This window comes from Sorex fumeus, unplaced genomic scaffold, assembly GCF_029834395.1.
Source record: "Sorex fumeus unplaced genomic scaffold, SorFum_2.1 ptg000070l, whole genome shotgun sequence".
NCBI classification, from domain to species: domain Eukaryota; kingdom Metazoa; phylum Chordata; class Mammalia; order Eulipotyphla; family Soricidae; genus Sorex; species Sorex fumeus.
The window spans coordinates 8,204,980-8,277,068 of record NW_026606127.1 but is presented as its reverse complement, the minus strand read 5'-3'; the positions used below and the strand labels follow the sequence as shown (position 1 = coordinate 8,277,068).

Sequence of the window (72,089 nt, the reverse complement as noted above, 5' to 3'; positions counted from 1 at the left end):
AGCTCGCTATGAGAAAATCCTAGATACCAACAACATGGTGTCTGTGTACCCATCACTTTCTGCCAGTCTTGTTGAGAGAACACCATCTCAGGTTCCACATCAGAGTAAAAGCCTGTCACTTCCATTCCAGGAAGGAAGCCAGGTGTATTACTATCATCAAGGCACTCTGGGAACTCTCCGTTCTGGCCTGCAGTCCTATGACTCCATGTCATACACAGGACAAAAGGGCTCTGCCCCCCAAACTTACAGCAACTCATCGCGAGAAATGGTTACGGTTCTGAAGGAGGTTCAGCCCCCAAATAACCAAACACCAGCCTCCTTTTCTGGAATCGACTTCTCTCTGTCTACTCAACCCAACACAGAATCGAGTTATCAAGGTAGGTAAAACTAAGAGAAGGGAAAAAAAATCAATAATTGAGGTCAAAAAAGAGGAAAACTGTCCATAGACAGGTGGTATTTAAGTTAAATACACTGAGATTATTAAGTTTATGAAATGAACTTGAAAGAAATCAGTTCATGTTTAATCCTCTCACTCTTTTTACAGCATGTTATTTTCACACTCAACGTAAGAGCTCCTAAAGGAGATTGGAAGATATGATAGTATAATGGACATCTAGGTTTCATGTAATGAAACTTCGGGAGCACACAAAAGAATACCACATTTTTCCCTAGTTTTTCCATTTGTTAAAAATTTTTATAAGTGATACATCATGAGGTACAGTCGTAGACTTACAAATTTTTGTGCTTATGTTTCAGTTATACAATGTTCAAGTACCCATCCCTCCACCAGTGCCCATTCTCCACCACGACGGATCCCAGTTTCCCTCCCATCTCCAATACCCACCATCCTACCCAGCCTCTGTGGTAGGGAATGCCACATTTTTCACTGTTCTAGTTCAGCAGTCCTCCAAAATAACCACACTAAAATAAAATACATGTCTTAAACTAATATTTTTGTATGTTCTCGAGACATTTCAAAACTCTTATTGTGATAGTATCACTTTAACTTTCCCTTCCATGAATGAGCAACAAGGTTCTGAATACACTTGGGTTTCGGTTCTCCTGTCTTAAGTCATCAAACCTAGAATCTGTACTTCAGCACAAATTTCATGATAAAGTGGTGCTTCATTCTAACTCCTATTCCATGATATCAACTTCCTATTATATTTTCAAGAAAGCAAATGAATTGAGACTAGACTACTTTACAATGCTAAGCTCTGGATCGATAGCACAGCGGTAGGGCGTTTGCCTTGCACGCAGCCAACATGGCTGACCCAAGTTCGATTTCTCCACCCCTCTCAGAGAGCCCAGCAAGCTACCGAAAGTATCTCGCCTGCACAGCAAAGCCTGGCAAACTCCCCGTAATGTATTTGATATACCAAATACAGTATGGAACTTAATAGTTTAAAAATATCTATTTTTTTTTAAAAAAAGCTTTTGTTTGGATCAGGTTGAATCTGGGTCATAGCCCGTACTGCTCAGGGAATATTCATGGGTCTGTGCTACGGATCACTGCTGAATGTGCTTAGGAGAACATACATGATACTAAAGATCAAACTGAGGTCAGCTGTGCACAGGGCCAGTGCCTTACGAAATGTACTATCACTCTGTCCTAGGTCTCTTATTTTCAAGTGCAATATATACAGAAACTCTTTCAAATACAAAGAAAACCAAAAATCAACAACACCACATGGCAAACAGTAAGAACTACAACATTTACCTCCACTTCTAGCACAGGGCCTTGTCCATTATCCTTAGAATAGCCAGTAACAATGCCTTGCCTATTTCTGGTAGATGCACTGTCGTGGAGAATTGATCCACAAAATTGAGTCAGGGGATTGGGAGGAGGGATTTTGGGGGTTTGGGAGAGAGGAAGAGGTTAATTTTTGAGAGAATGAGTAGTGTTATGTTGGAATTATGTTTATAAGAAACCATTATTAATCGAATTATAAATCATAGTATATATATGTTTTAGACGTTTGTCTGTCTCATTTTATTCCTTTAATTTGTTTTCTCTATATGTCCCATATGCATGAACTTGTAGGATGCCTATCTTTCTATGCCTGATTTATGTCACTAAACATAATACCCTCATGTTATCAATTTTTCTACAAATAATAACATTTCACATCATACAACTGAGTAGTATTTCATTGCTTTACCACCTTTCATTCTCAAAATTTGCGGTTTAAAAGAAACAAATATTGGTTTTAACAAAACTCTGGTTTTTTAAATTTTTAGTTCAATGAAGCAAAATAGATTTTTCAAACAACACTTAGAAACTTGTGACAGAGTTGTAGTGTGAAAAGTAATATATGTTCAAGAGAGAAAACTCATTTAACAAAGCAAGCAAAGAGAGACATAGAGAAAGGAAGCACGGTATTTCCTCAAGGGAGAACACAAGCTTGAGAATCAAGCCGACTCTAGTAGTTTAGGAATAAGAACTTGGAGTGGTATGAACTTAACTTGTGCACTTTAGGGGAGAACCTGAGTGAAACTATTAGAAGCAGTTTCAGGAGCATCATAGACTGGAGTCTGCAATTGGAGTGAGGAGGGTAGAGAGTTCTTTTGGAAGATCTGGACTTTGGAGAATAGTAATATTATACCATTAATGATAGTAGCTTTCCGTGGGATTCCAAAAAAATTTTAAACTGTGTTGTCAGAAATGATAACATTCTTAGGTATTTGGATTTCCTGTGGAAACTACTGGAAAATTGAGTTTATGCTCTGGTTGCCTCCGCCTGAAACAAGGTCAACAAGTCATGAATGAAAAATTGCAAGTTACAAGGATCAAGGATTCTGATCCCATTGGAAGACTAGCTTTTGGGTGTACAGTTTTTACTGATGGACTGATGTAGATTGTGATCCAGGAATATGTAACAGAAAGGAGGTTGTGAAAGGTATCCTCAGAAGTTGAAGCCTCTGAGAAAGAATTCATTTATGCCAACTTATGGGTTATCAATGCTTGCTCATGGCTGCTACCATTATAACATGCCTTTCAATGGTTCTGTGGTTTCAATTTACTGTGTCAATGTAAAGATGAAGTTTCTAAATGGAAGGTAGAAATCTGAGGCCCTCAAGATGATGAATTATGGGGAGGGGGGAGCTGGAGCAATAGTACAGCAGGTAGGGCATTTGCCTTGCACACGGCCTACCCAGGTTAGATTCCCAGCATCCTGTATGGTCCCCCCAAGCACCGTGAGGAGTAATTCCTGAGTACAGAGCCAGGAGTAACCCCTGTGCATCGCCAGGTGTGACCCATAAATGCAAAAAAAAAAAAGATGATTCCTTACCTTTAGATACTTTGAAGTCAAGTAGAAACAGTCAGAAAGCTCCCCAGAAAATGCTTCTCCAGGGTCGAAAATCTCATCACCTGTAGCGTGAGAGCATACAGAAAATAAGGTGTCCATTTTATGTCAAGTTAAAGCAAGTCAGACATGATCTTGGAAAGTTTGTCAAATGAGAGCATGGATATAGGAAGAATAAGGTGCCAGCTGAATCTTAGAGGTAAAATATACAAAGGTCAACAAGTAGGAGGTACAGTGGCGACCAGGTCTACTAAGAAAAGCATTTTTTAAAAAAGAAAATGCAATGAAACATCAAATAAGACCTTTTTAAATGTTTAAGAACAGGGATATAACTCAGTGATAGAACATTTGCCTTCCATTGTATAATGATCTGCGTTTGATCCTTAGCACTGCAACGAGCATTATTTTTAATTTTTAATTTCTTTCTTTCTTGCTTGCTTGTTTGCTGTTTTGTTTTTTGGGTCTCACCTGGCAAAGTATAGGGGTTATTTTTAGCTTTTAAGAAAAGTTATAATTTTACATTTTTACCTGTGGTTTAAAAGGAAATCTAAAATATTTTAGAGTAAATATATGTGAAGAAGAATAAAAGTCACAGGAATTATTTAGTATATTTAATGATACAGCAGTCAGAATTTTGAGGTTAATTTTATGGGTATTGCATAAATAATTTTTCTCCATTATGTGGGCTGTCTTTTTATCATGGTCACCATTTTTTCTGAGTTGCAGAAATTTCTTAGTTTAATGTAGTCTCATTTGTTTATCTTCACTTCCTCTTCCTTGGTCAATGGTGTTTCATTCTAGAAGTTTCCCTTAGCTTTAATGTCATGGAGGGATCTTCCCACATTTTTCTCCATATATCTTAAGAATTCAGGTATCATATTGAGGTCTTTAATTCATTTGATCTGACTTTGTTCCTGGCACTATAAATAGGTCTGACTTCATCTTTTTTGCATGTTACTGTCCAGTTTGCCCAGCACCAGTTGCTGAAGAGACTTCCTTGCTCAACTTCATAGTTCTTGAGCCTTTATGAATGATTAGGTAATAATAATCTGAGGGTCAGCGTCAGGATATTTGACGACATTCCATTGATCTGAGCCCTGTCTTTATCTGAATACCATGCTTTTTTGATTACTACGACTTTGTCCTAGGATTTGAAGTTGGGGAAGGTGATCCCATCTTCTTTTTCGAAAGATTGGTTTAGCTATTCATGGGAGTTTATTGTTGTTTATGAATTTCAAGAATTTTTAATCTGTTTCTTTGAAAAATGTTATTGGTATACTTATATGAAGCGCATTGAATCTTAATAGCGCTTTGGGGTGTATTGCTATTTTGACAGTGTTAATCCTCTCAATCCATGAGCATGGGATGTGATTCCAGTTCCTCATATCCTCTTTTATTTCTTGAAGTGGTGTTTGTAGGGTTTTTTTTTTTTTTTGGTATAGATCCTTAACCTTCTTAGCTGTTTCTAATGTACTTGATTTTCTGATGTATTATTGTGAATGGGATTGTTCTTCTCCTATCTCTTTTTTCTCTTTCATTATTAGTATACCGGAAAGCCATGGACTAATGGATATTGATTTAGCAAATAGTAAAAGCTTGAGTTTTTCCTTTTTTATCTGGATGCCCTTGATATCTTTTTCTTACCAAATCATATGGCAAGTACTTCAAGTACTATGCTGAATAGGAGTGGTGAGAGTCGGTAACTTGGTTTGTGCCTGATTGTATTTTGGGATTCTAGCTCATTGATTTCTGACCCAAGCCTTTAGTTTTTCCCCGTTGAGAATAATGCTTGCTGTGGGTTTGTGATAGTTTGCTTTGACTATATTGAGGAAAGTACTTTCAACTCCCATTTTGTTGAGAGTTTTTCATCATGAATGGGTGCTGGATCTCATCAAATGCTTTATCTACATCTATTGATATGATCATATGACTTTTATCTTTATTTTATTGAGATGGTGTATTCTGTTGATTGACTTGAGAATGTTAAGTCATCCTTGCATCCCAAGATAAACCTACTTGGTCTTAGTGTGTGATCATTTGTTGAGTTTCTGGATTTTTTTTGCTGTTATTTTCTTAAGGATCTTTGCATCTGTATTTATCAAGGAAATATCTGTAATTATCTTTTTTTTTGTGGTTTCTCTGTCTGATCTGAGTATCAGGATGAACTTTGCCTCATAGAAACTGTTTGGTAGTATTTTTGTTTCTTTAACTTCCTGGAAAATCTTAAAAAATGTTGGCATCAGGTCCTCTTTAAAGGTTTGAAATATTTCATTAGTGAATCCATTTGGGCCTGGGCTCCTGTTTTAGGGGATACTTTTTATTATCATTTCAATTTGCTTGGTAGTGATAAAGGTAAAAGGTAAAGGCCCTCCCTTTGTTCATCGATTTGCTCGAGCGGGCCCAGTAACGTCTCCATTGGAGACTTTTTTGTTACTGTGTTTGGCATATCAAATACGTCACGGGGAGCTTGCCAGGCTCTGCCCTGCGGGAGAGATACTCTCTCGTAGCTTGCCGGGCTCTCGAGAGGGGCGGAGGAATTGAATTCGGGTCGGTCATGTTGGCTACGTGCAAGGCAAACACCCTACCGCTGTGCTATCATATTCGAAATCTTCTTGGTTCAGCCTTGGGAGGTAATTGGAATCCAGTAATTTATCCATTTATTCAAGATTCTCTCATTTCCTGCTGTAAAGATTCTCAAAATAATCACTGATGATCCTCTGGATTTCTGTAGTTTCTATTATGATGTCCCCCTTTGCATTTCTGATTCGTTTATTAGGATTCGTTCTCTTTGTTTATTTGTGAGTCTTGCTTATGGTTTATTGATCTTATTTATTTTCTCAAAGAACCATGTCTTGCTTTTTGTTGGTCTTCTGGATTGTATTTTGGGATTCTAGCTCATTGATTTTTGCTCCAGGGTTTATTATTTCCTTCCTCCTGCCTAGCTTGGACTCCTTTAATTGGTCATTTTCCAAAATCTTGAACTGTAAGTTATTTTTGTAGGCCCTTTCTTTCTTCCTGATGAATTTCGCAGAGCTAAAAACGTTTCTCTTAACACTGCTTTTGCTGTGCCCCACAAGTTCTGGTAGCTCCTCATTCTCATTTGTTTCTGGAATCTTTTTATTTCCTCTTTGATTTCTATTCTAAGCCAATGGTTGTTCACTACTTCCCTCAAATAAAATATTTTCTTGCTGAGTTTTTGTCTGTTTAATATATTGAGAAGTGAGAAAGTACTTTCAAATCTCCATCTAGTATTGTGTTGCTATCAATGTTTTTCTTTAAGTCTGTTAGAACTTGTTTTTACATATTTTGCTGGTCTGTCATTAGGAGCATATACATTGAGGAGGGTGAGTTTTTTCTGATGTACAGATACCATGATCATTAAGAAATGACCTACACTGTCTCTTATAACCTTTAGCCTGAAGTCCATGTGGTCTGATACTAGTATGGCCACTCCAGATATTTGGAGGTGTTCTTTACTCGAAGAATTGGTTTCCCAGCCTTTGAATTTGAGCCCATGTGTTCTTTGATTATTCAGATGTGTTTCTTGCAGGCAGCAGAATGTTGGGTTCAGTTTTCTAATTCATCCTGCCATCCTCTGCCTTTGAATTGCTGCATTTAGTCCATTGACATTGAGAGAGATCATTGTGATGGGGATTTGTGCTAACTTTATGTCGAAATTTGGAGTACTTGTGGGGCTTGTCTTAGATTAATGTAGCCCTGTTAATTCTTCTTGCAACAAAAATGTGGAACACTTTACAAGTTTGCATGTCATCTCTGTTCAAGGACCATGCTAATCTCTCTATCATTTCAATTTTAGTACATGTGTTGCCAAACTGAGTATAAGAGTTGTTTTTTTTCCCTATTTTTCTCTTCTGATTTTTTTGAGTGTTGTCCTTACTCACTCCTATGGCAGACGGTGATTCCTAATCAAGGTAGGTATTTCAAAGCAGCTTGAAGCTATAGATTTAGAACCTTAATGTCCCAGAAGAAAAAGTATGGTTTTTACCATATTCTCTTTTACCATACCCAGGGCGTCAGCTGTGCACATTATTTCTTTTGGAAGATGGTGAATCAGTCTTGTTTAATGCCCTTCCCTGAAACCTTCATTAAGACCATTAAAATAGAGCCTTTTGCTGTTCTCACCTCGGTCCCGTGTACATCTCCAGAAAAAGGTGGATGGCATTGTCTGCACTTTGACCACCTTGAATGTAAGTAGGATTTTTCTCCTGAAGGAAGAGGTGAGAAGCATATTGATGATTTAATTCCACCTTATTACAAGTTCAACTTGAACGGAAGGTGAGATTCATGAGGCTCCTGCAAAGGACAGAAAAAAGGGTCTCAGTGAAGTTTAATGGCCAACAAACATTAACAAAACAGATGTCTCAAAGTAACCTGTGTGCATCTTTGTGTGTATAGTGAGTTTTTTATCTACTCATAGTGATTCTCAGTCGTTCCACATGGGCAAAGCACACCTGTAATTAAAAATCGAGTTCTCTGAGCAGAGGGGGTTTTCTTAGGTCATTGAAGAAGTGTATAATAATTTATTGCTAAGCATATACAGCAGTTTGAATGATGTGTACTTTTCGATCTAAAATTAATTCCAAATATGTCTAAAATGACAGTCTCCTGACCCCGCATCTGGCTTTCCTCACTGAGGGCCCTTTGCCCTTGTTGGTGAGGTTCCCTCACCACCCCAAGCAGAGCTCCGGCAGCTGCAGACCTCTGCAACCAGCCATAGGTACGCTTTAGACCACTCTCCCCAAGCTTGAAGGAGCCTCATGCATGAAGGAACTGGCAGAGGATCCCAGGTGTGCGGGACCCGGGGCGGAGACATCCAAGGCTGCTCGGATCAAGACTGGGACTCCTCATCCAGATCCCTCATCTTCCAGTAGCTAAGTGTTACACCCACGAACTGCCCTTGGAGCCATGTAGTCCCATGAATGGCCAAGATCCAGAGACTGGATCTTGTTGATATTTCAACAACTCTTTTTGTCCAGTTCTCTTTCTTGGAGAACCTGGCAGGTTACCGAGAGTATCTTGCCCACATGGCAGAGTCTGGCAAGCTCCCCGTGGTGAATTCTACATGCCAAAACCCACTAACAATAATGGATCTCATTTCCCTGACCATGAAAGAGCCTCCAATGTGGCACTTGCTAAAATCTCAGGGCTAGGACGAATGGAGATGTTACTGGTGCCTGCTCATGGAAATCATTCTCTACCACCAATGAACCCAGTATTCCTCCCAACATGCCCCCCACCCTGCTTCTGTGGCAGGGCATTCTCTTTGGTTCTCTGGGGCCATGGAGAAGCCAGAGAGCTGCTCATGGTGGGCAACTCATGGTCTTGGCGGGGCAGGAAGAATGGGCTGTTTCTACCCCCCACCCCCTATCCCACGAGGCTGTAGTAGCCCTGTCACCGCTAGCTCATACCTGGCTATCCAATAGTCTCTGAGGTGATTGCCATTGTGCTGCCAGGGGAGATAAAGGCAGAAGGGACAAACACCCTTTTCCACCTGGTGTAGAATGGTGACATAGCTTAATGCATAGTTCAGCCACATTTCGGCCAAAAGCCGCTGGGTTCCGAATTGGGTCCATCTGCCTCTGGGGCCATGGTGGTTCTGGAGAGCCACTTGTGTGGGTCAAATTGTGGACTCGGTGGGGGAGAAAGAATGGGTCTATGGTCTACTCTTGCATGAATCTCCCAACTCAACTGGGTCCTCCAAACACCCTTTACTTGGTATTCTGTTCTCTGTCTGAGCTGCCTTTACCCCCAGCATGTGATGCCGGCTTCCAAGGCCTGGAGCAAACCTCCTAGTCCTTATCACTCTATTCTTGGGTATTAATCTCCCATTCTGTTACTTTATATTCCACGATGAGTACAATCTTTCTATGTCTGTCCCTCGCTTTCTGACTCATTTCACTTTCTATATTGATCCACTTTCATTCAAATTTTATGACTTCTTTTTTTCTAAAAGCTTCATAGTATGCCACTGTGTAGATAAATAAACTATCATTAACCAGTCATCTGTTCTTGGACACTAGGGATTTTTTTCCCCCAGATTATGGTTATTGTGAACAGTGCAGCAATCAACATACAAGTGCAGATGTCATTTCGGCTGTACTTTTTTGCCTCTCCAGGCTATCTTCCCAGGAATGATATTGCTGGGTTAAATGGGAGCTCAATTTCTAGTTTTCAGAGAACCATTCATACTGTTTTCCAAAATGGCTGAACCTGTCCGCATTCGCACCAGCAGTGAAGGAGAGTCCCTTTTTCCCCACATCCACGGCAACACCAGTAGCTTTTGTTCTTTTGGATGTGGGCCAGTTTCCGTGGTGTGAGGTGATAATCTCATTGTAGTTTTGACCTGCATTTCCCTGATGATTTGTGATGATGAGCATTTTTCATGTGCCTTTTGGCCATTCGGTATCTTCTTTGAGAAAGTTTCTGTTAATTTCATCACCCCATTTTCTGATGGCGTTGGACGATTTCTTCTTGTACAGTTCAACCAGTGCCTTGTATATATTTGATATGAACACCTTATTACATAGGTATTGGGTGAATATCCTTTCCCATTCTGTAGATTGTCTTTGTATTCTGGTCACTGTTTCTTTTGAGGTGCAGAAGGTTCTTAATTTAAGATAGTCCCCTTTGTTTATCTGTGTTTCCAATTTTTTGGCAGTGGTGTGTTATCTTTGAAGATACCTTTAGCTTCAATGTTGTGGACGGTTTTGCTGACCTTGTCTTCAATGTACCTGATGAATTCTGTTCTGATGTTGAGGTCTTTGACCCTTTTTCATATGACTTTTGTGCATGCAGTTAGGTAGAGGTCTGAGCCCATTTTTTTGCATGTAGCTGTCCAGTTTTTCCAGCACCATTTGCTAAAGAGGCATTTCTTGCTGCACTTCACATTTCCTGCTCCCTTATCAAAGATTATTTGAACATATATTTGAAGGTGTGTGTCAGTATATTCAATCCTGTTCCATTGGTAGGCGGCTCTGCCTTTGTTCCAGTACCATGCTGTTTTAACTATTATCGCTTTGTAGTAGAGTTTGAGGTTGGGGAAGCTGAGGCCTCCCATCGTCGTTTTCCCAAGAAATGCTTTAGCTATTCGAGGGCGTTTGTCGTTACATATGAATTTCAGGAGCGCTTGATCAATTTCTTTGACGAATGTTATGTGTAACTTTATAGGGATCACATTGAATTTGTACAATGCTTTGGGGAGTATTGCCATTTTGACAATGTTAATTCTCCCAATCCATGAGCAGGAGGTGTTTTCATTTCCTCGTTTCCTCTTATTTCCTGTTGTATAGGTCCTTTCCCTCCTTAGTTAAGCTGATGCCGAGATGTTTGATTTTCTGAGGCATGATTGTGAATGGGATTGCTTTCTTCATGTCACTTTCTTCTCTCTCATTATTTGCATATAGAAAAGCCATAGACTTTTGGGTAATGATTTTATAGCCTGCAACTTTACTATATAAGTTGTTTCTAGGAGTTTTTTGGTAGAGGTTTTAGAATTCTCTAAATATAATATCACATCTTCTGTGAATAGTGAGAGCCTGATTTCTACATTTCCTACATGAATGCCTTTAATATTTTTTTTTTATCTGACTGCTATTGCAAGTACTTCCAGTACTATATTCACAGAAGTGCCCAAATGAATATTTTTCTTTTTGGGTTTCACCCAGCGATGCTCAGAAGTTACTCCTGGTTCATGCACTCTGGAATTTCTCCTGGCAGTGCTCGAGGGACCATATGGGATGCTGGGAATCGAACCAAGGTTGGCTGCGTGCAAGGCAAACGCCCTATCCCCTGTGCTATTGCTCCAGCCCCAAAAATGAATTTTTACTTAACACTTTCTATCTGTAAATTTCTATGCTAAGAACAGAGGTATAAACGGTGATATCTGAGTAATTTAAAAGTAAACTATGAAGACAGATAATATAAAGAATTTCTTTGTATTAATTTCTAAAATGTGTAGCTTTTATTAAATATATTAAGAATGAATGAGAGGTCTTGATTATACCATGAATATTATTTCCCTGTTAGAAGTTACCCTTCTAAAATGCAATAAAGTGACACATTTTGAAAATGTTTATTATTCATTAATTCAGTGAATATTTGTTAGTCTGGGGGTTCAGTGCCTCCAAGAAGTCAACCTGAACCCTCAAGGTTAGTGCATCTACAGTCTGATGGTGCCTTCATGCTGCCTGATAACCCCAGATTTCCACTGTGCCTCTAGCTGGATCCCAACACCTCAGGAGTAAGTTTCCCGAGAAATTAAACTCCGAAAAGATATGTGGGAGCCATGTTAACAAACCACCCCTGGCTCAGCTAAACAAGCTAATGTATTGGTCTTGCTTCAGAGACCCATAAATAAATCCATCTCAGGATGGATTTCACTGAAATATAGGTAAAGGTAAAGGCCCTCCCATTGATCGTCGATTTGCTCAAGCGGGCCCAGTAACGTCTCCATTGGAGACTTTTGTTGTTACTGTGGGCTGGAGCGATAGCACAGCGGTAGGGCGTTCGCCTTACAAGCGGCCAACGTGGCCAACCCGAGTTCGATTCCTCCGCCCCTCTCGGAGAGCCCATTAAGCTATCGAGAGTATTCGATATGCCAAACACTGAAATATGACAGCTGAAAATTCGGATATGCGGGTTTTGTGACTGAAATCTCCAGGCTTTCTCTGAGTCAGGGTGGGCAGCCCACTCTCACTGCCCTGTACTTATGGAAGCCTCAGCATAAGTGAGGCTCAAAGCGGCTCCAGCCTTAACTTCCTGATAAAAATACTAAATTCCAGGACTGAAGCGATAGCACAGTGGGTAGGGTGTTTACCTTGCATGCGGCCGACCCGGGTTGGAATCCCAGCATCCAATATGGTCCCCTGAGGTCCACCAGGAGTAATTCCTTAGTGCAGAGCCAGGAGTAAGTCCTGAGCATTGCCAGGTGTGACCCCTCAATAAAAATACTAAATTCCTTGAACAAACATGATGAAATCTTAGTAACTGTATGAGAACCATAATGCACAAAATGAAAAGGAGACAGAGAGAAAGAATTAAAGAGCCTGCCATAGAGACAGGCTGGGAGTGGGGGTAGGGTGTTGGGGGATGTTGTAGGGAACCAGGGACATTGGTGGTTGGAAATGTACACTAGTTGAGGGAAGCATGTTGGATCGTTGTATGACTGGAAGCAAATTATGAATAGCTTTGCAATGGTCAATCTCACAGATATTCAATAAAAATTTAAAAATATATATCCTTCATTGGTATCTCAGACTACTGGTACAACTTTAAAACCCAGCATATCTATTTTTGTTTTCTCAGTAGTAAAAAAACACGTTACTCACCTGTGTGCCAATAGCTTGAAGAATGCTAAATCCAAAGATATATCAATGACTGTCTTTGGCAAGAATACTGTAATTGCAGGTATGTTATGTTTTAGAATCAGTTCATGCACAAGAAATCAAGAGGAGCAAGTGGCAAAGAGCATCAATGTTGAATGGATAATGTTTGAGGAGCTTTCAAGGGAGACAGAAAGATTTGGCATGAGAAGAGGGAAGAAACAGAAGAGTGAAGTACTAATAAGTATCATGAGAAAAATGCAAGGGAGGACACTTCCTGGCAAGTGTCACACTCTGTTGAGCTTTTGGTGAGGATAAGTATTAGAAAGTATCTTTCCCATTTAGTGGTAAAAAGGTAACTTTGATGGGTGTATTTAAAATTTACTTTAACAATTAGAATTACTAAGAGATACACAATTACAAAGTTGCTCATAATTGAGTTTTAGTCATCTAATGTTCTAGAACCTTTCCAGTATATTGGGGGTATTTTTGAAGGAATATCCCTGGTGCGAAGACTTGGGCATCTGAATCTTAACACATTTCACCAAATATATGATCTGTACTCACATGATTTACACTGTCTCCCCTGCTCTTTGATTTATGTTTTCATGCAATATTTCCTTGTGAACCTCACCTCAAGTGAGGGTCCCTATTTAAAACAAATACATATTTCTGGGGAATTATATATTTTTGGTTGCTGGGAGAGTCTCTAAAGCAATGCTCAGGAGGTGTGGGGGCCCCACAGACAATTCTCAGAAAACGTGGCCATGGTGTTTGGTATCCTCCGAGGCTATAGGCCTTTGATAATCTGGCAATCAGGTGGTGCTGGGAGTCAAATTTAGTGAATGGGAGACAAGTTCCATAAGCACTACACTATCTCCTGCGGCCCTGGGTATAAGATTGATGTCAGTATTCTGAGGTCCTCCCTTTTGTCAGAAAGCAGAAACTTGTGCAGGAGAAAGTGGAAGAGACCTTAGGGTTTAGCTAGGTTGACTGAGTAGATGGTGGTAGTATTAAGATTGGAACATAAAGTAAAAATAAAACAAGAGAAAGATCTAACAATAGTAAAGAGGGCTTTAGTACTCAAAAAGTTTAGAAACAGGCACATGGCAAGTAGTTTTAAAAAGCATCCAGGAGATAATATAGTATTGTGAGTGAACCAATCTACTCTATGGATACATCTCATCCTTGAAATGGAAAAGGACAATGTATTACAGTTAAAAATTTACAAATAAGATATATACGTCTATTTCTGCTGTGTTCCTATGCTTTACCAAGTATTATTCTAATTTTATATTTACTTTAATGATTAAAACAGTATTTGCCAACATTAAACTTTTAATGAAATGTTTTATTAAAATTTTTTTTAAAAAAATTTATTAAAAATGTTTTACTAAAATGTTATTTAAAAAAGAAACATATGGGCCAAAGAGGTAGTGCAGTATGCAGAGGGTGTTTACTTTGTATGCAGATAATTTGAGTTCAATCCCCTGAACCCTGAGCCTGCCAGAAGTAATCTCTGGATAGAAAGTCAGAAGTGAGCCTGGAACTCATACGGGTGCGCTCCCTTCCCGAAAAAAAGGAAGAAAAGTAAAACATATAACTGATTCTTGAGTAGCATAGAGGTTAAGGGTGCTAATTCCTATATAATTTTTGAAAGCCCCAAATTTAATGTATAGTCTGCTATTCACCAAGCCCCGCATCTTTTCCCCCTGAACTCGACACCCTCCACAGGGGGACACCTTCTCCAGACACCTAGAGCAGCTCCATGGGACTGTCCATCACCTAATCAGCCCCTCCCCTCCAGGTGGGTAGGGGGAGCATAAGCCAGCTTCACTGCTCCTCACGCCCAGCCCTGCGCATTTTCCTGCAGAACTGGACACCCTTCATCAGGGGACACCTGCAGCAGCTCCATGGGATTTTCCATCGCCCCTCCTACATTCCAGGATCCTGGGTGGGAGTGAACCTGCGATCAGACAGGGGCATGCCCGCCATGTAGGGGGAGTGGCCTCCCAGAAGTGGGCGTGGCCACCTCCTGGGTGGGCAGCCACAGTTATATTTCCTAATCTGGGCACTCAGGACTTTCATCCCTCACTTTGTCGCCTAGTACTGGCTAAGAATATCTGACCACCTCTACTAGAATTAAACAACATCCCACTCGCCTACTCCATTTCTAATAAACGACCAGTATGAAATGTGATGTACAAGCACAAATGTAAAAAGTACCTCCTCCAAAGCTTCACTCAATGTCAGTTTTAAAACAAAGAATAAGACCTGATTGAGAAGAAGGTCGGAATCTAGAATGGGAGAAGGTTGGCTACCATCGACAAACCTTATCCAAAATCCTTTCCCATGGTAAGAGGGAACAGTACCTGTGATTTCAGGAGTCTACCTCTAGGTTACCATAACAACATGAAGAAACAGCGCAAATCTCTACCACAAGGAGAATATGAAGAAAAGAATCCCGAATCCTTAACCGAGGTTGTCCACAATTGCGCTCTCTTTGATAAGGAATTCCAGTATAAAATGCGGAGGGTGTTCAAGGATCTACTCAAAGAATCAATGGAAGAGATATCCAAAGACTAAAAGAAGAAATGAAAGAAACAATGGAAGAGATAGTCAAGTAAATACAGGAAGAAAAGAGAACAGAATTTAAAAAAAGCTACAAAAAGGAGAGTCACAAATAAAGGATTCAGTGGATGAAATTAAAAAGACAGTAAGTGCCCTTAACAATAGGACAAGTGCAGCTGAAGAGAGGATCAGCAAGCTTGAAGATGAGCAACAGAAATCCCATCGGGAACAACAAGCAATAGGTAAAGACCTCAAAATCGCTCTAAGGAGAATCAAAGACCTAGGGGATGACGCCAAGAGGAACAACATTAGAATCATTGGAGTACCAGAAGGACAGGGAGAAAACCCCAATGAAAAAAGCTAGATTCAAAGAAATCATTGCTGAAAAGTCCCCAGAGTTAAGGAAAGCACACATCCAGATCAAAGGAGCCAGAAGGGTACCAGCTAAAGGAGACCCCAGAAAAAACACTCCAAGGCATATCATAGTCAGAACGATGGATGCTGTGGACAGAGACACAATATTACAAGCAGCAAGGTCAAAGAAGGAAATTACATACAAAGGAGCACCCATTAGATTCACAGCTGACCTATCAGTGGAAACACTCTAAGCCCGAAGGAAATGGTGGGATATAGAGAAAAAATTCAATGAAATGAACGCCTCACCGAGAATACTCTATCCAACTAAACTCTTACTCAAATTCGATGGAACAATACACCACTTTTTAGATAAACACAAGCTCAGGAACTTCATATACTCCAAACCAAATCTAAAAGTAGGACTAAAGGGGCTCCTGTAAGATAAGGAAAACGTGTAAACACAATCAACTCCTACAGGAAGATGGCACAAAACCCCATGACAATAATCTCCCTTAATGTCAATGGTCTAAATGCACAACCAAGAGATACAGAATGGAAAAATGGATCCAGAAACAGAACCCAACATTCTGCTGTCTACAAGAAACTCATCTGAACAATTAGAGCAAACACAGACTCAAAGTGAAAGGATGGAAAACAATCCTGCAAACAAACAGTTCCCTCACAAAAGCTGGGGTGGCCACACTAGTATCCGACAACATTAATTTCAGGCTGAAAAACATTAGAAGGGACAGCGAAGGCCACTTTCTCTTCATCAAGTGATACATACAACAGGAAGAAATCATACTCTTAAATGTATACGTACCTAATGAAGGAACAGCTAGATATTTAAAACAACTGCTAACAAAATTTAAAGAGGACAGTGCTAGCAACACAAGAGTAGATGGAGACTTCAACATCGCCTTATCACCTCTGGATAGATCAACAAGAATAAAACTCAGCAAGGAAAAATTGGCTTTGAATTAAGAAATAGAAGAGAAAGGACTTATAGACCTATACAGGGCTTTACATCCCCCAAAAAGAGAATACACATTCTTCTCCAGTGCCCATGGAACATTTTCCAAAATATACTATGTGCTAGGTCACAAAACATACCTCAATAGAATCAGGAAGATAGAAAGAGTATCAACAATTTTTTCAGACCATGATGCACTGAGGATAGATGTGAATCACACACAGACACGAACACCTGAAAACTAAACAAGTCACTGCTGAACAATGAGTGGGTCAGGAAGCACGTCTAGGAAGAAATCAAAAGATACCTAGAAACAAATGAGAATGAAGACACGAACTACCAGAACTTATGGGATGCAGCTAAAGCCCTATTAAGGGGAAAATTTATAGCTCTGTAAGCATATCTAAGGACGGAAGAAAGGATGCACATAAGCAACTTGACTTCATAGCTCAAGATCTTAGAAAAGGATCAAGACTAGGAGCCTAAATCGGGCAGAAGGAAAGAGATCATAAAACTTAGAGCAGAAATCAATACATGGAAACCTAAGAAACAATCCGAAAGATCAATGAAACCAAGAGCTGGCTCTTAGAGAAAATAAACAAGATAGATAAACCACTAGCAACACTCACAAAGAAACAGAGAGAGAGAACACTAATAAACCGAAGCAGAAATAAAAATGGCGATATCACAACGGAAACCAAAGAAAGTCAAAAGATCATCAGAGTCTACTTTGAAAGTCTGTATGCCAAGAAAAAAGAGAAGTTAGAAGAAATGTACAAATTCCTGAATTCCTATAATCTCCCAAAGCTGAGTCAAGAAGATATAGAATACCTGAATACACCTAGTCACATCAAGGAAATAGAAACTGTAATTAAAATTCTTCCCCAAAACAAAACCCCAGGTCCAGATGGATTCACTACCAAATTTTTCCAAACATCTTAAGAGGATCTACTGCCAGTCCTTCTCAAACTTTTCCAGGAAATTGAAAAAACAGATACTCTCCCAAACAGTTTCTATGAAGCCCATATCTCTCTAATACAAAAGGGAAACAAAGACACCATGAGAAAAGAAAACTACAGGCCGATATCACTGATGAACATGGATGAGAAGATTCTGAACAAAATACTAGCAAATAGAATTCAACAACTCATCAAAAAGATCATACACCATGACCAAGTGGGATTCATCCCGGGGATGCAAGGATGGTTTAACAATCGGAAATCAATCAACATAATCCATCACATCAACAAAACAAAAGATAAAAATCATGTGATCATATCAATAGATGTAGAGAAAGCAATTGACAAGATCCAGCATTTTTTTTTTAAGAAAACCCTCGCCAAATTTGGGATAGAGGGAATTTTCTCCAATATAGTTAAAGCCAGCTACCACAAGCATACAGCAAGCATAATTCTTAATGGGGAAAAACTGAGAGCATTCCCCCTAAGATCAGGAACGAGATAAGTATTCCCACTCTCTCAACTGCTGTTCAACATAATACTGGAAATACTAGCAATAGCAAGTAGGCAAGAAAAAAAGATTAAGTCCATCCAAATAGGAAAGGAAGAAATCAAGTTCTCACTATTTGCAAGTGATATGATACTATACTTAGAGTACCCTAAAAACTCTACCAAGAAACTCCTAGAAATGATAAACTCGATAGTAAATTTACAGGTATAAAATAAATACCCAAAAGTCCATGGCTTTATTATGCACAAATAGTGAAAGAGAAGAAAATGACAAGATGAAAACAATCCCATTACAATTGTATGCCAGAAAATCAACTACCTAGGAATTAGTTTAACTAAGGAAGTAAAGGAACTATATAAAGAAAACTACAAAACGTTCCTTCTTTAAAATAAAAGAGGACGCGAGGAAATGGAAAAATATCCCCTATTCATGAATCAGGAGAATTAATATTGTCAAAATGGCAATACATCCCCAAGCACTGTACAAATTCAATGCGATCCTTATTAGGATACCCATGACATTCTTCAAAGAATTGGAGCAAACACTCCTGAAATTTATATGGAACAATAAGCCCCCAGGAATAGTTAAAGCAATTCTAGGGGAAAAAGAAAATGTGAGGAATTAACCTGCCGAACCTCAAACTCTACTACAAGTAGTAATAATTAAAACAGCATTATACTGGAACAAAGGCAGAGCTGCAGACCTATGGAACAGGGTTGAATATACTGACATCTCCCCTCAAACATATGACCATCTAATCTTTGAGAAAGGGGCAAGAAATGTGAAGTGGAGTACGGAAAGTCTTTCTAACAAATGGTGCTTGCAAAACTGGACGACTACATGCAAACTACTGGGCTTCGATCCCTGCCTAACACAATGTAAAAAGTAAGATCAAAATGGATCAAAGACCTAAACATCATACCGGAACCCATTAGGTACATTGAAGACAAAGTTGGCAAAACCCTCCATGACATTGAAGCTAATGGTATCTTCAAGGATGTCATGTCATTGGCCAAGCAAGTGAAAACAGAGATAGACGAATGGGAATATTTAAACTAAGAAGCTTCTGCACCTTAAAAGAAACAATGACTAAAATACAGAGAGAGTCTACAGAATGGGAAAGGATATTCTCCAAATACACATCTGAAAAAGGGGGTGATATCAAGTATATACAAAGTACTGGTTGAACTCCACAAGAAGAAAACATCCAACCCCATCAAAAAGTGGAGCAACGAAATGAACAGACTTTCTCAAAGAAGAAATCCGAATGCCAAAAGACACATGAGAATATGCTCTACATCATTAATCATCAGGGAGATGCAGATCAAAACAACAATGACATATCATTTCACACCACAGACACTGGCCAACATTCAAAAAAACAAAAGCAACCTGTGTTGACAGGATGTGGTGACAAAGGGACCCTCCTTCACTGCTCATGGTAATGCCGACTGGCTCAACCCTTTCGGAAAACAGTATGGATGATTCTCAAAACATTAGAAATTGAGCTCCCATTTGACCCAGCAATACCACTCCTGGGAATATACCTCGGAGAAGCAAAAAAGTAGAGTCGAAATGACACCTGCACTTATTTGTTCATTGGAGTACTATTTACAACAGGTAGAATATGGAAAAAAACCGAATGCCTGAGAACAGATGACTGGTTACAGAAACTTTGGTACATCTACACAATGGAGTACTATGTAGCAGTTCGAAAAAAATGAAGTCATGAAATTTACTTACAAGTGCTACTGCGTGGAAAATATTATGCTAAGCGAAATGAGTCAAAAAGAGAGGGACAGACATAGAAAGACTGCATTCAACTGGGTAACAAAATTAGAAAACTAAGAGAATAACACCAAGGATAGCTGTGATAAATATCAGGTTGTTCACTCCATGGCTTAGAGGCCATCCGCACACTCTAGGGGTAAAGGCAGCTCAGATAGAGAAGGGAGCACCAAATAAAGGGTTCTGAGAAGATCCACCCAGAATGAGAGATGCATGCTGACAGCAGTCTATAGACAGAACATGATTGCCACCCAAAGTCTCTCCTGCAGATCACAGCACCGAAAAGGAGAGATAGACGAAAAGGGACTGCGCTGCCACAAAGGCAGGGCAGGATGGGGGATGGGGGGTTGTGAGGGATACTGGGAGTGGTAGGGGTGGCAAATGGGCACTGGTGTTGGGGTGGGTACTCGATCATTGTATAACTGAAACACAAGCACACAACTTGTAAGTCCACAACTGTAACTCAAGGTGTTTAACTAATAAAACAAAATAAAACAAAAAACAAAACAAAACAAAATAAAACAAGAGAAATATCTATCAATAGCAAAGAGGACTGTAGTACTCAAAAAGTTTAGAAAGAGGAACATTGGCAAGTATTTTTAAATAGGCATCCAGGAGAGAATATAGCATTGTGAGTGAACAAATCTAATCTATGGATTCTTCTCATCCTCAAAATGGAAAATGACAATCTGTTACAGTTACAAATTTCAAAATAAGATATATACCATCTACTTTTTTGCTGCGTATTTATGCTTTGCCAAGTATTATTCTAATTTTTAAATTTACTTTAATGATTAAAACACTATTTCCATGCTTTAAACTAATTAAATGTTTTATTAAAAATGTTTTTTAAAATTAATTAAAATGTTTTACTAACATGTCATTTTTTTCTGTTTACTATGCTTTTTTTTAAATGATGAAATATTTCTCACAGAGTAGTCACATATGGAACAGTTTTTTTTTATTATTTATTTTTTTAAATTTTTAGTGAAACAGCATGAGGTACAGTAGTAGATTTATAATTTTTTCTGCTTGGGTTTCGATTATACAATGATCAAATACCCATCCCTCCACCAGTGCCCATTTTCCACCACCATGGATAATAATCCTCCCACACCCATCCCTCCCATCTTACCCTGCCTCTGTTGCAGGGCAATCCCTTCTGTTCTCTCTCTCCTTTTGAGTGTTGTGGTGTGCAAAAGAGGCTTTGAGTGGCAAACATGTTCAGTCCATAGTCTACTTTCAACATGCACATCCCCTCCTGGGAGAATCCTCCGAACACACTTTATTTGGTGCTCCCTTCTCTATCTGAGCTGCCCTTTCTCCTAGAATGCCTGGCTGGCCTCTAAGCTATGGAGTAATCCTCTGGTGTTGATCTCAGCTATTCATGGGTATTAATCTCATATTTTGTTTCTTTATATTCCCCAGATGAATGCAATATTTGTATGTCTATCCCTCTCTTTCTGACTCATTTCGCTTAGCATGATACTTTCCATGTTGTACCACTTGTATATAAATTTCATGACTGCATCTTTTCTAACAGCTACATAGTACTCCATTGTGTAGATGTACCAAAGTTTCTTTAACCAGTCATCTGTTCTTGGGCATTCAGGTTTCTTCCAGGTTCTGGCTATTGTAAAGAGTGCTGCAATGAACAAACAAGTGCAGATATCATTTCGACTATACATTTTTGCCTCTCTGGGATATATATCCAGGAGTGGTATTGCTGGGTCAAATGGGAGCTCAATTTCTAATTTTTTGAGAATCGTCCATACTGTTTTCCAGAAAGGCTGAACGAGTCAACATTCCCACCAACAGTGAAGGAGTGTCCCTTTCTCGCCACATCCGCGCCAGCATCAGTTTCTTTGTTGTTTTGAATGTGGGCCAGTCTCTGAGGTGTGAGATGGTATCTCATTGTGGTTTTGATCTGCATCTCCCTGATAATTAATGATGTAGAACGTTTTCTCATGTGCTTTTTTGCCATTTGGATTTCTTCTTTGAGAAAGTTTCTTTTCATTTCATTGCCCCAATTTTTGATGGGGTTGTATGTTTTCATCTTGTAGAGTTCAACCAGTATTTTATATATCCTTGATATCAACCCCTTGTCAGATGTGTGATGGGCGAATATCCTTTCCAATTCTGTAGACTGTCTTTATATTTTGGTCACTGTTTCTTTGGAGGTGCAGAAGCTTCTTAGTTTAAGATAGTCCCATTTATCTATCTCTGTTTTCACTTGCTCGGCCAGTGGCGTGGCATCTTTGAAGATACCATTAGCTTCAATGTCATGGAGGGATTTGCCAACTTTGTCTTCAATGCACCTTATGGATTCTGGTCTGATGTTGAGGTCTTTAATCCATTTTGATCTTACTTTTGTACATGGTGTTAGGCAGAGTTCTGAGCCCACTTTTTTTCATTTAGCCATCCAGTGATGCCAGCACAATTTGTTAAAGAGACTTTCCTTACTTCATTTCACATTACTTGCACCTTTATCCAAGATTAGATGATCATATGATTGAGGGGAGATGTCATTGTATTCAACCCTGTTCCATTGGTCTGCAGTTCTCCCTTTGTTCCAGTACCATGCTGTTTTAACATTGGATGAAACTAGAGGATATCATGCATGTAAAGTTAGCCTTAAGGAAAGGAACAGATACAGAGAGATTTTTCTCATATGTGGGATGTAAAGACACACAGCAAGGTAGCAACAAAGGTTCAAGGGCAATGTAAGGGGAGAACTGATTCACACAATTGAGTCAGGGGATTGGGACTGAGGGATTCTGGGAGTTTCGAGGAGAGGGAGGGTTTATTTTTTGAGAGAATGAGGAGTGTCATGTTGGAATAATGTGTATGAGGAACCATTGTTAATTGAATTATAAATCATAGAATATTAATATTGTTTTAGACGTTTGTCTGTCTCATTTTATTCTTTTAATTTGTTTTCTCCATATGCCACATATGCATGAACTTGTATGATGCCTATCTTTTTCTGCCTGGCTTATGTCACTAAACATAATATCCTCATGTTATGATTTTTTATACAAATAATAAGAAGATTTCACTTCATACAACTGAGTAGGATTCCATTGCTTTACACCCTTTCATTTTCAAAATTTGGGGTTTAAAACATACAAATATTGATTTTAACAATGCGCTGGTGTTTTAAAATTTTTAGTTCAGTGAAGAAAAGGTAAAGGCCCTCCCGTTGATAGTCGATTTGCTCGAACAGGCCCAGTAACATCTCCATTGGAGACTTTGTTGTTACTGTGTTTGGCATATTGAATACTCTCGGTAGCTTGCCGGGCTCTCCGAGAGTGGCAGAGGAATCGAACTCGGGTCGGTCATGTTGGCCGCTTGTAAGGCGAACGCCCTACCGCTGTGAAGAACAATAGATTTTATTGAACAACACAGAAACTTGTGAAACAGGCATAAGGTGGAATGGAATATATGTTCAAGAGAGAACACTCGTTTTACAAAGCAAGCAAAGAGTGACATACAGAAAGGAAGCACGGTATTTCTTTAAGGAAGAACACAAGCTTGAGGACCAAGCCCACTCTGGTAGTTTAGGAATAAGAACTTGGAGTGGTATGAACTTAACTTGTATACTTTAAGGGAGAACCTGAGTGAAACAAATAGAAGTACGTTCAGGAGAATGATAAACTGGAGTCTATGCTTGGAGTGAGGAGGGTAGAGAGTTCTTTGGGGAGATCTGGACTATGGAGAACAGTAATATTATAACATTAATGATAGTATCTTACCGTGGGATTCCAAAAAAATCTTTAACAGTGGTGTCAGAAATGATAACATTCTTAGGTATTTGGATTTCCTGTCGAAACTACTGGAAAGCTGAGTTTATGCTCTGGATGCCCAGCGGGTAGGGCGTTCGCCTTACAAGCGGCCAACATGGCCGACCCGAGTTCGATTCCTCCGCCCCTCTCGAGAGCCCGGCAAGCTACCGAGAGTATTTGATATGCCAGACACAGTAACAACAAAGTCTCCAATGGAGACGTTACTGGGCCCGCTCGAGCAAATCGACGATCAACGGGAGGCCTCTGCCTGAAACAAGGTCAACAAATCATGAATGAAAAATTACAAGTTACATGGATCAAGGATTCTGATCCCAGTGGAAGGCTAGCTTTTGGGTGGACAATTTCTACTGCTGGCCTGATTTAGATTCTGATCCTGGGATACGTAACAGAAAGGAGGTAGTGACAGGTATCCTCAGAAGTGAAGCCTCTGAGACAGAATTCATTCATGCCAACTTATGGGTTATCAATGTTTGCTCATGGCTGCTACCCTTATAACATGCCATTCAACAATTCTGTGGTTTCAATTTACTGTGTCAATGTAAAGATGAAGTTTCTAAATCAAAGGTAAAAATTTGAGGCCCTCAAGATGATGAATTATGGGGAGGGGGGTGGAGCTGGAGCTATAGTACAGCAGGTAGGGCATTTGCCTTGCACATGGCCTACCCAGGTTAGATTCCCAGCATCCTGTATGGTCCCCCCAAGGACCGTGAGGAGTAATTCCTGACTGCACAGCCAGGTGTAACCCCTGTGCATCGTCAGGTGTGACCCAAAAACGCAAAAAAAAAAAAAAGACGATGACTTACCTTTAGATATTTTGAAGTCAAGTAAAAACAGCCAGGAAGCTCACCAGAAAAGAGTTCTCCTGGGTCAAAAACATCATCACCTCTGGCGTGAGAGCATAGAGAAAATAACGTTTCCATTTTATGCCATGTTAAAGCAAGCCAGACATGATCTTGGAAAGTTTGTCAAAGGAAAGCATGGCTATAGGAAGGATAAGATGACTACTGAATCTTAGAGGTAAAATATACAAGTGAAGAAAAGGTCAAGAATTAGGCGGTATGATGGCGACCAGGTATAATAAGAAAAGCATTTTTTAAAAAATAAAATGCAATGAGACATCAAAAAAGACTTTTTTAAATGTTTAAGAACAGGGATATAACTCAGGGATAGAGCATATGCGTTCCATTGTATGATGATCTGGGATTGATCCTTAGCATTGCAAACAGCATTATTTTTTAATTTTTAATTTCTTTCTTTCTTGCTTATTTGCTTGCTTGTTTTTCTTGTTTTTTTTTTTTTGGATCGCACCTGGCTATGCATAGGGGTTATTTTTAATTTTAAAAAAATTATAATTTTTATTTTTTACCTGTGGTTTAAAATGAAATCTAAAATATTTTAGAGTAAATATATGTGAAGAAGAATAAAATTCACGGGAACTATTTAGTGTTCTTAATGATACAGCAGTCAGAATTTTGAGGTTAATTTTATGGGTAGTGCATAAATAATTTTTCTCCATTATGAGGGCTGTCTTTTTAGCATGGTCACCATTTTTCTAAGTTGCAGGAACGTCTTAGTTTAATGTAGTCTCATTTGTTTATCTTCATTTCTTCTTCCTTGGTCAGTGGTGTTTCATTCTAGAAGTTTCCCTTAGCTTTAATGTCATGGAGGGATCGTCCCACATTTTTCTCCATATATCTTAAGAATTCAGCTATGATATTGAGGTTTTTAATACATTTGATCTGACTTTGTGCCCGGCACTATAAAGAGGTCTGAGTTCAATTTTTTTTTTTTTTTTGCATGTCGCTGTCCAGGTTTCCCAGCACCACTTGTTGAAGAGACTTCCTTGCTCAACTTCATATTTCTTGAGCCTTTATGAAAGATTAGGTAATAATAATCTGAGGGCCATCGTCAGGATATTTGACTATATTCCATTGATGTGAGGCCTGTCTTTATCTGAATATCATGTTATTTTGATTACTACGACTTTGTAGTAGGGTTGCAAGTTGGGGAAGCTGTTCCCTTCTTCTTTTTACCAAATATTGCTTTAGCTCTTCATGGGAGGTTATTGTTGTGTATGAGTTTCAAGAGTGTTTAATCTATTTCTTTGAAAAATGTTATGGGTATCCTTATAGGAAGTGCAGTAAATCTTTATAGAGCTTTGGGGTGTATTGCCATTTTGACAGTGTTAATCCTCTCAATCCATGAGCATGGGATGTGATTCCATTTCCTCGTATACTCTCTTATTTCGTGAAGTAGAGTTTGTAGGGTTTTTTTTTGTATAGTTCCTTAACATTTTATCATTTATCACTTAACTTCCCCTTAGTCGTCGATTTGCTCGAGCGGGCGCCAGTAACGTCTCCATTTGTCCCTGTCACGTGCTAGTGTAGCCCAATGGCACCTGTTCGATCCAGGAACATGAAGGGCCTCAAACTGATCGTTCATGATCTTGACAAGAAGTCTGACCATCTGGAAGGTGGGCGGCCACGCGGTCTTTTGACATCCCGTGGAATCCAGTCGGTAACAGCTCTAGTCCTGCGGTCGTCTCTAAATCTCATTACGTGACCAGCCCATCTGATTTTTGACACCTTGGCATAAGAGACAGCGTCCCTGATTCTTGATCGGCGACGGATGTAAGAACTCTTGATTATCTCTCTCATTTGATTGAAACGTGATATTCCAAGCATAGCTCTTTCTATTCTTCTTTGGGAGACCTGAATACTGTTCTCATCTTGTTTGCATAGGGCCCAGGTCTCTGAGGCATATGTTAATGCAGGAAGAACAGTGGAATCAAAGAGATGTGCCTGGAGCCGGAGGTTCTTCTTCCTCTTAGCTATTTATTCGACGTTCTTGAAGGCGTTCCAAGTCTCTCTCTTCCTCCTACACAGCTCGGGTGCCAGGTCATTTGTCATGTTGACCTCTCGACCTAGGTACACATAGCTCTTGCATTCGGAGATAGTCGTTCCATTGAGAGTGAATGGGGCATCAGGAACAAGGCTGTTTCGCATAAACATTGTCTTCGTAAGACTCAGCTGTAGTCCTAACTTTCCACACTCATGGTCAAAGTCGGCCAGCATTTGTGCTGCTTGGCTGATGTTTGGTGTTATTAAAACAATGTCATCAGCAAAGCGGAGGTGGTGTAGTTGCCGGCCATGTAGCTTCACTCCCATTCCTTCCCATTCCAGTCGTCGCATGATGTTCTCGAGGGTGGCACTGAAGAGTTTCAGTGAAAGGGTATCACACTGCCGCACCCCTCTCTTGACATCAACGATCACTTCTTTGTAGAATGGTGAGATCCTGCTAGTGAAACTGTAATACAGCTCATGGAGGATCCTGATGTACTGGGCTTGAATGCCCTGATTGGCTAGGGCTTCAGTGAGCACTTCCGTCTCAACAGAATCAAAGGCCTTCTTTTAATCAATGAACGTTAAACAGAGCTGCACCTTGAACTCCCAAGAAACCTCAATGAGTTTGGTTATCGTGTGGATATGGTCGATGGTGCTGAATCCATTGCGGAACCCTGCTTGCTCGCATGGTTGTCCTTCATCTAGTGTTCTGCCAATCCTATTTAGGATGACTCGAGTGAACAACTTGTAGATGACAGACAATAGGCAGATCCGGCGATAGTTGCCAATGTCATGGATGTCTCCCTTCTTGAACAGTAGTATGGTCCTACTGGTTTTCCATTGGGATGGAAACTTGCATTCAGACAGGTAGCGAGTGAAGAGCCGAGCCAGTGTATTGATGAGTACTGACTGCAGGTACTTCAGGTGTTCAGGTCTGACCTTGTCTGGGCCGGGTGCTGTTTGTTCCTTTACCAACGAAATGGCGTGTCGGATTTCGGAAGGGAGAACGTTGGGAACAACATATCCATCCTGTGGAATTTGGTATGTCGGCAAGTGGACATGGTTATCGAAGAGATTTGAGCAGAAGTCATGGTAATCTTCTCCATTGCCGTTCTGGAGGATGCGATGGATCCATTAGGACGTCGGAGGGCAGTTTTCTTGGTCTTATAGTTGGCGAGGGATAGGCAGGCATTACGAATACTTTTCCTGGCTTCTGCCGCATCTACCAGTACTTCTGCTCTTCTCTCTTCGAGGTCTTCCTTGATCGCATCTCTGCACTGCTTTGCGAGCTGGGACATTAGCTTGCGGTTGCCTGAGGCATTCGGCAAACCAAGCAGGCGAATTAGCTCAAGAGTTTTCGAAGATAGGCGATTTTTTGTGGCTATCTCTCTCTTGGCATTCCTCGCACATTCATGGAGGTGCTGAAGCAGTGGATCGTATTCCTCGTCAATGTTGTCAACAATGGCATCTTCCCATGTTGCCGCAATAGTACCAAAGTATAGTTCCTTAACATTTTAGTTGACTCTAATATACTCGATTTTCTGAGGTATTATTGTGAATGGGATTGTTTTTCTCTATCTCTTTTTTTCTCTTTCATTTGAAATATATGGGAAAGCCATGGACTACCGGATATTGATTTTGTAATATTCTACTTTACTAACAAATCTATTGTTCCCAGGAGCTTTTTTGTAGATTCTTTGGGATTTTCCATGTATAGTATCATGTCATCTCCAAATAGTAAAAGCTTGAGTTCTTCCATATTTATATGGATGCCCGTGATATCCTTTCTTTTTACCGAAATCCTATGGCAAGTACTTCAAGTACTATGTTGAATAGGTGTGGTTAGAGTGGGTAAATTGTTTTGTGCCTAATTGTATTCTGGGATTCTAGCTCATTGATTTCTGCTCCAAGCCTTTAGTTTTCTCCCCGTTGAGAATAATGCTTGCTGTGGGTTTGTGGTAGTTTGCTTTGACTAGATTGAAGAAAGTACTTTCCACTCCCATTTTGTTGAGAGTTTTTCATCATGAATGGGTGCTGGATCTCATCAAATGCTTTATCTACATCTATCGATATGATGATATGACTTTTATCTTTATTTTATTGAGATGGTGTATTCTGTTGATTGACTAGAGAATGTTAAGCCATCCTTGCATCCCGGGATAAATCTACTTGGTCATAGTGTGTGATCTTTTGTTGAGTTTCTGGATTCTCTTTGCTGGTATTTTCTTGAGAATCTGTGTATCTGTATTCATCAAGGAAATAGGTCTGTAATTTTCATTTTTTGTGGTGTCTCTGTCTGTTTTGAGTATTAGGGTGATCTTTGCCTCATAGAAACTATTTGAGAGCATTTCTGTTTCTTCAATTTCCTGTAAAATCTTGAAAAATGTTGGCAGCAGTTCCTCTTTAAAGGATTGAAATGTTTCACTATTGAATCCATCTGGGCCAGGCATTCTGTTTGGGGGTATATTTTGATCATCATTTCAATTTCCTTGGTAGTGATAGGTTCAAGTATTCCAAATCTTCTTGGTTCAGCCTTGGGAGGTAATTGGAATCCATTAATTTATCAATTTATTCAAGATTCTCTCATTTCCTGCTGCAAAGATTCTCAATATAATCTCTGATGATCCTATGGATTTCTGTACATTCTATTAGGATAACCCCCTTTGCATTTCTGATTCGATTTATTAGAATTCTTTCTGTTTCTTTGAGAGGCTTCTAGAGGTTTATTGATCTTGTTTATTTTCTCAAAGAACCAGCTTTTGCTTTTATTGGTCTTCTGGATTGTATTTTGGGTTTCTAGCTCATTGATTTATACTACAAGTTTTATTATTTCCTTGCTCCAGCCTAGTTTGCACTCCTTTTATTGTTCATTTTCCAAAATCTTGAGCTCTAATTTATTCATGTAGGCCCTTTCTTTCTTCCTGATGAATTCTGGCAGAGCTATAATCTTTCCTCTTAACACTGCTTTTGCTGTGTCCCACAAGTTCTGCTAGCTCGCGTCCTCTTTCTCATTTGTTTCTGGAAACTTTTTATTTCCTCTTTGATTTCTTCTCTAAGCCAACGGTTGTTCATTACTTCCCTTAAATAAAATATTTCCTTGCTGAGATTTAGTCTGTTTGATCTATTGAGAAGTGACAAACTAGTGTTGAAATCACCACCTAGTACTGTTTTGCTATAAATGTTTTTTTTAAGTCTATTAGAAGTTGATTTTAAGTATTTTGCTGGTCTGTCATTGAGCATCTACATTGAGGAGGGTGAGTTCTTTCTGATGTACAGATCCCATGATCATGAAGAAATGACATTCACTGTCTCTTATAACCTTTAGCCTGAAGTCCATGTGGTCTGATACTAGTATGGCTACTCCAGCTTTGTGGAGGTGTTCTTTCCTTGAAGACTTGTTTTCCAGCCTTTTACTTTTAGCCCATGGTTGCTTTGATTGCTCAGATGTGTTTCTTGCAGGCATCAGAATGTTGGGTTCAGTTTTCTAATTCATCTTCCTATTCTGTGCCTCTGAATTGGCACATTTAGTCCATTGACATTGAGAGAGATTGTTGTTATGGGGATTTGTGCTATCTTTATTTAGAATTTTTGTACTTGTGGGGATTGCCTTAGCTTAAAGTAGCCCTGTTAGTACTTCTTGCAACAAAAATATGGTACTCTTTACAAGTTTGCATGTCGTCTCTGTGCAAGGACCATCATAATCTCTGTATCATTTCAATTTTAGTATATGTGTAACCAAACCTAGTAGGAGTTAATTTTTCTCTTCTGATTACTTTGAGTGTTGTCCTTACATACCCTATGGCAGAGAGTGGTACCTAATCAAGGAAAGTATTTCAAAGCAGCTTGATAGATTTAGAACTTTAATGTCCCAGAAAGAAAAATATGGTTTTTACCATATTATCTTTTACCATAATCAACGCATCAGTTTTACAAAATAATTCTTTTGGAAGATGTTATATGAGTCCTGTTTAATGCACTTCCCTGAAACCTTCATTAAGACCATTAAACTAGAGCCTTTTGCTGTTCTCACCTCAGTCCCGTGTACATCTCCAGGAAAAGGTGGATGGTGATGTCTGCACTTTGACCACCTTGAATGTAAGTAGGATTTTTCTCCTGAAGGAAGAGGTGAGGAGAATATTGATGATTTCATTCCACATTATTATAAGTTCAACTTGAACGGAAGTTGAGACTCATGAGGGTCCTGTAAAGGACAGAAAAATGGGTCTCAGTGAAGTTTAATGGCCAATACACATTAACAAACACAGATGACTCAAAGCAGCGTGTGTGCATCTTTTTGTATAGTGAGTTTCATATCTAATGATAGTGATTCTCAGTCATGACACACGGGCAAAACAGACCTATAATTAAAAATCTAGTTCTCTGAGCAGAGTGGGGTTTCTTAGGTGATAGAACAAGTGTGTAGTAATTTATTACTAAGCACATACGTAGTTTGAATGATGTGTACTTTTTGATCTAAAATTAATTCCAAATATGTCTAAAATGACAGTCTCCTGACCCCGCACCTGGCTTTCTTCACCAGGGTCCCTTGGAGGGGGTGTGTTGAGTTTCCCTCACCGTGCCAAGCAGAGCCCCGGCACCTGAAGACCTCTGCAACCAGCCATAGGTACGCTTTAAACCACTCACCCCAAGCTTGAAGGAGCCTCATGCATGAACGAATCTGACAGAGGAACCCAGGTGTGCGCAACCGGGGGATGAGATCTCCAAGGGTGCTCAGATCAAGACTGGGCCCCCTCCAACCAGATCCCCCATCTCCTAGTAGCTAAGTGTTACAACCACGAACTGCCCCTGGAGCCATGTAATCCCATCAATGGCCAAGATACAGAGACTGGATTTTGTTGATAAGACAACAACAATTATTGTCCAGTTGTCACTCTGAGAGAACCTGGTACGCATCTGCGAGTAACTTGCCCTTGTGTTTACCAGTCATTTACGCTTCTTTCAATACAGATTATATGATCATGGTTTATGCTTATTTTTACTATTGAAGTATAATAGCTAAATACTGATTTATTTCACAGCACTAATTTATTAAAAACATTCATCCTTGGCCTATCATAGTAATTGCCAGGATTTGTTGGTTTTGCTTGTTTTTTGATTACTTAAATTGATTTTGGTCCTTTTCTTTCAGGTTGAAAAATTTTGACACAAATGTGTATATGTTTTTCTTTATCTTCTACAGTTTTAAACTGAGAACAACTGTTTGTTTTGTACAAATAAGATACCTGTGCATTTACTATTTCTTCTCATTTTATTTACATTTTAACACATCTCGATTCATCTACAACTTATCCTAGTAAGTGTTGTCATATTGAAAGAAACCACCAATTTTTTCAATCATAGCACTGTAGCACTGTCCTCCCGCGGTTCATCCATTTGCTAGAGCGGGAACCAGTAACATCTTACACCAAATTGTGAGATTTGTTGTCACTGGCTTTGGCCTATCGAATACGTCATGGGTAGCTTGCCAGGCTCTTGCTATGTGGACGAGATATTCTCGGTAGCTTGCCGGGCAGAGGAATCGGAATCAGGGTTGGCCTCCTGCAAGGCAAACGACCAAATCCGCTGTGCTGTAAACGTTATCTAAAATATACTAGTAATAACAAATGTTGTTTCATAAACAGTGCAATATAAACAATTATTTAGTAATTTTCTTGATTTTTTAATGAAATAGATAAGCTCTTGAGTATCATGGGAGTATTTTTCTAACACAAGAGTCTGACGAAGGTGAAACTGTTATAACCGTCTTGTAGAATTCCATCTCCCTAGCCTGCTTCAATCTACCCCACTCACTATCCAATCCGGTCTTCTAATGGGATTCTGACCTCCTGATTGGCTAGCCTCTACCTTTCACCTGCCTACTTTATGAGATCATTCTCCCACCAAACCAACCACCAACTGGTAGAATCTTGGGGGTCTCATGTAGTTGTTTGTAAACAAATTTGAATCATCATGGCAAGTGACGAGTGACCAATGACCAGTCACCAGTGAGCAGTTGTCTGTACTAAACACTTGTGTTCTTAAGCCGCTTCAGTGTTCAGACGTAATCTCGTAGCCTCCTCTTCTCGTCTACCTTTCATCGGTATTTCCTCTTCTCTGACCATGTCAGGTAAGGAATAATACCTTTCAAAGCTTGTCATTAGATTTATCATCCCTAAACTTAGCAGTCAAGGAAGAACAGCACGTAGTAATGAAAGAAAGTATTCAAGTAGAATTTTATAAGCCTCATTTTAACTTGACTTTGTTATTTGCTGTGTGACTTTAGACATTGGCTTACTTTATGTCACATACAAAGTGTTTTTCGTCATTGATTACATTATATTCTAGACATACTTAGGAGCTCAAATACACACACACATACACACACACACATATATATATATATATATATATATATATATATATATATGAGGGTTGATTCTCTGTGTTTCTTTTTCCTTTTCATAGTGAATTTTACATGATATTCACTTAAAACAAGTAAATCAGAGAGTATTTTTACAGAAACAGAAAATATAGATGCTGTGAAAAACTGTTAATATATACTAGCATGTGTTCTCTGTAATGGTCTCTTCACTTGTATTTATACTTCAGTATTTTGAATATAGTGATATTACAAAGTAATAATCATTTATCTTTGAGTTTTCTATTTAAACCAGGTAATAAGAAAATATGGGGCATGTGGAAGGTGTGGAGTGCTGAGCATTAGGGAGGCAAGCCCTCTAAGGTAAGCAAGTTTGGGATCACTTTCATCAAACTTTGAACAATCCACACCAAGACAATATGAGGGAGAAAAAAATAGGAAGAAAGAAAGAAAAAGCATAGAAAGAAAGAAAGAAAGAAAGAAAGAAAGAATAGGGACTTCGATTATCAAGGAAGAGGAAAACGTTTGTTCAGAATGTTGAAGAGAACCAAAGATTTAAAATCAAAAAAGAAAGGTACCAGTAGGAAAAGCATATTATCAGAAAGCCATCATTGCTGGCATTTTTCCTTATTATCTCTTAGAACACAGTACTTGGTTCTTGACAATTTGAGTATAAACACGCTTCAGAAATGATGTTTCCCATAAGTAGCTAATAGTGCTTATCTAGGGCGGTGGGAGACACATAATCTTCAATGCTTTTATTACGTTATGGTTTTAAGTACATGTACGCGCTGCCTGTTAAAATTAAAAATTGGTATATTCTAACTTGAATAAGGAGATTTGATTCATTTATGTGGTAAGTAGGTTCCAGGTTTAAGCGGCTTCTCATCTTTACAAATATTATTTCATGTGATTTTTTCTTCCTAACATGAAAGTATTTTGATAATAGTCAACTTCTGTTTTAAATCCTAAGAGGAAAAAGAAAAATCAAGTCTCACAGGTCTAATTACACATTTTTGTCATATTTGTGAATTAAGATTTTTCCTACATTAAAGATATTTTATTGGATTTTGGTGCTCATTTATTAAACATTGAGAAGAACGTTTTCCTGGTTGATAAAGCTAATTCTAATCTAGGGGTTGAAAGTAAATTTGCATATTTTGTGATCACTTTTTAAATGGTCTTTTCTGTGTCTTGTGTGATCAAGAGAAATCCTATGCAATGTTTAACACGTGTTGTTTGCTGGTTAATATTCAAAGGTATTGATGAGAATATTTTTTTGTACTTTCGAAATTTCTTTTCTGTATTTTACTCATTTAAAACATTTCCTTTCTATGAAATACAATCACGCTTACTCCTATTTTCTTTTTGTTATGTAGTTACTGGTAAATCCTTTCTCTTTAATGGACTGGTAAAGTGTGCAATCAAAAATCACCTTCTATTCCATTTTTTGGCTAGCAGTTTTTTGTAAAATAGAATACTGTCTACATATTGTATATGTGGAAAAATTTATTAATAACGTTATTGTACTGTTTTATTTGGTTTTGTTTGGGATCACATCCACTGTTATTCAAGGCCTACTCTTGGGTCTGCTCTCCATAACTTACTGTACTATGCTGCTTGCTACAGAGCCCAGATTTCATTAATATCTATATTCTTTTTCAGTTATGTGATAAATATTTTTCATTATGTTTTCTTTACCCTTCCTCCTATGTAAATCACATGAAATAGAAAAATTATATTTATGTATGTGTTATTTTTCTAAGAATTATTAGTAACTACATTTTAGACAAACAATTTAAGACACAGAGTTTAAATAAAATTTTCCTTCCAAAAACATTTCTTTGAAAAAACTCAAGTTGTCATTTTTGAAGTGGATCAAAAATGAGGGTAAACTTCAATGCATCCACAAGAGTAAGTCGTATGTGAACCGTAAGTTACAGGTACTCATCGCACAAGTCAAATGGAAACCTGATGATTACAATGGTAATAGTTGTAAAGACCCCAAATGCCTAAATTAATGTAAGGTATTCCTTCTGGTTTCTGGACTTGTAGTGATCATGCAGGGTCCTGGCAAAAAGTCCACATGCTTTAGGATGTGTAACCTGGAAATTCAAAAGGCACTGAGAGAGATAGTACTGGAGGGCAAAAAGCATTTATCTTGTACACAGCCAATCCAGTTTTGAGTCTATGAAGTTCTTGAGCTGTTGTTTGTCTGTGAAACTGTGTGTTTTTCCTTCTATTATGAATGAGAGTCTTGCTGGGAAATGTATTTTTGGGGAGGCATTTATTTCATTGAGTCTTTTCACTATGTCCCACCACTGTTTTCGGGCCATGAGGGTTTCATCAGAAAAATCAGCTGTGAATTTTAAGAATGCTCCTTTGTAAGAGATTTCTTTCTTCGATCTTGCTGCTTTCAGAATTTTGTCTCTGTCTAAGGTTTTGGTCATTTTGATCAGAATGTGTCTTGGGGTATTTTTATTCGAATTTCTTCTAGATGGTACCCTTCGGGCCTCCTGAATGTGGTCACAAGTTTTCTTCAGCTCTGGAAACGTTGTAGCAATTATGTCTTTGCCAGTTTCTTCTTCATCAAAGTTTTCTTCCTTTACCTCTGGGACTCCAATAATTCTTATGTTACCTCTCTTGGCGTCATCCCGATCTTCTCTTGCCATCTATTCCCGAATTGTGAGTCTCTTTTCCATTTTCTGCTCTTTTCTGGAGAGTCTCTGAACTTCATCTTCGAGCTTACTGATTCTGTTCTCAGCAGCTGTTACTCTGCTGCTGAGGCCTTCCACTGAGCTTTTCAATTCGCCTATGAGATTTTTCAGGTCTGACATTTCTGATTGCAATTTCCTCATTTCTGCCTTCAGATCCTCTTATCTTCTATTGGCATTGATTTCCATTGTTTCTTTTAATTCCCTAAGCATCCTAAGTAGCTCCCTTCTGAATTCCTTGTCAGAGAGGTTGTCTAACATTAGAGTACTGTTGGTGTCATCTGGGCTAGACTCTTCAATATGAAAGTTTGGTGGGCTTTTGCGTTGCTTTACCATTGTGAGAGGTGTGGTTTAGTCTGTCACGTTCACTGTTACTATTCTGCTTGATATGCAGTAAGAGTTAAGATAGGCTTATGAGTTATTGGCTACTGTATTTCTAGTGGCTGAGCTAAAATAGAGAAGTTTCCACCTAAGAAGGTAGCTTATGGCTCCTATGGCATATGTAGTGGGAAAATATTTCGCGGCCGCTGATGCGGCCGCAGCTCCAGAAATGGTCCCTGGCACTGGGCGAGGATTTGGGAATGTCTCCTGTTTGGAATTGGAGCCATTCAGCTTTGTTGCCAGAGCTGGGCCTCTGTGCCTGTCCCACGCGGCTCAGGGGTTGAAAACCGGCTTTCTAGGGGCTGGATCTAGCTGCGCATGCCCAGACAGGGTCCCAGGCCCTTGGGGGAGGACTGTACCTGTTTGGAATTGGAGCCATTCAGCTTTGTTGCCCAGAGCTGGGCCTCTGTGCCCATCCCACGTGGCTCAGGGGTTGAAAACCGGCTTTCTAGGGGCTGGATCTAGCTGCGCATGCCCAGAGAGGGTCCCAGGCCCTTGGGGGCGGGCTGTACCTGTTTGGAATTGGAGCCATTCAGCTTTGTTGCCCAGAGCTCTGCCTCTGTGCCCGTCCCACGCAGCTCAGGGGTTGAAAACCAGCTTTCTAGGTGCTGGATCTAGCTGCGCATGTCCAGAGAGGGTCCCAGGCCCTTGGGGGGGGCTGTACCTCCAAAGGCCTTCTTTAAGTCAATGAATGTTAAACAGAGCGGCATCTTGAACTCCCGAGAAACCTCAATGAGTTTGGTTATCCTGTGGATATGGTCGATGGTGCTGAATCCTTTGCAGAACCCGGCTTGCTCGCATGGTTGTCCTTCATCTAGTGTTCTGCAAATCCTAATTAGGATGACTCGAGTGAACAACTTGTAGATGACAGACAATAGGCAGATCGAACGATAGTTGCCAATGTCATGGATGTCTCCCTTCTTGAACAGTATTACGGTCCTCCTGGTTTTCCATTGGGACGGAACCTTGCTTTCAGGCAGTTAGCGAGTGAAGAGCCGAGCCAGTGTATTGATGAGTACTGACTGCAGGTTCTTCAGGTGCTCAGGTCTGACCTTGTCTGTGCCGGGTGCTGTTTGTTCCTTTACCAACTAAATGGCATGTCGGATTTCGGAAGGGAGAACTTTGGGAACGACATATCCATCCTGTGGAATTTGGTATGTCGGCAAGTGGACATGGCTGTCGAAGAGATTTGAGTAGAAGTCATGGTAATCTTCTCCATTGCCGTTCTGGAGGATGTGATGGATCCATCAGGACATCGGAGGGCAGTCATCTTGGTCTTGTAGTTGGCGAAGGACAGGTGGGCGTTATGAATACTTTTCCCGGCTTCTGCCGCATCTACCAGTACTTCTGCTCTTCTCTATTTGAGGTCTTCCTTGATCGCATCTCTGCACTGCTTTGCGAGCTTGGACATTAACTTGTGGTTGCCTGAGGCATGCGCCAAACCACACTGGCAAATTTGTTCAAGAATTTTTGAAGATAGGCGATTTTTTGTGTCTCTCTTTTGGCATTCCTCGCACATTCATGGAGGTGCTGAACCAGTCGATCGCATTCCTCGTCAATGTTGTCAACAATGGCATCTTCCCATGTTGCCGCAATTGTACCAAAGAGTTCCCAGTTTGTGGTCATACTGGCAGTTCTCTTTTTGAACTTTGCAACCCTTTCTCCCCGCTCTGTGAAGTAGAATATTGCATGAAGGAGACGGTGGTCCGATACCGTTCGAAATATTGGGACAACAGTGACATCTGTCAGGCAAAACCGTTGATTGAATATGATGTGGTCTATTTCGCTGTGGAATCTTCCACCGGGAGACTCCCATGTCCATCGTTTAGATTATGCCTTCTGGAACTGTGTTACCATGAATGGTTTTGGTCGACATGATGAACTCAGATAGTCTCTCACCCTGTTCATTCCATTCTAGGCCATGGGTCCCAATGTGAAGTTCTTCAGCTGATCTTCTCGGTCCTATCTTGGCATTAAAATCACCCACAATGATCTTATAGAAGGTGTGGTCTTCTTTATAGAACTTCTCTAGCTCCATGTAGAACTTCTCGATTTCTCTTTCATCATAATGAGATGTTGGTGCGTAGACAACGAAGATAGAAACTGCAGGCAGTGAGCCACATCTATTCAAATGTAAACTTCTGATTCGGGTTGTTATTCATTTGAATGAATCAATGCTCTTGGTCAAGTTTGTGTTCACAAGGACACTGACGCCTCCAACACCTCTTTTATCGCAAGTTCCCAGGAACAATTCTTCTCCAGTGTCAAAAACGGCATAGTGAGATTCTTGCCTTCTTGTCTCAGTCAGACCAATGATGTCGTACTTGATCATTCGCACTTGTACCATCAGGTCCTCGATGGATGCAACTGATGCTAGCGTACATGCATTGAAAGTACAGACGATCATTTTTGTCTTCCTTCATTGTGACAGCCTAGGTCGGCCTTGAGATTTTGTCGGCCTCTCCTTTCTCATCCTTCTCAGTGCTGCCATGTCGGTGAAGCCTTCAGGATTAGGTGAATGTACATGGTACAGGGTTAGTGTACATGATAGTCATATGAATACACCTGTGCTAATATATCGCTGGTATCTAGAGAATATATATATTGAAATTAGATCACATAGCTGAGTGTGATCTCATCTTTTCTACACACTCCCATGCCCCACACACCCAAAGACTTGTACTAATCCTTATAGATCCATGACTTTTCCTCTTCCCCTCTCCCAGAGTCTTTTAAAATTTCTTTTCAAGTACTAATGTAATGCGCTTTAGAAAATATTGAGTTAAACTTTATTGTTGTCATTTAGCTTTTAGATAGGGAACCAAGAAAATCTTATTAAAAGAGTATTTTTGTTTTCATTGAAAATGGTAATAAGAACATTATCCTTGAGTCCCTCAATAGACATTATATAAAGAATTTTGTGAGGAATTCCCTGTACAAATCAATACTCGAAGAAATAAATGACTTCTCTGAATGAGGATGAACTGGGACATTTCAAAGTATCAATCAGTGAATCAAAGATGAATCATAGCATCCTATAGATAAAAATGATCTTGATGTAATCTAGTCAACACCACTACATTTTTTTCTTATACCAGGTGATAGCACTTTTAACTTTTTAGTTTTTATTTATTTATTTTTATTAATGAAACACCATGAGGTGCAGTTGTAGACTTACATACCTTTGTACTTGGTTTTCAGTTATACAAGAATCAAGTATCCATCTCTCCACCAGTGAACATTCTCCAACATCAAGGAACCCAATGACCCTCCCACCCCCCATCTCCCCGACTTTGCCCCAACTCAGGGCATTCCCTTTTGCTTTTTCTTTGTTTTAGGGTGTTGTGGTTTACAATGGAGGTCAATACCATTACATTTTCAAAGAAGAACATAGTCCCCTATATGTTCAAGACACTACTACTGTCCTGCGGTTCTTTCCAGAATGTACCCTCCTCCAAGCCAGCCCTTTGGAAATATGCTGGGAAGGACAACTGGATGTTCCTTTCCTCACACTGACCTGGAAGACTCTTGCTGATTCTCAGCCACATCAATTATTTCATTTGTTGCCTGATATCACCTCCTGTCCTTTATTTTTTAAAAAAAATATTTGATTTGTTTCGGGAATATAAAGAAAAAAATTAAATGGACTAATAAAACAAAAGCAAAATCAAACCTTTACACTCTGACATCAAAATCGTCCTAATAGGAGGGGAAGTAAATGACTGAAATGCGTAGGGGAGTGTTGTTAGTTAGTTGTGGACAGTAGCTGGATATTTGACAGTGCATGGAGTATGAATACACAGATCCAGAGATGAGGAACTCTGTACTTGAAGCGAATACAGTTTGTAAACTAGTCATCACAATTATATGTCCATATGAAATTTATATACATATGCTTTGTGCCTTCCTTGCATGTATGTGTTATGCATTCCTTTATCATGGCCTCAGAAATGCATCTGAGGGCACTCGGAAAATTAGTTGAGCCCCAAGTATGGGGAGAGAAGTAGTAAAGAATTGGAGGAGGAAGAAATATGATTTGGAGCTTAAGAGCCGTGTAACAGGAATATATAGATATGTATGTGTGTGTAAATGCACATATATATGTATAAATATATATATGGGCTGGAGCCATAGCACAGTGGGTAAGACGTTTGCCTTGCACGCGACCAACCTGGGTTCGATTGCTCTCCTCCTCTCAGAGAGCCCGGAAAGCTACTGAGAGTAACCCTTCCTCATGGCAAAGCCTGGCAAGGTACCTGTGGTGTATTCAACATGCCACGAACAGTAACAACAAGTCTTACCATAGGGACTTTTCTGGTGCCCGCTCGAGCAAATCAGTGAACAATGAGAGGACAGTGCTACAGTGCTATGGTTAATTCAAACGTTGTTTATGCAAAATATGAAAGAATCAAATAAATATTCTATAAAGCTGATTATACCTATTAAATTAATATAACTTTAAATAGTGTTTAGAAATGAAGTTGAAGAATTTGAAGGCTATAGAAAGATATTGACAATATATCAAGAAACACAACGGATTTTTGAGGCGCCAGAACACGTACCTGTTGTCCTTTCTTAAGGTTATTTTTTTTGGCTTTTATAGAATATGTTTTCCCTGAGTTTTTGTTAATCGCTTCCGTTTTTTAGAAAGCATCATAATAAATTATATTTTTTAAAAAAGTAAATAAATTTGTGTTTGTGAGTGGATTATGTATGTTTGGAACCTGGGAAGTATTTTCCTATGTAAGTTACATTAAACATGATATTTATAACAGAAATACCATCTGCAGTACTATTAACAATAGCCAGAAGAAACTATGGTATACCTACACAATTGAATACGACGCAGTTGGCAGGAAACTGAAATCATGAAATTTGCTTATAAATGGATGTGCAGGGAAGAATATTATGCTCAATGAAATCAGTCTGAAGGAAAGGGGTATACTGATTGGACTACCCCATTTTTTGGATATAAAAAACCAGAATATGAGACTAATAGCCAAGGATAGCAGAAACACAGGCCAGGAGAATTGGTCAATGGTTGGACGCTTGCCACAAGTGCTGAAGGCGAGAATTTGGAATAAAGACGGGACCGCTCTGACAATGATAGTTGGAAGTGATTACTCTGGGTGAGAACTGAGTCCTGAAAGTAGGTAAAGGAATAAACGTGAGAACCTCTCACTCTCTGTATTACAATCCATAATGCCCAAAGGATGAGAGAGAGAGTGAGAGAGAGAGAGAGAGAGGTGCCTGCCATAGTGTAGAGACAGCAGGCTGTCAGGTGGGGTTTGGGGTTGGGAGAGGGAGTGGTGGGAGAGAAACTGGGGACATTAGCAATGGAACTGTATACTAGTGGAGGTTGGGTGTTAAAATATCCTATGATTGAAACTGAATCATAAAAAGGTTTGTAATATGTGTCTCCTGCAGATTCAATACAAAAATATGATATTTAGTTTCTACCACCATGACGAACCTATGAATTTGCTGAAATTTATTTTTATCACCTTGGCTGGGCTCATTACATGGATGTCTGTGTGGTAAAGCTTTTTCCATTTTATGCGAACTGAAGAGACAAAAATCATAGGGTTGGGACTTCTGGTGGAAGGAGAGAAGAGCACAAAACACCCTGTTGACCACACCTCAGCAGGGTCACCTAACTTGCGTGATGACAGACCTCCTTCACTGATTACTTCTGTTGTAATGTGGAAAAATGAAAAGACTTTGCAGGCTGACAAGAGGTTGTCTCCTCCAGTTCCCACTATTTTCTTTTCGATTAGAATTGTTTAAAGATTATTTGAAAAATTTGGAGCTTAATGATTTGTTCTCATATATTTCCCCTAAATTGTGTCAGTGGGCATTGATCAAGGAAGGCCAGCATGAAAAAGTTGAGGTGTATGTCTTAACCACCAATGCCAACACTACTGTAAGTATGGAACCCAAAGTAAAATAGTAAAACTTCAAAATGTGTTTGTCAATGAAATCGGTGGGAATGCAGGGAGAAATGGGTAATCTGTTGGTGGAAGGATGCAGACACTGGTGGTGTGATTAGAATTGAAATATTGTATGACAAATCTCCATTATAAATGACTTTGAAATCAAAATTGCCTAAATTTTAAAAAAAAGAGAAGTCAACTTACGTCTATATTTCAAGAAAGCTTGTCTTAGCAAATTTTGGCAGGGAGACCATAGTTGGTAGAGAGAGGGAGAAAGAAAGGGAGAGTTGACAGTTGGGAAGAGAAGCCTGGATATCATGGAAGAGATGAAAGCTGATCTAAGAAGATTTGGAGCCATCAGAGTTTAGTTAGTTAAATGGTGAGAACATTGCAGTTTAGATACTTAAATAGTGAGATTGGTTTCAGTCATCAGCACTGTATACATAGAAAGAGTTCAAAGACCTCACAGATATTCAGGCTATAATAACTAACAAGGGAAGCGTTTTTTTCCTGAAGCACTATGTAAGGATAATATATTGCCAGGAAAATGATAAAAAGTTGGTTCTCTTATTCACAGATTAATACATTAGAGATGAAAACTTTTATACAAAGGAATCTATCATCTTGTCCTGTTGCTCTCTTTTCTTGTCATCATTCCATTCTCCACCATGACCCTACCTAATCCGGGCTCGCCACATTTCTCAGCAGTATCACCACATAGCCTAAGAGCATGTGTTAACTGCAGGTAGCTCACAGCTCTCATGTTTGCCCCCCCATCCAAGCCAGAGCCATCCTTCTGAAACCATGGATATTTGCTGAAAACCCGTTCTTCCTTGAAGTGGCAGTCATGGTTTACCTCTTCTTAATCATTGTGTTTACAAATTTAGATGAATGTCACTATACTAGTGACAGGGATTTTCCAAACTAAGAAAAGCATAAACATTTCCCTTTCCCCCACGAATTTTGGGCTAATTTTTTCTATCCACTGCTAATAATTTGTGATAATTAGGAAACAGAACTGAAGTAAAAACAGGGACATTTATCAATTTGGTGCCATGACTAATCAGTCTTAGTATAAATATATATTTCTAGAAAAAAAAGCAGAAGAAAAGAAGTTGGTTTCTAGCAAAGAATGCCAAACCTCCGCCAAGAAGTCCTTTGAAAATAAAAATTCTGACTATGTACTGAACATGAATGACACTCAATGCCTCTTTTGCAGACCACAACACCCGAAAGGAGAGAGAGAACAAAAGGGAATGCCTTGCCACAGAGGCAGGGTGGCATGGGGGGTATTGGTGTGGGAGGGATACTGAAATCCATGGTGGTGAAAAATGGGCACTGGCGGAGGAATGGGCATTTGATCATTGTATAATCGAAACCCAAGCACAAAAATTTGTAAATGTGCAAATGTACATCATGGTGTTTCACTAATAAAAATTAAAAAAAAAATAAAGTAAATATTTTTTTTGTCTGCGAGAGATCAGCAGATGGGAACCTGAGTGAAGGCAAAAGATTAAATTGGTTGACTTTTATTTTTCCTTGAGTATATTAATTTGATTTTGGAGTCAATTTATATGAGAGTTCATCAAGACACAGAAATTTTTAGCGCTTCTCTTGTTTAAAAGTATAGTGATAGACCATATCTCTATCTCACATTATTTTTATTTCTGATAGTTCGACACAAAAGATACGTCAAAATCATAGATAAATGTAAATTATTTAAATACTTTTTTGATTATGTAAAATTACCTTATAGAATTACATTATAGAATTTCATAAATTTTAGGATTATGCAGAATCAACGTGCATGTATCATATTACACTCACTACTGAAAGGCCTACTCTGTCATTCACCATAGTTCAGTTTTTCCACTTTGATTATACTTCTCGATCTGGTAACTAAATAGTCTCATAGTTCTAAAATTTGTTTTTATTGCTTTGAAAAGATCAAAATTATGCAATTTTCAACATTGGATGAAACTAGAGGATATCATGCATGTAAAGTTAGCCTTAAGGAAATGAACAGATACAGAGAGATTTTTCTCATACGTGGGATGTAAAGACACACAGCAAGGTAGAAACAAAGGTTCAAGAGCAATGTAAGGGGAGAACTGATCCACACAATTGAGTCAGGGGATTGAGAGTGAGGGATTCTGGGGGATTGGGGGAGAGGGAGGGTTTATTCTTTGAGAGAATGAGGAGTGAGTGTCATGTTGGAATTATGTGTATGAGAAACCATTCTTAATTGAATTATAAATCATAGAATATAAATAATGTTTTAGACGTTTGTCTGTCTCATTTTATTCTTTTAATTTGTTTTCTCCATATGCCACATATGCATGAACTTGTAGGATGCCTATCTTTCTCTGCCTGGTTTATGTCACTAAACATAATTTCCTCATGTAATCCATTTTATATACAAATAATAAGAAGATTTCACTTCATACAACTGAATAGTATTCCATTGCTTTACCACCTTTCATTTTCAAAATTTGTGGTTTAAAAGATACAAATATTTGTTTTAACAATGCTCTGGTGTTTTAAAATTTTTAGTTTAGTGAAGCTAAATAGATTTTACTGAAAAACACTCAGAAACTTGTGAAACAGGTGTAGGGTGGAATGGAATATTTGTTCAAGCGAGAACAGTCATTTAACAAAGCAAGCAAAGAGAGACATAGAGAAAGGAAGCACGGTATTTCTTCTTATGAGAACAAAAGCTTGAGGAACAAGCCCACTCTGGTAGTTTAGGAATAAGTACTTGGAGTGGTATGAACTTTACCTTTGCACTTTAGGGGAGAACCTGAGTGAAAGTATTAGAAGTACTTTCAGGAGCATGATAAACTGGAGTCTGCAGTTGGAATGAGGTGGGTAGAGAGTTCTTTGGGGAGATCTGAACTATGGAGAACAGTAATATTATAACATTAATGATAGTATCTTACCGTGGGATTCCAAAAAATCTGTAACAGTGGCGTCAGAAATGATAACATTCTTAGGTATTTGGATTTCCTGTGGAAACAACGGGAAAGCTGAGTTTATGCTCTGGATGCCTCCACCTGAAACAAGGTCAACAAATCATGAATGAAAAATTACAAGTTACATGGATCATTGATTCTGATCTCAGTGGAAGGCTAGCTTTCGGGTGGACAATTTCTACTGATGGCCTGATGTAGATTCTGATCCTCGGACATGTAACAGAAAGGAGGTAGTGACAGGTATCCTCAGAAGTGAAGCCTCTGAGACAGAATTCATTCATGACAACTTATGGGTTATCAAAGTTTGCTCATGGCTGCTACCATTATAACATGCCATTCAATGGTTCTGTGGTTTCGATTTACTGTGTCAATGTAAACATGAAGTTTCTAAATCGAAGGTAAAAATCTGAGGCCCTCAAGATGATGAATTATGGAGAGGGGGGGAGCTGGAGCGATAGTTCAGCAGGTAGGGCATTTGCCTTGCACACGGCATACCCAGGTTACATTCCCAGCATCCTGTATGGTCCCCCCAAGAACCATGAGGAGTAATTCCTGAGTGCACAGCCAGGAGTAACCACTGTGCATCGCCACGTGTGACCCAAAAACGCAAGAAAATGATGATCTGGGATTGATCCTTAGCATTGCAAACAGCATTATTTTCTAATTTTTAATTTTTTTCTTTCTTTCTTTCTTGCTTGCTTGCTTTTTTGTTTCCCTTAGCTTTAATGTCATGAAGGGATCTTCCCACATTTTTCTCCATATATCTTAAGAATTCCGGTATGATAGTGAGGTCTTTAAGACATTTGATCTGACTTTGTGCCTGGGACTATAAAGAGGTCTGAGTTCATTTTTTTTGCATGTTGCTGTCCAGTTTTCCCAGCACCAGTTGCTGAAGAGACTTCTTAGCTCAACTTCATATTTCCTGAGCATTTATGAAAGATTAGGTAATAATAATCTGAGGGCCAGCGTCAAGACATTTGACTATATTCCATTGATCTGAGGCCTGTCTTTATCTGAATATCATGGTATTTGGATGACTACAACTTTGTAGTAGGGATTGAAGTTGGGGAAGGTGTTTCCTTCTTCTTTTTACCAAAGATTGCTTTAGCTCTTCATGGGAGTTTATGGTTATGTATGAGTTTCAAGAGTGTTTAATCTATTTATTTGAAAAATGTTATGGGTATCCTTTTAGAAAGTGCATTAAATCTTTATATAGCTTTGGGGTGTATTACCATTTTGACAGTGTTAAACCTCTCAATCCATGAGCATGGGATGTGATTCCATTTCCTCATATACTCTCTTATTTCGTGAAGTAGTGTTTTGTAGGTTTTTTTTTTGGTACAGTTCCTTAACATTTTTAGTTGATTCCAATATACTCGATTTTCTGAGGTATTATTGTGAATGGGATTGTTTTTCTCTATCTCTTTTTTTCTCTTTCATTATTAATATATGGGAAAGCCATGGCGTACCAGATATTGATTTTGTAATATGCTACTTTACTAAACAAATCTATTGTTCCCAGGAGCTTTTTTGGAGATTCTTTGGGAATTTCTAAGTATAGTATCATGTTATCTCCAAATAGTAAAAGCTTGAGTTCTTCCTTTTTTATATGGATGCCCTTGATATCTTTTTTTTTAACGAAATCATATGGCAAGTACTTCAAGTACTATGCTGTATAGGAGTGGTGAGAGTGGGTAACTTGGTTTGTGCCTGATTGTATTCTGGAATTCTATTTCATTGATTTCTGCTCCAAGCCTTTAGTTTTCTCCCCGTTGAGAATAATGCTTGCTGTGGGTTTGTGGTAGTTTGCTTTGACTATATTGAGGAAAGTACTTTCAACTCCCATTTTGTTGAGAGTTTTTCATCATGAATGGGTGCTGGATCTCATCAAATGCTTTATCTACATCTATTGATATGATCATATGACTTTTATCTTTATTTTATTGAGATGGTGTATTCTGTTGATTGACTAGAGAATGTTAAGCCATCCTTGCACCCCCAAGCTAAACCTACTTGGTCATAGTGTGTGATCTTTTGTTGAGTTTCTAGATTCTCTTTGCTGGTATTTTCTTGAAAATTTTTGTATCTGTATTCACAAAGGAAATAGGTCTGTAATTTTCTTTTTTTGTGGTGTCTCTGTCGATTTGAGTATTAGGGTGATCTTTGCCTCATAGAAACTATTTGGGAGTATTTCTGTTTCTTCAATTTCCTGGAAAATCTTAAAAATGTTGGAAGCAGTTCCTCTTGAAAGGTTTGAAATAGTTTACTATTGAATCCATCTGGGCCCTGGATTCTGTTTGGGGGTATAATTTTGACGATCATTTCAATTTCCTTGTTAGTGATAGGTTCAATTATTCCAAATCTTCTTAGTTCAGCCTTGGGAGGTAATTGGAATCCAATAATTTATCAATTTATTCAAGATTCTCTCATTTCCTGCTGCAAAGATTCTCAAAATAATCTCTGATGATCCTATGGATTTCTGTACTTTCTATTAGGATACCCCTCTTTGCATTTCTGATTCGATTTATTAGAATTCTTTCTCTTTGTTTCTTTGAGAGGCTTCTCATGGTTTAATGATCTTATTTATTTTCTCAAAGAACCAGTTTTTGTTCTTATTGGTCTTCTGGATTGTATTTTGGGATTCTAGCTCATTGATGTCTGGTACAAGTTTTATTATTTCCTTCCTCCAGCCTAGTTTGGACTACTTTTGTTGGTTATTTTCCAAAATCTTGAGCTCTAATTTATTCATGTAAGCCCTTTCTTTCTTCCTGATGAATTCTGGCAGAGCTATAATCTTTCCTGTTAACACTGCTTTTTCTGTGTCCCACGAGTTCTGGTAGCTCGTGTCCCCTCATTCTCATTTGTTTATGGAAACTTTTTATTTCCTCTTTGATTTCTTCCCTAAGCCAACGATTGTTCATTACTTCCCTTAAAGAAAATATTTCCTTGCTGAGCTTCAGTCTGTTTGATCTATCGAGAAGTGACAAAGAAGTGTTGAAATCTCCCACTAGTATTGTGTTACTATCAATGTTTTTCTATAAGTCTATTAGAAGTTGTTTTAAAGTATTTTGCTGGTCTGTCATTAGGATCATATACATTGAGGAGGGTGAGTTCTTTCTGATGTACATATCCCATGATCATTAAGAAATGACCTTCACTGTATCTGATAATCTTTAGCTTGAAGTCCATGTGGTCTGATACTAGTATGGCCACTCCAGCTTTGTTGAGGTGATATTTTCTTGAAAACTTGTTTCCCAGCCTTTTACTTTTAGCCCATGGATGCTTTGATTGTTCAGACATGTTTCTTGCGGGCAGCAGAATGTTGGGTTCAATTTTCTAATTCATCTTCCTATTCTGTGCCCTCTGAATTGGCACATTTAGTCCATTGACATTGAGAGAGATTGTTGTTTTGGGGATTTGTGCTCTCTTTATGTATAATTTTTGTACTTGTGTGGATTGTCTTAGCTTAAAGTATACCTGTTAATTCTTCTTGCAACAAAAATATGGAATGCTTTACAAGTTTGCATGTTATCTCTGTGCAAGGACCATGCTCATCATTGTATCATTTCCATTTTAGTATATGTGTTATCAAACCTAGTAGGAGTAAATTTTTCCATATTTTTCGCTTCTTATTACTTTGAGTGTTGTCCTTCCTCAGTCCTATGGCAGACAATGATTCCTAATCAAGGAATCTATTTCATAGCAGCATGAATAATAAATAGATTTAGAACTTTAATGTCCCAGAAATAAAAATGTGGTTTTTACTATATTATCGTTTACCATACTCTAGGCATCAGTTTTACAAAATAATTCTTTTGGAAGATGGTATATGAGTTTGTTTAATGTTGTTCCCTGAATCCTTCATTAAGAACATTAAAATAGAGCCTTTTGCTGTTCTCACCTCAGTCCTGTGTACATCTCCAGGAAAAGGTGAATGGTGTTGTCTGCACTTTGACCACCTTGAATGTATGTAGGATTTTTCTCCTGAAGGATGAGGTGAGGATCATATTGATGATTTCATTCCACCTTATTACAAGTTCAACTTGAACGGAAGGTGAGACTCATGAGGCTCCTATAAAGGACAGAACAAAGGGTCTCAGTGAAGTTTAATGGCCAACTCATATTAACAACATAGATGACTCAAAGTGACCTGTGTGCATCTTTGTGTGTAGTGAGTTTCATATCTCCTGATAGTGATTGTCAGTCATGACACATGGGCAAAACAGACCTGTAATTAAAAATCTAGTTCTCTGAGCAGAGTGGGGTCTCTGAGGTGATTGAACAAGTGTGTAGTAATTTATTACTAAGCACATAAGTATTTTGAATGATGTGTACTTTTCGATCTAAAATTAATTCCAAATATGTCTAAAATGACAGTGCCCTGACCTCACACCTGGCTTTTCTCACCGAGGCCACTTGGAGTTGCCGGAGTGAGTTTCCCTCACCGCCCTGATTAGAGCCCCGGCAGCTGAAGACCTCTGCAACCAGCCATAGGTACGCTTAAGACCACCCTTCCCAAGCTTGAAGGAGCCTCTTGCATGAAGGAACTGGAAGAGGAACCCAGATGTGCGGGACCGGGGGATGAGATCTCCATGACTGCTCAGATCAAGACTGTGCCCCCTCCTTCCAAATCCCCCATCTTCTAATAATTAAGTGCTACAACCACGAACTGCTCCTGGATCCATGTAATGCCATCAATGGCCAACATCCAGAGACTGGATCTTATTTAGAAGACAGCAACTCTGATAGTCCAGTTCTCACTCTCAGAGGACCTGGTAGGCTTCTGTGAGTATTTTGCCCGCATGGCGGAGTCTTTGTTTCTGGTCACTGTTTCTTTTGAGGTACAGAAGCTGCTTAATTTAAGATAGTTCCCTTTGTTTATCTCTGTTTCCAGTTGCTTGTCAAGTGGCGTGTTATATTTGAAGATACCTTTAGCTTCAATGTTGTGGAGGGATTTGCCGACCTTGTCATCAATGAGCCTGAGGAATTCTGGTCTGATGTTGAGTCCTTTGACCCATTTTTATCTGACTTTTGTGCATGGTGTTAGGTAGAGGTCTGAGCCATTTTTTTTTTTGCATGTAGCTGTCCAGTTTTTTTCTGAACCGTTTGTTCAGAAGGACTCTCTTGATCCACTTCACATTTCTTGCTCCCTTATCAAAGATTAGATGATTATATATTTGAGGGTGTGTGTCAGTATATTCAATCCTTTTCCATTGGTCTGCAGCTCTGCCTTTGTTCCAGTACCATGCTGTTCTCATTATTATCGTTTGTAGTAGAGTTTGAGGTTGGGGAACGTGATGCCTCCATTGTCTTTTCCCCAAGAATTGCTTTAGCTATTCGTGTGCGTTTGTTTTTCCATGTGAATTTCAGGAGTGCTTGATCAATTTCTTTGAAGAATGTCATGGGTATCTTTATAGGGATCAAGTTGAATTTTTACAATGCTTCGTGGAGAATTGCCATTTTGACAATGTTAAATCTCCCATTCCATATGCAGTATATATGTTTCCATTTCCTCGTGTCTTTTTTAATTTCCTGATATATAGGTCCTTTACCTCTTTAGTTAAGCTGATTCCAAGGTTCTTGATTTTCTGTGGCACGATTGTGAATGGGATTGCTTTTTCATGTCACTTTCTTCTCTCTCATTACTTCCATATAGAAAAGCCATAGACTTTTGGGTATTGAGTTTATAGCCTGCAATTTTACTATAAATGTCTATTGTCTCTGGGAGTTTTTCGTAGAGATTTTAGTATTCTCTGAATATAGTATGATATCTTCTGTGAATAGTGAGAGATTATTTCTAACTTTCATACATGAAAAACCCTTAATATCTTTTTCTTATCTCTTTTCTCTTCCAAGTACTTCCAGTACTACATTGAAGAGAAGTGCCAAAATGAATTTTTACTTAGCACATTCTGTCTGTAAATTTCTATGCTAAGAACGGTGGAAGAAACAGTGATATCTTAGTAATTTACAAGTAAATTATGAAGACAGATAACTTAAAAGAATTTCGTTGTATAAATTTCAAAATGTGTAGCTTTTATTAAATATATTAAGAATAAATCGTAGGTCTTGATTATACCATGAATATTATTTTCCTGTTAGAAGTTACCCTTCTAAAATGCAATAAAGAGACACATTTTGAAAATGTTGATTATTCGTTAATTCAATCAATGTATGTTAGTAGTCTGGTTGTGCAATGCCTGCAGGAATTCAACCTGTACACTCAGGTGAGTGCATCAACAGTCTGATTGTGTCTTCATGCTTCCCGATAACCTCAAATGGCCACTGTGCCTCTGGCTGGCTCCCAACAACTCAGGACTACGTTTCCCGAGAAATTAAACTCCCGAAAGATATGTGGGAGCCATGTTAACAAACCACCCCAGGCTCAGCTATACAAGCTAATGGATTGGTCTTGTTTCAGAGACCCATAGACAAATCTGGAAGATATCAACAGCCACAGTTAACCTTGGACCTGCAAAAGGCTGAAGACACTAGGGTAAATCAGAGGGAGGCAGGTTAGTTTGGTGCCCACCCAACCAGAACCCAGTGCAGCCACTAGCTCCCACAATCCAAAATCGCCACCATGCTCTCCTCTGGTTTCCATCGTCTCAGGATGGCTCTCACTGAAATATAACAGGTGAAAATTCGGATATGCGGGTTTTGTGACTGAAATCTCCAGGCTTTCTCTGGGCAGGATGGGCATCCCACCCCCACTGCCCTGAACTTACGGAAGCCTCAGCAGTCATTTCCATACCTCAAAGCTACTCCAGGCTTACCTTCCTGATAAAAATGCTAAATTACTTGCACAAACATGATGACCTCTTAGTACCTGTATGAGACCCTTAATGCACAAACTAAAAAGGAGACAGAGAGAAAGAATTAAAGAGACTGCCATAGAGACACACTGGGGGTGGGTGTAGGGTGCTGGGGGATGGTTTTAGGGAACCAGGAATATTGGTTTTGGGAAATGTACACTAGAGGAGGAACGGATGTTGGATCGTTGTATGACTGGAAGCAAATTATGAATAGATTTGCAATGGTCTATCTCACAGATATTGGATAAAACATTAAAAATATATATCCTTCATTTGTACCTCAGAATACTGATGGATCTTTAAAACCCAGCATATCTATTTTTGTGCTCTCTGTAGGAAAAAAAATGTTAATCACCTGTGTGCCAATAGCTTGTAGAAAGCTAAACGCAAAGATATATCAATGACTGTCTTTGGCATGAATACTGTAATTGCAGCTATGTTATGTTTTAGAATCAGTTCATGGACAAGACGTCAAGAGGAGCAGTGGCAAAGTGCATCAATGTTGAATGGATAATGTTTCAGGAGCTTGCAAGGGAGATGGGAAGATTTGGCATGAGTAAAGGGAAGAAACAGAAGAGTGAAGTACTAATAAGTATCGTGAGAAAAATGCAAGGGAGGACATTTCCTGGCAAGTGTCACACTCTGTTGAGCTTTTGGTGAGGATAAGTATTAGAAAGTATCTTTACCATTTAGTGGTAAAAAGGTAACTTTGATGGGTGTATATAAAATTTACTTTAACGATTAGAATTACCAAGAGATACAAAGTTACAAAGTTGCTCATAATTGAGTTTCAGTCATCTAATGTTCTAGAACCTTTCCAGTATATTGGGGCATTTTTGAAGGAATATCCCTGGTGCGAAGACTAGGGCATCTGAATCTTAACACATTTCACCAAATATATGATCTGTACTCACATGATTTACACTGTCTCCCTCCCCTGCTCTTTGATTTATGTTTTCATGCAATATTTCCTTGTGAACCTCACCTCAAGTGAGGCTCCCTAATTAAGACAAGTACATGTTTCTGGGGCACTACATATTTTTTGGTTGCTGGGAGAGTCTGTAAAGCAATGCTCAGGAGGTGTGGGGGCCCCACAGACAATTTTCAGAAAACGTGGCCATGGTGCTTGGGGTCCTCTGAGGCTATATAGCCTTTGATACTCTGGCAATCAGGTGGTGCTGGGAGTCAAATTGAGTGCATGTGACACAAGTTCCATAAGCACTACACTATCTCCTGCAGCCCTGGGTATTAGATTTATGTCAGCATTCTGAGGTCCTCCCTTTTGTCACAAAGAAGAGACTTGTGCAGGAGAAAGTGGAAGAGACTTTAGGGTTTAGCTAGGTTGACTGAGTATCTGGTGATACCATTAAGATTGGAACATAAAGTAAAAATAAAACAAGAGCCCCGTGCCTTTTCCCGCTGAACTCGACACCCTCCACAGGGGTACACCTGCGGACAACACCTGCAGCAGCTCCTTTGGACTATCCATCACCTAATCAGCCCTCCCCTCCAGGTGGGTAGAGGGAGCACCACTCCTCCACTCCTCACCCCCAGCCCCCCACCTTTTCCTGCAGAACTGGACACCCTCCAGCAGGGGACACCTGAGGCAGCTCCATGGGATTTTCCATTGCTCCTCCTACATTCCAGGATCCTGGGTGGGAGTGACCCTGGGATGGGCCAGGGGCGTGGCCACCATATAGGGAGCGTTTCCTCCCAGAAGTGGGCGTGGCCTTCTCCCGGGTGGCCAGCCACAGTTATATTTCCCAATCTGGGCTCTCAGGACTTTCATCTCTCACTTTGTCGCCTAATACCGACTAAAAATTTCTGACCACCTCTACTAGAATACAACAACATCCCACTCGCCTACTCCATTTATAACAAAAGACCTGTATGAAGTGTGCTGTACAAGCTCAAAACTAAAAAGTACCTCCTCCAAAGCGCAAATCTCCACCACAAGGAGAATATGTAGAAAAGAATCCCGAATCGTCAACCGAGGTTTTCCACAATTGCACTCTCTTTGATAAAGAATTCCAGGATAAAATGCAGAGGGTGTTCAAGGACCTACTCAAAGAATCAATGGAAGAGATATCCAAAGACTAAAAGAAGAAATGAAAAAAACAATAGAAAAGAGAGCCAAGAAAATACAGGAAGAAAAGAGAACAGAATTTTAAAAAGCTACAAAAAGAAGATTCACAAATAAAGGATTCAGTGGATGAAATTAAAAACTTAGTAAGTGCCCTTAGCAATAGGATAAGTGCAGTTGAAGTTAGGATCAGCGAGCTTGAAGGTGAGCAACAGAAATCCCACTGGGAAGAACAAGCAATAGCAAAAGACCTCAAAATGGCTCTAAGGAGAATCAGAGACCAAGGGGATGACGCCAAGAGGAACAACATTAGAATCATTGGAGTACCAGAAGGACAGGGAAACAACCCCAATGAAAAAGCTAGAGTAAAAGAAACCATTGCTGAAAAGTTCCCAGAGTTAAGGAAAGCAGACATTCAGATCCAAGGAGCCAGAAGGGTACCAGCTAAAGGAGACCCCAGAAAAAACACTCCAAGCATATCATAGTCAGAACGATGGATGCTGTGGATAGATACACAATATTACTAGCAGCAAGGTCAAAGAAGGAAATTACATACAAAGGAGCACCCCTTAGATTCACAGCAGACCTATCAGTGGAAACCCTCAACACCGAAGGCAATGGTGGGATATAGTGAAAAAATTCAAAGAAATGAACGTCTCACCGAGAATACTCTATCCAGCAAAACTCCCACTCAAATTCGATGGAACGATACACCACTTTTTAGATAAACACAAACTCAGGAACTTCATACACTCAAAACCAAAACTAAAAGAAGAACTAAAGGGGCTCCTGTAAGAAAAGAAGGAAAACACGTGTAAACACAAACAACTCCTACAGGAAGATGGCACAAACCCCCATGACAATACTCTCCCTTAATGTCAATGTCTAAATGCACCTACTAAGAGACACAGAGTGGCAAAATGGATCCAGAAACTGAAACCAGCATTCTGCTTTCTACAAGAAACTCATCTGAACAATGAGAGCAAACACAGACTCAAAGTGAAAGGATGGAAAACAATCCTGCAAGCAAACAGCTCCTTCACAAAAGCTGGGATGGCCACACTAGTATCCGACAACATAAATGTCAGGCGGAAAAACATTAGAAGGGACAGTGAAGGCCACTTTCTCTTCATCAAGGGATACATACAACAGGAAGAAATCATACTCTTAAATGTATAAGTACCTAATGAAGGAACAGCTAGATACTTAAAACAACTGCTAACAGATTTTAAAGAGGACAGTGCTAGCAACACAATAGTAGATGGAGACTTCAACATCGCCTTATCACCTCTGGATAGATCAACAAGAACAAAACTCAGCAAGGAAACATTGGCTTTGAATGAAGAAATAGAAGAGAAAGGACTTATAGACCTATACAGGCTTTACACGCCCCAAAGAAAGAATACACATTCTTCTCCAGTGCTCCTGGAACATTTTCCAAAATCGACTATGTGCTAGGCCACAAAACATACCTCAGTAGAATCAGGAAGATAGAAAGAGTACCAACAATCTTTTCAGACCATGATGCACTGAGGATAGATGTGAATCACATACAGACACGGACAACCAAATCGAACAACTGGAAAATAACCAAGTCACTGCTGAACAATGTGTGGGTCAAGAAGGACGTCAAGGAAGAAATCAAAAGATACCTGGAAACAAATGAGAACGAAGACACGAACTACCAGAGCTTATGGAATGCAGCTAAAGCCCTATTAAGGGGAAAATTCATAGCTCTGCAAGCATATCTATGGACGGAAGAAAAGATGCACATAAGCAACTTATTTCACAGCTCAAGATCTTAGAAAAGGATCAAGAAAAGGAGCCTAAATCGGACAGAAGGACAGAGATCATAAAACTTAGAGCAGAAATCAACGACATGGAAACCTAAGAAACAATCCGAAAGATCGATGAAACCAAGAGCTGCTTCTTTGAGAAAATAAACAAGATAGATAAACCACTAGCAACACTCACAAAGAAACAGAGAGAGAGAGAAAACTAATAAACCGAATCAGAAATAAAAATGGAGATATCACAATGGAAACCAAAGAAATTCAAAAGATCATCAGAGACTACTTTGAAAGTCTGTATGCCAAGAAAAAAGAGAAGTTAGAAGAAATGGATTAATTCCTGGATTCCTGTAATCTCCCAAGAATGAGTCAAGAGGATATAAAATACGTGAATAGACCTAGTCATAAAAATGAAATTGAAACTGTAATCAAAATTCTTCCCAAAAACAAAAGCCCAGGTCCAGATGGATTCACTACCGAATTTTTCCAAACATTTAAAGAGGATCTACTGCCCGTCCTTCTCAAACTTTTCCAGGAAATTGAAAAAAAAAAACTCTACCAAATAGTTTCTATGAATCCCATATCTCTCTAATACCAAATGGAAACAAAGACACCACGAGAGAAGAAAACTACAGGCCGATATCACTGAAGAACAAGGAGGAGAAAATTCTGAACAAAATACTAGGAAAGAGAACTCAACAGCTCATCAAAAAGATCATACACCATGACCAAGTGGGATTCATCCCGGGGATGCAAGGATGGTTTAACATTCGGAAATCAATCAACATAATCCATCATATCAACAAAAGATAAAAATCATATGATCATATCAATAGATGTAGAGAAAGCAATTGAGAAGATCCAGCATCCGTTTATGATGAAAACCCTCGCCAAATTGGGGATAGAGGGGACTTAACCCAATATAGTTAAAGCCAGCTACCACAAGCATACAGCAAGCATCATCCTCAATGGGGAAAATCTGAGAGTGTTCCACCTAAGATCAGGAACGAGATAAGGATTCCGACTCTCTCAACTGCTGTTGCACATAGTACTGGAAATACTAGCAATAGCAATGAGGCAAGCAAAAGAGATTAAGGATACTGGAACAAAGGTAGAGCTGCAGAGCTATGGAACGGGGTTGAATATACTGACATCTCCCCTCAAACATATGACCATCTAATCTTTGAAAAAGGGGCAAGAAATGCGAAGTGGAGTAAGGAAAGTCTTTTTAACAAATGGTGCTGGCAAAACTGGAGGACTACGTGCAAACTACTGGGCTTCGATCTCTGCCTAACACAATGTACAAAAGTAAGATGAAAATGGATCAAAGACCTAAGCATCAGACCGGAACCTATAAGGTACATTGAAGACAAAGTTGGCAAAACCCTCCATGACATTGAAGCTAATGGTATCTTCAAGGATGTCACGTCACTGGTCAAGCAAGTGGGAATATCTTAAACTAAGAAGCTTCTGCGCCTCAAAAGAAACAATGACTAAAATACAGAGAGAGTCTACAGAATGAGGAAGGATATTCTCCAAATACACATCTGAGAAGGGGTTGATATCAAATATATACAAAGTACTGATTGAACTCCACAAGAAGAAAACATCCAACCCCAACAAAAAATGGGGCAACGAAATGAACAGAGACTTAATCAAAGAAGATATCCGAATGGCTAAAAGGCACATGAGAAAATGCTCTACATCTTTAATCATCAGGGAGATGCGGATCAAAACAACAATGAGATATCATTTCACACCACAGACACTGGCCCACATTCAAAAAAACAAAGGCAACCTTTGTTGGCACGATGTGGCGACAAAGGGACCCTCTTTCACTGCTGGTGGTAATGCTGACTGGCCCAACCCTTTCGGAAAATAGTAGAGATGATTCTCAAAAAATTAGAATTTGAGCTCCCATTTGACCCAGCAATACCACTCCTGAGAATATACCTCGGAGAAGCAAAAAAGTATAGTCGAAGTGACCCCTGCACTTATTTTTTCATTGCAGTACTATTTACAATAGCTAGAATATGGAAAAAAACCGATTGCCTGAGAATAGATGACTGGTTACAGAAACGTTGGTACATCTACACAGTGGAGTACTATGTAGCAGTTAGAAAAAAATGAAGTCATGAAATTTACTTACAAGTGGTACTGCATGGAAAATATTATGCTAAGCGAAAAGAGTCAGAAAGAGAGGGACACATATAGAAAGACTGCATTCAACTGGATAACATAAAGTAGCAAACTAAGAGAATAACAACAAGAACAGCTGTGATAAATACCAGGTTCTTCACTCCATGGCTTAGATACCAGCCTCACACTCTAGGGGTAAAGGCAGCTCAGATAGAGAAGGGAGCACCAAAAAAAGGTTGCTGAGAAGATCCACCCAGAATGGGAGATGCATGCTGACAGCAGTCTATAGACAGAACATGATTGCCACCCTAAGTCTCTCCTATAGATTATAGCACCGAAAAGGAGAGATAGAAGAAAAGGGAGTGCCCTGCCACAAAGGCAGGGCAGGATGGGGGATAGGAGGTGTGAGGGATACTGGGAAAGGTAGGGGTGAAGAATGGGCTCTGGTGTTGGGGTGGGTACTCAATCATTGTATAACTGAAACCCAAGCACACAACTTTTAAGTCCACAACTGTAACTCATGGTGTTTAATAAAACAAAACAAAACAAAATAAAACAAGAGAAAGGTCTAACAATAGCAAACAGAACTGTAGTACTCAAAACATTTGGAAACAGGAACATTGGCAAGTATTTTTAAATAAGCATCCAGGAGAGAATGTAGCATTGTGAGGGAACAAATCTACTGTATGGATTCATCTCATCCTCGAAATGGAAAATGACAATGTGTTACAGTTACAAATTTTCAAATAAGATATATACCATCTACTTTTTGCTGTGTTTCTATGCTTTGCCAAGTATGATTCTAATTTTTAAATTTACTTTAATAATTAAAACAGTATTTGCCTACATTAATCATTTTAATTAATGTTTTATTGAAATATTTTTAAAATTATTAAAAATGTTTTATTAAAATGTCATTTTAAGAAACAAACATATAGTCCAAACAGCTATTGCAGTATGTAGAGGGTGTGTACCTTGTATGCAGCTAACCTGAGCTCAGTCCCCAGAACCCTGAGCATGCCAGGAGTGATCTCTGGATACAGAGTGGGAAGTGAGCCCGGAGCACATCTAGGTGCACACCCCTCCCCACAAAAAAGGAAGAAAAGAAAAGAAAAACATATAAATGATTCTTGAGTAACATAGAGAATAAGAGTGCTAACTCCTATATAACTTTTGAAAATCGTCAAATTTAAGAGATAGTCTGCTATTGGCCACGAAGATGGTTTTTTAAAATACAAATTATCGACCATCTATCTTCACTCCCATTCCTTCCCATTCCAGTCGTCGCATGATGTTCTCAAGGGTAGGACTGAAGAATTTCGGTGAAATGGTATCACCCTGCCACACCCCTCTCTTGACATCAACGATTACTTCTTTGTAGAATGGTGAGATCCTGGTAGTGAATCCGCAATACAGCTCACGGAGGATCCTGAAGTATTGGGCTTGAATGCCCTGATTGGCTAGGGCTTCAATGACTGCTTCCATCTCAACAGAATCAAAAGCCATTTTAAATCAATGAACGTTAAACAGAACGGCATCTTGAACTCCCAAGAAACCTCAATGAGCTTGGTTATCGTGTGGATATGGTCGATGGTGCTGAATCCTTTGCCGAACCCTGCTTGCTCGTATGGTTGTCCTTCATCTAGTGTTCTGCCAATCCTATTTAGGATGACTCGAGTGAACAACTTGTAGATGACAGACAATAGGCAGATCCGGCGATAGTTGCCAATGTCATGGATGTCTCCCTTCTTGAACAGTAGTACGGTCCTGCTGGTTTTCCATTGGGACGGAACCTTGCATTCAGACAGGTAGCAAGTGAAGAGCCAAGCCAGTGTATTGATGAGTACTGATGGCAGGTTCTTCAGGTGTTCAGGTCTGACCTTGTCTGGCCCAGGTGCTGTTTGTTTCTTTACCGACAAAATGGCGTGTCGGATTTCGGAAGGGAGAACGTTGGGAACGACATACCCATCCTGTGGAATTTGGTATGTCGGCAAGTGGACATGGCTATGGAAGAGATTTGAGTAGAAGTCATGGATAATCTTCTACATTGCCATTCTGGAGGATCTGATTGATCCATCAGGACGTCGGAGGGCAGTCATCTTGGTCTTATAGTTGGCGAAGGACAGGTGGGCGTTACGAATACTTTTCCCGGCTTCTGCCGCATCTACCAGTACTTCTGCTCTTCTCTCTTTGAGGTCTTCCTTGTTCGCATCTCTGCACTGCTTTGTGAGCTTGGACATTAGCTTGTGGTTGCCTGAGGCATGCGCCAAACCATGATGGCGAATTAGCTCAAGAGTTTTCGAAGATAGGCGATTTTTTGTGGCTATCTCTCTCTTGGCGTTCCTCGCACATTCATGGAGGTGCTGAACCAGTGGATTGTATTCCTCGTCAATGTTGTCAACAATGGCATCTTTCCATGTTGCCGCAATAGTACCAAAGAGTTCCCAGTTGGTGGTCATTCTGGGAGATCTCTTTTTGAACTTTGCAGCCCTTTCTCCCCGCTCTGTGAAGTAGAATTTTGCATGAAGGAGACGGTGGTCCGATCCCGTTCGAAATTTTGGGACAACAGCAACTTCAGTCAGGCAAAACCATTGATTGAATATGATGTGGTCTATTTCGTTTTGGAATCGTCCACCGGGAGACTCCCATGTCCATCATTTAGATTCTGCCTTCTGGAACTGTGAGTTACCATGAATGGTCTTGGTCAACATGATGAACTCAGACAGTCTCTCACCCTGTTTGTTCCATTCTAGGCCATGGGTCCCGATGTGAAGTTCTTCAGCTGATCTTCTCGGTCCGATCTTGGCATTAAAATCACCCACAATGATCTTGTAGAAGGTGTGGTCTTCATTATAGAACTCCTCTAGCTCCATGTAGAACTTCTCGATTTCTCTTTCATCATAATGAGATGTTGGTGCGTAGACAACGAAGATAGTGTGGTCTATAAACCTGTAAATTTGATACATTTAAAAATTTATAATGGATTTTACAATAGTCTTTCAATTATGTATTTACATTAGTCCATATACAAGCATGATTTTTAAAAAATAAATTTCAGTGACAATAAAATTTTGGTGTTTTTCATAATTGTAATGATTTACTGCTCAGTCTATATTGATGTGAACATTTTTATCTATTTGTCTAATTTTCTGATTGTTTATTTAAGATCAGTAGTTAACAGCTAACTTAACGATGGCTGATTTTGTGGCTCAGGGCTAAAGCACTTGGCTTGCGTGTATGAAACTATGGGTTGGCCTCCTGCCCTACCCACTGTGCTGCAAGAGTTATATAAAATATACTAATAATAAGACCTAATGATGTTGGTCAACAATGCAATATAAATGTTTATTTAGTAATTTTCTTGATTTGTTAATGAAATGTGTAAGCTCTTGAGTATAATGGGAGTATTTTTCTAACATAAGAGTCTGAGGAAGGTGAAACTGTTATAACTGTCCTGTAGGATTCCATCTCCCTAGCCTGCTTCATTCTACCTCTCTCTCTATCCAATCCAGTCTTCTTCTTGGGAATCTGACCTCCTGATTGGCTAGCCTCTACCTTTCAACTGCCTACTTTATGACATCATTCTCCCACCCAACCCACCACCAACTGGTAGAATCTTGGGGTTGGTACCGCTTGACCTTGAGCCTGGAAGTTGGTGGCGGAAAGAGATGGTACTAGGAGAGTTAATGTAGTGATGGATAGATGGGAAGGAAACCGGGAAGGGTAGGGAACTGGACAGCTGGTCATCAGCATGGGAGATTTGGTAGATGTTTTCTAAATACTTTAACATGTTTTTGGTAAATGATAAGCAAAACAAAAATACGAAAATAAGATAGGTTCCAAAGAAGAGGTTACATATAAGACCGAGAGAGCTGAAAGGGCTGGCATTCCTTCTGGAGCTTTCAATCATACCAATTACTAAAGATGGTATTTTCACATCACTTAGCTGTGGAGAGGAATAGTGAGAAACAGAATGCCACCAGAAAAGCAAACTGGATGACCACCTTTCATAAATGCCAGGTGAAATGTGTTCATGAAATGTGTTCACATGTATCCCAAGTGCAAGTGTATTAACAGGAACATATATTTCACTAAGTCTGCTTGGTACCAGTAACTACTTTGGTGGAAATGGAAGAAAACAAATGCAGTTTCTGACAGACGTGAGTCTAAACTGCTAATCAATTTTCCCAGGAAAGGGTAGTTTAATGGCTGTGAACAGAAAAACTTGAAGTGTTTTGCTACCTTTCATGTATGGCTAGAGGAAAATGATCCCAGTCATCTCTCAAAACTAACAAGCTTCAACTCCCTTCAAGGACAGTTGTATTCAGTGAGGAAAAAATGCTGGGAGAAAAGTCTGAAATGATGGGAAAAGAGACAATAAGTTCAAAAGGAAGGACATGAAATTTGGGTTCCTCTGAAAACAAAGCTTGAAACCACAAGATCTGGTGAGCACACGATTTACTGGGAATGGGATCTGTGGAGGATAGGAGTGATATCAGGGATGTGAACAAGGAACATCCAAGTTAAGGAAGACTTAGCTAGCTGATTACCCCATGGGCAACATGGTTCCAAGACTACCAGAACTTACCAAGGAATTTACTTTAATTTTCTTTCTTTTATATGGTCACTTACAACATGTATTCTTTGACTTCTTCAACAGAATTTGCAAATGATTTTTAATTATTAAAAAAGTTTTATTAACATGTCTTTATTAAAAGGAAACATATAGGCCAAAGAGCTAGTGCAGTATGTAGAGGGTGTTTACCTTGTCTGCAGCTAACCTGAGCTTAGTCCCCAGATCACTGTCCCTGCCAGGAGTGATCTCTGGATAGAGTTAGAAGTGAGCCCAGAGCAAATCTGGGTGTGTTACCCTCCCACAAAAAAGGAAGAAAAGAAAAGAAAAACATATAACTGTTTCTTGAGTAACATAGAGGTTAAGGGTGCCAACTGCTGTATAACATTTGAAAACCCCCAAATTTAAGAGATAGTCTGCTGTTGACCAAGAAGATGGTTTTTTAATAATATTTACTCACATTGTCTGCATGTAATGCTATTTGTGGCCTGTAAGTCTGTAAATTTTGATACATTTAAAAAATTATAATGGATTTTATAATGGACTTTATAATGAATTTGTATTTTAGAGTAATAAGTGATAAATTGTATTTCTGTTTTTGTGGGGTATTTGGGCCATAGTATGTGGTGCTTGGGACTTCTGACTCTGTGCTCAAGTGTCATTCCTGGTGATGCCAGCCATTAAGTTCAGTTGACTGTGTTCATGGTAAGTGCTTTAACCCCTCTACTAATTCCGGGGGGCCAATCAAATAATTTATCTGCATATATTTTATGCATGCATGGCATACTTTGTCTTAGATTTTTTGTATTTCTAGGATATATTGATCGTTTTTAATTATTTTACATCAATACCAACCTCCAAAAAAGTTTCAAAATATAATTATTGACAAAAAATCATATAGAGGTCCAAATTTGTATTGTTCATGGGATAACTATATTAAGAAGAAAATAGAACCACAATAAACATACAAGTAAAATGAAGGTACATTTCTTTGGAGTCTTTCAATTATGTATTTATATTTGTATATATACAAGTATAATCTTTGAAAAATAAATCTCAGATACTATAACATTTTATTGAGTTTTTTATAATTGCAATGTTTTATTGCTAAAATGATATTGTTGTGAACATATATATCTATTTGTCTACTTTTCTGATTGTTTACTTAAGATCTGATATTAAAAGCTAACTTACTAGGGCTCGAGCCATAGCACAGCTGGTAGGATGTTTATCTTGCAAGCGGCCGACCTGGGTTCAATTCCCAGCATACCATATGCTTCCCTGAGCACCACAAGGGGGTAATTCCTGAGTGCACAGCCAGGAGTAATCCCTGTGCATCGCGAGGTGTGACCCAAAAAAAAAAAAAAAAAAGCTAACTTACTTATGACTGGGTATGTAGCTCAGGGCTAAAGCTCTTGGCTTGCAAGTATGAAATTTTGGGTTCTATTCCTCACACTATAGAAAAAAAACCAAAATCACTAACTATGGTTGAAAATATATCTCAGTGGTAAAATATTTGCCTCACATTTGTGAAGTTATGTGTTTGATCCCTGAATTTCCATATACGCTCACAAAAGCTAATTTACTTAAAGAATATTAAACTGCTTAAACCCAAGTACATATTGCCGTACTATTATACAGATTTAATTCTCAATAAAATAACTTGAAAAGGTCTATTTTTAGCATCTTTGCTAGGAAAAGATGTTACCTGAATTTTAAATGTTTGTAATTTGGGGACACATTTTAATTTGTCATTTTATTTTGTGCTCTTTGTTTACTAGTGAGCTTGAAAATTGCTCTTGTGTTATTTTTTCTATACAAGTTTAATAGCTAAATATTGATTTATTTCACAGCAGTAATTTATTAAAAACATTCATCATTTGCCTATCATATTAATTGCCATTAGTTGTTTGTTTTGCTTGTTTTTTGATCACTTAATTTACTTTTTATCTTTTATTTCAGATTGTAAGATTTTCACACAAATGAGCATATGTTTTTCTTTATATTCTACAGTTTTAGATTGAGAACAACTGTTTGTTTTGTAAAATAAGATACTTGTGCATTTACAATTTCTTCTCATTATTTTTACATTTTAACACATCTCGATTCATCTACAATTTGTCATAGTAAGTGTTGTCATATTGAAAGAAACCATCATTATTTTCAATCATAGCACTGTAGCACTATCCTCCCGTGGTTCGTCCATTTGCTCGAGTGGGCACCAGTAACTTCTTACAACAGATTGTGAGACTTGTTGTTACTGGTTTTGGCCTATTGAATACGTCATGGGTAGCTTGCCAGGCTTTTGCTATGAGGGCAAGATATTCTGGGTATCTTGCCGGGCAGAGGAATCGGAATCAGGGTTGGCCTCCTGCAAGGCAAATGCCCTACCCGCTGGATGTAAACGTTATATAAAAATACTAGGAATACCGAATGTTGTTTCTTTAACAGTGCAATAAAAATGATTATTTAGTAATTTTCTTGATTTATTAAAGAAATATGTAAGCTCTTGAGTATAATGGGAGTAGTTTTCTAACACAATAGTCTGAGGAATTTGAAACTGTTATAACTGTTTTGTAGGATTCCATCTCCCTAGCCTGCTTCATTCTACCCCTCTCTCTTATCCAATCCGGTCTTCTTCTTGGGAATCGGACCTCCTGATTGGCTAGCCTCTACCTTTCAACTGCCTACTTTATGACATCATTCTCCCACCAAACCAACTACCAACTGGTAGAACCTTGGGGTTCCCTTGCGGTTGTTTGTAAAAAATTTGAATCATCCTGGCAAGGGACCAGTAACCAATGACCAATCACCATTGACCAGTCATCTGTACTGGACACTTGTGATCTTAAGCCGCTGCAGTTTACTGACTTACTCTCATACTGTCTCCTCTTCTCGTCTACCTTTCATCGGTATTTCCTCTTCTCTGACCATGTCAGGTAAGGAATAATACTTTTCAAAGCTTTTCATTAGATTTATCATCTCTAAGCTTAGCAGTCTAGTAAAAACAACATGTACTAGTGAAAGAAAGTATTCAAGTTGAATTTTATAAGGCTCATTTTAGTTGACTTTGACATTTGCTGTGTGATTTTAGACATTGGCTTTCTTTCTCTCACATACAAACGGTTTTTCCACATTGATTACATTATATTTTAGACATATTTATGAGCTCAAATACAAACATATATTTGTGTTGATTCTTTGTGTTTCTTTTTATTTTTAATCGTGTATTTTACATAATATCCTTTGAAAAAAGCAAATCAGAGAGAGTATTTTTACAGAAAAAGAAAATGTAGATGCTGTGGAATCCTGCTGAAATATACTCGCGTGTTTTCTCTGTAATGGTCTCTCCTCTTGTATTTATACCTCAGTATTTTAAATATAGTGCTATTACACAGTAATAATCATTTATCTTTGAGTTTTCTATTTAAACCAGGTAATAAGAAAATTTGGGGAATGGGGAAGGTGTGGAGTGCTGAGCGATAGGGAGGCAAGCCCTCAAAGGTAAGAAAGTTTGGGATCACTTTCATCAAACATTGACCAATCGAAACCAAGACGATATGAGGGAGAATAAAAAAGGAAAGAAAGAATGAAAGAATATGGACGGCAATTATCCAGGAAGGGGAAACCGTCTGAATTGAATGTTGAAGAAAACCAACGATTTAAAATCAAAAAAGAAAGAATATATGTTAAATATGCTGAGATAAATACACTGAGAGCAAGTCAAAGCAATTTACTTCAATAAATGCCAGGACTAGAAAGTATTCTATTCCTTGAGTAGGGTACCAGTAGGAAAACCAGTATATCAGAAAGGCATCCTTGGTGACTTTTTTCCTTATTATCTCTTTGAACACAGTACTTGGTACTTGACAATTTGGAATATAAACATGCATCAGAAATGATGAGTCCCATAAATAGCTAATAGTGGTTATCTAGGTGGGTGGAAGAAATAGAATCTTCAATGTTTTATGACGTTCTGGTTTTTAAGTACATGTACGCGTTGCCTGTTGAAATTTAAAAAATGGTATTTTCTAACTTGATTCAGGAGATTTGATTCATTTGTGTGGTAATTAGGTTCCAGGTTTAAGCTGCTTGTCATCTTTACAAATATTATTTCATGTGATTTTTTCTACCTAACATGAGAGTAGTTTGATAATGTCAACTTCTGCTTTAGATCCTAAGAGGAAATAGGAAAATCAAGTCTCACATGTAGAATTACACATTTTTGTCATATTTGTTAATTTTGATTGTTCCTACATTAAAAACATTTAATGGGATTTTGGTGCTCATTTATTAAACATTGAGAAGAACGTTTTCCAGGTTAATAAAGTTAATTCTACTCCAGGTTTTGAAAGTAAATTTCAATATTTTCTGATCATTTTTTATATGGTCTTTTCTGTTGTTTGTGTGACAAACTGAAATCATATGCTATGTTTAAAACGTGTTGTTTGGTGTTTAATATTCAGAGGTATTGATGAGAATAATTTTTTGTAATTACAAAGTTTCTCTATTTTACTCATTTAAAACATTTCTTACCTATAAATACAATCACGTTTATTCCTATTCATTTTGTTATGTAGTTACTGCTATATCCTTTCTCTTTAATGGACTGGTAAAGTGTGCACTCAAAAATCACCTTGTATTCCGTTTTTTGGCTAGCAGTTTTTCCTAAAATAGAATACAATCTTCATATTGTATATGTGGAACAATTCATTAATAACCTTATTGGACTGTTTTATTTGGTTTTGTTTGAGACCACATCCACAGTTATTAAGGGTTTACTCTTGGGTCTGCTCTCCATAACTTATTGTACTATGCTGCTTGCTACAGAGTCCAGATTTCATTGATATCTATATACATCTTTTTCAGCTATGTGATACATATTTTTCACGATGTTTTCTTTATACTTCCTCCTATGTCAAACACATGACTTGGAAAAATTATATTTATGTATGCATAATTATTCTTAGAGTTATTAGTAACTACATTGTAGATAAACAATTTAAGACACAGAATTTAAATAAAGTTTTCCTTCCAAAACATTTCTTGGGAAAAACTCAAGTAGTCATTTTTGAAGTGGATCAAAAATCAGGGTGACCTTCTATGCATCAACAAAATTAAGTCATAAGTGAACCGTAATTAACAGATATTCATTGCACAAGTCAAAGGGAAACCTGTTGATTACAATGGTAAGAGTTGTAAAGACTCCAAATGCCTATATTAATGTAAGGTATCTTTCTAACCATTTCTGCATTGTAGTGACAATGCAGAGTCCTGGAAAAAAGTCCACATGCTTAGGTTCCCTAACTTGGAAATTCATAAGGGGAAGAGAGATAGTACTCTAGGGGATAAGGCACTTGCCTTGTACACAGCCAATCTGATTGAATCTCTGTTACTGCATACACTCTTCTGAATGTTACAAGGGGTCACTCCAGAGTGCAGAGCCAGAAAGAACCCAAGATCACTGTCAGTTATTGGTCGAAACTATACTCCTTAAAATGCCCAATAAAAATTATTGGAAAACATGAAGTCTCTTTGTCATTTCTAGCCCTCAGGTTTCTTCTTGTCCAGAGAATGTTACCCACTCTTAGACTTCCTAGTTTAGAAAAGCTTGCCTTATAAGAAATAACATATGAGTCAATAGGAGAACAAGCTACAGGCATTGCTAGGGTAAGGAGAAACTATCTGTAAGCAAGAAATCCAAGAACAGACACGATCACCTGGTTCTTCTACAGTTCTGTGTTCACTTTGGGAGCACGATACCAAATACACAAATTGCCAAAAGGTTCCAAGCTTTGAATCACCCTAAATTGTTGGAACTTTGGAAACTCAGTTGACTGTTGGTACTAGAAGCATCTCGATGGCTTAAATTTTAAGTTCAGATTGTTCCTCTCAGCGTTGAAGGAGATTATAAGTCTCACAGATTTTTTTCATCACCCTCTTGTTCCTTACAGTAAATTTTCAAAATCCTTCTGTATTGGGAACTACCCATACTCTGCAGCTTTCCCTTCCCGTGGTGAATGATGCAGCTTCCCTAACAGAAAGTATCTGCAACTACTCCAGAATATCTGCTCCTGCTGGTAGTTCTGCTTGGCTCCTGCCCTCAGCCTCTGGCACATCTTTCCAACCACTGATGGGTAGTGCCTATCTTTACCAACATTTCAGCACAACAATGCTATCTGGAGTGTTTCACCAGTCTCTTATATCCACCTCAGCTGCTTCTTACCTGAGTGTTTTGGAATGGTATATTGCAGGAAGGGCTGAAGAGAAGTCTCCTATGGGATACTTTTTCTGTATCTTTCCTAGACCAAGACACCGCTGTCTCTTCCATGTCTAAGGCAGCTCACTGTGAGAGTACACTGGACACGTACAACACGGTGTCTGTGTACCCATCACTTTCTGCCAGTCTTGTTGAGAGAACACCATCTCAGGTTCCACATCAGAGTCAAAGCCTGTCACTTCCCTAACAGGAACGAACCCAGGTGTAGTACAATCATCAAGGCACTCTGGGAACTCTCATTTCTGGCCTGCAGTCCTATGACTCCATGTCATACATAGAGCAAAATGGCTCTGCTCCCCAAGCTTACAGCAACTCATCTAGAGAAATGGTTATTGTTCTGAAGGAGGTCCAGCCCCCAAATAACCAACCACCAACTTCCTCCTCTGGAATCCACTTCTCTGTGTCTTCTCAACCCCTCACAGAATTGAGATATCAAGGGGAGTTAAACTGAGAGAAGGGAAAGAAACACAAAAATTGGGGTCAAAAAGAGGAAAACTGTCCATAGACAGGTGGTATTTAAATACATTGAGATTTTTAAGTTTATGAAATGAAGTTAACTAAGTTCATGTTTACACCCCTCACTCATTTTACAGCATGTTATTTTCGCACTCAACATAAGAGCTCCTAATGGACATTGGAACATGTGATAGTATAATGGACAACTAGGTTTCATATTATGAAGTTCAGGAGCACACAAAAGAATGCCACATTTTTTTCCTAGTTATTTCAATTACTTTTTAATTTTTATTAGTTAAACATCATGAGGCACAGTTGTAGACTTACAAATTATTGTGCTTGGATTTCATTTATACAATGATGGAGTACCTATCCCTCCACCAGTGCCCATTCTCCACCACCACGGATCCCAGTATTCCACCGACCACACATACCCCCATCCCACCCAGCCTCTGTGGTAGGGAATGCCACAATTTTCACTGTTCTATGTCAGAAGTCCTCCAGAATTACGACTTCACTTAAATCACTTAACTTCCCGTTAGTCGTCGATTTGCTCGAGCGGGCGCCAGTAACGTCTCCATTTGTCCCTGTCGCGTGCTAGTGTAGCCCGATGGCATCTCTTCGCTCCGGGAACATGGAGGGCCTCAAACCGATCGTTCATGACCTTGACAAAGAAGTCTGACCATCTGGTAGGTGGGCGGCCACGCGGTCTCTTGACATCCCGTGGAATCCAATCAGTAACAGCTCTAGTCCAACGGTCGTCTTTAAATCTCATTACGTTACCAGCCCATCTGATTTTCGACACCTTGGCAAATGAGACAGCGTCCCTGATCCTTGATCGTCGACGGATGTCAGAACTCCGGATTCATTCTCTCATTTGATTGAAACGTGATATTCCAAGCATAGCTCTTTCTATTCTTCTTTGGGAGACCTGAATGGCGTTCTCATCTTGTTTGCGTAGGGCCCAGGTCTCTGAGGCATATGTTAATGCAGGAAGAACAGTGGAATCAAAGAGATGTGCCCGGAGCCGGAGGTTCTTCGTCCTCTTAGCTATTTCTTCGACGTTCTTGAAGGCGTTCCAAGCCGCTCTCTTCCTCCTGCGCAGCTCGGGTGCCAGGTCATTTGTCATGTTGACCTCTCGACCTAGGTACACATAGCTGTTGCATTCGGAGATGGTCGTTCCATTGAGAGCGAATGGGGCGTCAGGAACAAGGCTGTTTCTCATAAACATTGTCTTCGTAAGATTCAGCTGTAGTCCTACCTTTCCACACTCACGGTCAAAGTCGGCCAGCATTTGTGCCGCTTGGCTGATGTTTGGTGTTATTAAAACAATGTCATCAGCAAAGCGGAGGTGGTGTAGTTGCCGACCATCTATCTTCACTCCCATTCCTTCCCATTCCAGTCGTCGCATGATGTTCTCGAGGGTGGCACTGAAGAGTTTTGGTGAAATGGTATCACCCTGCCGCACCCCTCTCTTGACATCAATGATCACTTCTTTGTAGAATGGTGAGATCCTGGTAGTGAATCCGCAATACAGCTCACGGAGGATCCTGATGTATTGGGCTTGAATGCCCTGATTGGCTAGGGCTTCAATGACCGCTTCCGTCTCAACAGAATCAAAGGCCTTCTTTAAATCAATGAACGTTAAGCAGAGCGGCATCTTGAACTCCCGAGAAACCTCAATGAGTTTGGTTATCGTGTGGATATGGTCGATGGTGCTGAATCCTTTGCGGAACCCTGCTTGCTCACATGGTTGTCCTTCATCTAGTGTTCTGCCAATCCTATTCAGGATGACTCGAGTGAACAACTTGTAGATGACAGACAATAGGCAGATCGGGCGATAGTTGCCAATGTCATGGATGTCTCCCTTCTTGAACAGTAGTACGGTCCTGCTGGTTTTCCATTGAGATGGAACCTTGCATTCAGACAGGTAACGAGTGAAGAGCCGAGCCAGTGTATTGATGAGTACTGACGGCAGGTTCTTCAGGTGTTCAGGTCTGACCTTGTCTGGGCCGGGTGCTGTTTGCTTCTTTACTGACGAAATGGCGTGTCGGATTTCGGAAGGGAGAACGTTGGGAACGACATACCCATCCTGTGGAATTTGGTATGTCGGCAAGTGGACATGGCTATCGAAGAGATTTGAGTAGAAGTCATGGATAATCTTCTCCATTGCCGTTCTGGAGGATGTGATGAATCCATCAGGACGTCGGAGGGCAGTCATCTTGGTCTTATAGTTGGCGAAGGACAGGCGGGCGTTACGAATACTTTTCCCGGCTTCTGCCACATCTACCAGTACTTCTGCTCTTCTCTCTTTGAGGTCTTCCTTGATCGCATCTCTGCACTGCTTTGCGAGCTCGGACGTTAGCTTGCGGTTGCCTGAGGCATGCGCCAAACCACGCTGGCGAATTAGCTCAAGAGTTTTCGAAGATAGGCGACTTTTTGTGGCTATCTCTCTCTTGGCGTTCCTCGCAGATTCATGGAGGTGCTGAACCAGTCGATCGTATTCCTCGTCAATGTTGTCAACAATGGCATCTTCCCATGTTGCCGCAATAGTACCAAAGAGTTCCCAGTTGGTGGTCGTTCTGGGACTTCTCTTTTTGAACTTTGCAGCCCTTTCTCCCCGCTCTGTGAAGTAGAATTTTGCACGAAGGAGACGGTGGTCCGATCCCGTTCGAAATTTTGGGACAACAGCGACATCAGTCAGGCAAAACCGTCGATTGAATATGATGTGGTCTATTTCGTTGTGGAATCGTCCACCGGGAGACTCACATGTCCATCGTTTAGATTCTGCCTTCTGGAACTGTGAGTTACCATGAATGGTCTTGGTCGACATGATGAACTCAGACAGTCTCTCACCCTGTTCGTTCCATTCTAGGCCATGGGTTCCGTTGTGAAGTTCTTCAGCTGATCTTCTCGGTCCTATCTTGGCAATAAAATCACCCACAATGATCTTGTAGAAGGTGTGGTCTTCTTTATAGAACTTCTCTAGCTCCATGTAGAACTTCTCGATTTCTCTTTCATCATAATGAGGTGTTGGTGCGTAGACAACGAAGATAGAAACTGCAGGCAGTGAGCCACATCTATTCAAATGTAAACGTCCGATTCGGGTTGTTAGGC

General features: G+C 39.3%; 3 pseudogenes; all 3 read right to left on the bottom strand.

Moving 5' to 3' along the window:
• Nucleotides 1-7,045: 7,045 nt before the first annotated feature.
• LOC130037028 (uncharacterized) lies at nt 7,046-7,142 on the bottom strand (annotated as a pseudogene).
• A 22,959-nt stretch (nt 7,143-30,101) lies between these two features.
• LOC130037047 (uncharacterized) lies at nt 30,102-30,198 on the bottom strand (annotated as a pseudogene).
• An 18,135-nt stretch (nt 30,199-48,333) lies between these two features.
• LOC130037158 (uncharacterized) lies at nt 48,334-48,430 on the bottom strand (annotated as a pseudogene).
• Nucleotides 48,431-72,089: the final 23,659 nt, after the last annotated feature.